Raw genomic sequence first — 71,448 nt, forward strand, 5'->3', positions numbered from 1 at the left:
CCGCTTTCCTCCCTCCTCCCTCCTGACTCACTCCCCTGGACCACACTTCCCCCTCCTGGTTCACTCCTTGGGCCGAACTCCACCCTCCTCCCTCCTGGTTCACTCTCCTGGGCCCCCACGCCTCCCTCCTTGTTCACTCCCCTGAGCCCCCACGCCTCCCTCATAGTTCACTCCCCTGAGCCCCCACGCCTCCCTCATAGTTCACTCCCCTGAGCCCCCACTCCTCCCTCATAGTTCACTCCCCAGGGACCCCACTCCTCCCTACTCTCCTGGGCCACATTCCTCCCTCCTGGTTCACTCCCCTGGGTCCCCAATCCTCCCTCTTGGGGGCTTGGTAGTTTCTGATGTGCTTGTGCCAGCACGATAAGGCTGAGTGGCAGCTCCAGGGCTGCGGCTGCTCACGCAGCTGTGGCATGAGTGCAGAGAACTGCGGGGAATGCAGCTGCCCTTGCTGTGATGCTTCGAGTGTCACAGTCGGTATGGGAAACTGGGTGGGATGCGGATGTCCCAGGAAGGGACAGGAGCCTCCCCTCAGCCTCTGTCAAACAGTTCTCAGCCAGGCGTGGTGGCTCACGCCTGTAATCCCAGCACTTTGGGAGACCGGGGCGGGCAGATCACCTGAGGTCAGGAGTTGGAGACCAGCTTGGCCAATGTGGTAATTTTTGACGCATTAAGGATTAAGGAAAATGACTCACACTAGTTTGCCTTGCTTTTTAATTGATAATTGGTGTAACCCAGTAGTCTGAACTTGTTAAGCAACCATTCTTACCGAAAGACTAATCTTTAAAAGTCTCTTCCTCTTGACACGTCTTTGGCTGCTGTAATCAAATGCAATGTAATCAGCACTGGGTAATGGCTTTCCTTGCTTGGCTAACAAATGCTCCTCAAAAACTTTGATTTCTTGTTATTTTCATTTATAATTATGTTTTAAGCCTTCTAATTTTTCTAGCTTTCCTGCAAGTTGGGAATAACTGATGGGTGCTTAGTTTGGGATGTTGACGTACACTCTATGCCCAGCTACTATGCCATTGTGTGAACACTGATTTCTCACTTTCTCATGAAGACTGATTTCACCTAGTTTGGTAAATTCTATTAATTTTAAGGAAGGGAGTGGAATGCAACTGCTGCTAGGAGGCTTTTCTAAGGATCGAGGAAATGTTGCCATGATTATTACCATTAGAGAAGGAACATAAAAATACGTGCTGCCTTCAGTCATGATGAATATGTAAGTCCGCATCTGTGACTGCAGAAAACGGCAGCCCCAAATCTTAAAATCGTGTGGATGCACCAAGCCCATCTGCAGGGCACTGTGGAGCAGCCTGCATTAGCCGAAGTTAGCCCACAAGCCCTGAGGGATGGTGTCTGAGTTATGATAAGGCTCTGACTTGGGATTAAACAGGCCTCCAAATAGTGTGATATTCTAAACAAAGATATGATACTGCCCAGGGAGCCCAGTGGGCACCTGTAGGCAGTGTAGGTGAGAAAAGGTTCCAAAGAAGATTCCTGCAGCTCAGCTAGGAGGATTCTGTAAGGCAGTAGACACATCAATGTTCACATGGGAGTGTTGAGCTATATTCATTCCTTTTAAGCAGCCAGGCTTGTGTGTGTTTTTAGGGGCACTCACATGGCGCCCTTTCCACCCTCACTGCTGGTTGTGCCTGTTTGATGTTGCGGACTTCTGTGTTAAGTGTGTCCACTCTCCAAATGTATTTCTGTCTCTGGAATATTTTAGAGTAGACCATTTATTGTTTAAACGCTTGTTTTTAGTGAGGAAGAAATCTTTAAAATGGGCCATACAGACCCTGCTATAAATGTTGAACAATGGAACGTGTAATGTTTAACACGTAGTGTTTAAAGTAGAAGACAGTTTAATTTAGAAATCCTGTTGGAATGCCAACTTAAATTACGACCATCTGTACATATATGGAAAAGAATGAGAGTGAAGGTACAGAATTGGAATTTTGTCTATTTTGTAGAGATTCTGTAATGTATCAGGTACAAGTCTCACTTCATGATTTAAATGCATGAAGCTGAAATTAGAAAACTTGACAAAAACGTGCCTTTGAATAGTGAGCCTTTATCCTCCTTGAAATAGTGATTCATTCACTAAAACGTCCACCTGCAACTTTGTCAAATACATTTGTTGCATTAGTCCTCAAGTGAGCTCAGTTTTCCCGACAGGCAGATTATTACTGTTTAAAGTTTGTCCTGATGATGTTGGTGAACAGGGAAAATCCTTTGACGTGGATCCTCTGTGTGTGTTACACATCAGACGCGGCCTGCCCAAACCTCTGCCTGTAACTGGGAACCTTGACTGTCAGGATCATTGTAGAGAACCTTGAGGAAAGCAAAACAAGCCTCTGGAGTAGCAAAAGATGTAGCTGATTTCATGCAATAAAACTTACACATTTTTCTTTAACATGCTTCCTTCGGAACGTCAGCTTGCTGACTATCTTAGAATCGCTGTAGTCCGCTGACAGCAGTCGTGGGAACAGGTGCACGGCCTGGCTGATGCAGGAGGGTCTCAGAGTGGAGCCACACTCCTGACACTGAAGGAGGGGCTGGAGCCATCACGCTCGTGACTCGTGCAGATGGCCTTGGCTGACCTCCAGAAGAGAAAACGTCAGTATCGAAGGAGGAAAAAGTCTATTAATTTCATGAGTGTTTGCCTTCACATTGGCTAATACCCTGAGTTTGTGGCACCTGCTGTCTCTGGAATTGAGGAGTCTTCCCTTCCTGGCAGACAAGCTCTAGATGGGAACAGGAGCTGTGATTGCTGGATTGAAGAGGTTTCCTTCTTGGGGAGGTGGTCTTCGAGCCTGACATGAAGGAAGCTGTGACTGGCGGGAAAGGGCCTTGGAGACAGTGTATTTACCAGGAGGGTCGGTGATTGAGAACCATCCTGTTCCGAGTGTTGCCATTCTGGTTCTAGAGTAAACTTGGGGAGAAACAACAGCCAAAAGCCCCGAGGAATATTCTGTGATGTTGATCACGTTTGGTAGATTTGTTGCTGAGACTCTGAAATGAGAAGCCCGGGAGGTGCAGGTCTATCAGGCCGTGGGACGTGGGAGAGCTGCTGCTTCAGGGGTTGGAGTCCCCGTGCCAGAGGCTCAGTCCTGCAGAGACTTCTGCACAGTGGGCAACTGATGCCTCCGGTTGATTGTGAGTCCCCCAGATGAATACCCATGAAAGGTACCGTGTCAGCAAAGAGTCAAACTCTGTGAAGCATTTGGAGATTTATTCTGAGCCAAATGAGTTACCATGGCCCTTGATACTGCCCTCAGGAGATCCTAAGAACGTATTCCCAAGTTGGTCAGAGCCCAGCCTGGTTTTATAGCTTTTAGGGAGACATAAGACAATCGATCAAATAAATGTAAGATGTACATGGGTTTGGTCTGGAAAGGTGGGACAACTGGAAGCAGGGGTGTCCAGGTCATAGGTAGATTTGAAAATATCCTGATTGACAGTTGGTTAAGAGAGTTGTCAGATAAGGGGTTGTGGAGACCAAGGCTTTGTCATGTGGAGGAAATCCTCCAGGTAGCTTTGGAGAGAATAGATTGTAAATGTTTCCCATCAGACTAAGCGTCTAAGTTCTGTCTAATTCCAGAAGGGAGGTGGGGTGATGAGGCAAGTCCGACCCCCCAGCGATCATGGCCTGGACTGGTTTTTCAGATTAGCTTTGGAATGCCCTTGTCAAAAGCAGGGGCTGTTCAGATGGGCAAAGGGGCTTCGAATTCTAATGTTTTTAAAACCAGAAAGTGATTGTGTTTTTTTCTGTGGATGACAGCCAGTGTAGTAATTAATATTTTATTAGCAGATTAATTTGGAAGTCAATGTGTTTTCCAGTATGTTAATTATTAAGTCATCAACAAACAGAGAAGGGCTTACTTTGAAACCAGCCTGAGACTCAAGAGTCTCATCAAAGAAAACGATGGACTTGGGAGAACTGATTCACGTGTTTACTGCGCCAAGTTTCAGGCATTATGAGAAGTCTGTGCTGATACATTGTGACTTGAGAACTTAAATCTTGATGGACTCTTAAGAGTGAGGCTTTTTTTTTCTTTTCTTTTTAAATGGTCAGTGTTTCTGTCTCCTGTGTTTTGTCTTCCAGCCGCTGAGCACTTTAGCTTTGTGTTCACGTGGCCTTGTTCTCCGAACCACCTGCTTTGTGGCTCCTCTGTCCTGCCCACCTTGATCGCGTCTTCCCAGCCCCGTGGGTTTTATCCCGAGGACTGTTCTCCGCTGTGGGGAGGGGAGGATCAGTGGACACTGGCTTTACCGACTCATTTTCTGTGTAGCTCCCAGTTTCTCAAAATCTTAATTGTCTTGGATTCCCTGTGAAACTGGGAGTCAGGCCTTGGGCGCAGTACTGGGGCAGGAGGGAGAGATGAGAACAGGAAGGATGGGTTTGTCAGGGGAAGGAACCCTTTGCCGCATTCCTGTGTCTGTTTTAGGTTAAAGATGAATGGCCGGATGGTGGATGTCTCACCTGCTGTGGCTGGACCTCGCTGTGCTGAACCCTGAGCAGGGGCCCCAGCAGCTGCCTCCTGCCAGGCCGGGGCCACAGGGCTGGGCTTCTGCCTCTGGGAGGGCTCGTGCCAAGGTGCAAGGATCTGCACCGCTCGTGTGTGACCTGAGGGGCATGTGGGAAGCTTTTCTGTGCTCCTTACCTGGGAGAAGTTGAGCTCATCTGGGCTAGAGCCTCTGGGGAGGTAGGAAGGCAGAGGCCTGGAATTCCTGCTTTCCCCAGACAGCAAGAAAGCTCAGCGTTGCACCTGCTCTGAGATGCCCTCAGCAGCCATATATAGTTGATTTTAACATGACGGAAGGTGCCAATTAACCCGGCTCTGTGGAGAGCTTTGAGGAGTCCAGGCCCTGGGCCCCGGGCTTTTTAATATGTTCCTTCCTGAACAAAAAAGAACAAAAGATCCCTGTGGCTGATGTCGACTGCGTGGGGTAGGACATGCCGAGCTTGGGTGGGGCTTGCCCCTGAGTTTCCTTGGTGCTCCTCCCAGCCCCCACGGACACCAGCCTCTCCAGGCCGATGCTTGTCCTGTTTAGACCCTCGTTGGTGGGGTCTGTGGTCCTGGATCGAGGGCCCAAGCACTTCTTTCATATTATTATAAATGATTCACCAGAGATGCACGGCTGTGCCCAAACATCTCACGAGCATGGGATACAGCCAGTGTCACCACCGCAAGCTCATAATTCTAGTGGAAAGAGGAAATTTTACTTTTAATGTGCTCGTGTGACTCAGATGCAAATATTCAATTCCCATTAAACTTTCAAGACCTTGAGATCCTCTGAGATTCCTTAGAAAGCCGTTCCTTGGCCCCACGACTAACTCTCCTGTGGAAGGATGCCGGGGTGGTCCGCGGGGTCTGGGATCCTGCTGCGTTCTCCAGGATTCCTTAGGTTTCATCTTTAGTCCCAGCTCTTCAGCAGATGGAGCTGATTGACTCTGACATTTCCATTATATTGTTCTTGTGTTGCCTCAGTTAACTTAGAATAACCAGTATTTACCAGAAATAATTGATGGCGAGATGGGAATTATTGGTGATTCCCTGACATAGGCAGCCTGTATAGATAAGCGTGTTACACGGTGTCTGATTTCTGAGATGTTGGTCCACACCTTCTCAGGAACACACTTTGAAGGGTAGATTCCTGTGCAGGAGAAGCTGCTTTTCCCCGAGACGCGGTGGCGGCTCCTGCACTGGCATGGCAGGGTGGCTGTGTGACTGGGCAGGGCTGGACATGCTCCTGCGCTGGGCGCCCACCTCCGCCCTACATCTGTGTCGAGGGTGCCTGCCTTTGTTCCCCCAGGTCGAACTCATAGAATTGTATACCTTCCTGACACATTCCTGCATAGAGATGATTAGATCTGGGGGCTGAATCTCAATCTGACATGCATGTAGGTAAATTATTGACGTGAATGACTTGGGTCCTCCACCTTCAGGGTCAGGAGGCACGAGGTGGGTTTGGAGACAGCTGCCTGGCCTCAGGAAGTTTCTCTCAGAGCCGGTTTCTTTGTCTAGCAAAGTAAATGATGCCTACCTCACCGGGCTTAACACACGCTCAGTACTCAGATGCTGTCTAATCTTTGTTATAGTTAGTATTTGGGGAACAGCGTGGCTGGTAAGAAAATGTGTTATCTTTACAATTTGTACAATGTCATACTAGGCAAGCGTGAAACCGGGACACTACCTTAATCTGAAGATGCTGGTGCTTAGTCTTCTCCTCAAGCATTTTCTTGTAATTCTGGCGTGTGTCAGCCAAGTCATATGACGGTACCGCGTGCGTGATGCCAGCTCAGTTACCTTGGAATGGGGAACCTGAGGCTGCCAGGGAGCATCCCTCCTGCCTCCAGTCCTCGGGGGTTTCTCTCTCTCTCTCCTTTCCTCTGTCCCTCCCTATCCCCAAATCCTCCTCACCACTCCTGCTCCCCTCCCTACCCTCCTCACTTACTCTACAACAGAGGTCCAGACTTTGACAAATCCCAGCTGGGCCTATTTATCGCTTGGCTGGGAAAGCAGAGGGAAAGGGGCCCAGTTGCTACAAAAATAGAGAATTGAAATAGAATGTGAGCTACTTTTGCGTCTTGTTTTTTATTTTAATCTGAATATAAAAGGCAAGTGTCAAACAATCGGTGCTAACTGCGCCACTCAGCTCCGAGTCTGCTTTGTCGGGGCTCCGTGGGTTCCCACGCCCTGGCCTTCTCCATGAGCGTCTGGACACGCCGTGGCTGTGAAAGGAGCATTCAGTTATGGTCCTTTGAATGTTCCAGAGTCATGTTTAATAAAAATCTTCACGTTTACCCACAGCCAAGTCTTGATTTAATAACAGGTACTGCAGGTCTCTGGGTGGGCCTGAGCCTCTGTTTTAGAAGCAGCTGCACCATCTGAGGGGCAGGTCCGTATGGGATGGCAGGCAGCCTGGTCCTTGGAGCACAGGGTGGACCTGACTCAGTCCTGGCAGTGGGGGGCCTTGCAGTTCTAGGATGTAGTGATGCAACCTGTGGCATAAATAAAAAGCCTCATGTGCCCCCATGAGAAGCTGGGGCTTCCCCTCAGTACTGTGGTGTGCTGTGTTTGTGATCGTGCAGATGTAAAAGGGTGAGGGAGATGTCTAAAAACCAGGCTCCCAAAGACAGCCCTTCATGTCTGGTGCTTTCATGTGTATATGCACGCGTGTTTGACGCGTGTACACCTTCACACGTTCACCTCTTTCATGCGTGTACACCTGTTCGTGTGTTCATACACCTGTTTCGCCTGTGTATGTGCCTGCGCGTTCACCCTGTATTGCGTCATACGTTGTATTTTACATATTGGGTATTTTCAGTTTGTATCGTGAGCTTGTAACGACGTCGTGAAGAAAAGAGGGGACCCTGCAGCCTTTGGCTCTGAGAAACGTGATGTCACGGGAACAGATGAGACAGCCCGGGTGAGGCTGGCAGAGGCCATCGTGGCCTTGGGAGTCCGTGCACATCCACTGTCTGTCGCTGTGTGACAAGTGACCCCAAAACCTAGGGGCTTAAGGCAACATACACGTACGACTGTACAGCTTCTTCAGGTTGGAAATTCAGGGCAGCCCTGCTGAGCTGCTCTGGCCCGGTCCCCTGGGTCACTGTGAAGATGCTGTCCAGGGCTGCAGCCATCTGTAGGCTCAGCTGGGCTGGAGGTTCTGCTCCAGGATGCTGTGCTGACGTGTCTGTGGGCAGAGGCCTGGTCTTCCACACCTGGCCACTCCCCGGGGCTGCCAAGTGCATTCCTGCCCAGGGCCGCTCCTTTCCCCAGAGACGTAGCAGTGCTGGTCTTATGCCCAGCGTCAAGGTGGCCAGGTCAGGAGCAAAGACTTGTTTCCCCTACTCGGCGGCTACTCCTGCAGGGCTGGGAGACAGTGGAGGTCGCGCAGGAAGGTGTTCGCTGAAGACCGTGCTCTGTGACTTGACGGGTGTTCCTCCCAGGAGAGTGAAATGGAGACTGGACGCCGGAAGCGGCATCCTGCGTGACCCCATGTGTAGTGGGGTCACAGCAGAGCTAAGTCCTTCCTTTACAGATACTTTTCAGAGTCTGCCTGCCTTTAGATTCTCTGATTAACGTGTCTGAGGAGGGTCCCAGGAGTCTGCCACCTGCCAGGCCAAGGAGGTTCCCTGCATGTGGCTCTCCCCTGACACCTTGAGAAACATGACTCGAGAGAATCACCGAAGTTTCCTAAATGAGTCACCTGCTTTCTCTTCTCTTTGCTTTCATGCCCCCCCAGGGTAGGTCAGTCCTGTCCGCCACAGCGATACCTGCATGCTGGGGTTCCAAGGAGATTGGGGGTGTGTCGGGTCCCCCAGGGAGATTCGGTGACTGAGGATGCTGTCATAGCAGCCAACATGTCCTTATTGTTTTCACTTTTAATGAAGTTCAGTTACTAGGTTTTCTGAGGCACAATGATGTCCTTGTGAAAAATTGGTGATCAGGGAAGCAAGCAAGTGTGGGAAAATGATCCTGCCCTTAAATCTAAAAAACGATGAAAAAAAAAGAGCCCTGAAGAGCCCATGAACCTCCTCATAGGAGCGGTGAGGAGACACCTCAGTAATGGCTTAAAAAAAACGTGATAATACTGAAGAAAAGGTAAACTAAATATTGGGTCTCCTATGGGTAAAGAGATTGTGGTTTACATTTTGGAGGTATGCGTTTATATACTTATTTATTTTTCTTTGTTGGATTTAGAATTAGTTGAAATAATTGTGTTTTTTTAATTAAAAAAATTGGGGTATACGAAGTCTAATCCCTTTGTGATATTTCTGTACTGTGAGACTCCACATACAAAAGTGAAGCCCAGACTGTCTATCTCTAATGAACCAGAGAGAGGTGTCATCTCCTGCAGGCCGGTCTGCTCTCCAGGCATCTGGCCATCCTCCCAGTCTTGGGCACACCTGCATCACTGGTGCTTCCTGCCAGACTGTGACTCTGCCCAGGTTTCAGGAGCACCCGGAACTGTTTTCCTAGGGGCTCCTGCTTTGTCCTGGCTCCTGGAAGCACAGGCTTTTGATGAAGGACTCTCCCCACTGCCAGGTAAATTGGTGATTGCCCCACAGTCTGTATTTGTCACATGGGGCACAGAGAGTCTGGGCGTGGTGTCCTGGCCCTGGAGCCAGCTCTAGGACTGCACGGCGGCCTTGCCTCCACCCCTCATCTGGGAACAGGGCGGTGGGGAGGAGAAGGGAAGCAGGGTCTTGACCCTTCTGCGTCTCGAGAACACGGGAACACATCGTCCCATTGCCTCGCACCATTCACAGCCCAAGCTTGTGTGAAGTATTATTTTATAACCTCCCCTGACAATGATGTATTTTATATAAGCAGCACATAAAGTGGTAATTTAATACCCTATCGAGCAGGATTAAACAATAAGGAGCAGATATCACTGTAGAAAAGTTACTTTATCCGGGAAACATTTATCTACTGCAGGTGGATGTGAATCATGGCTTCCTCCTCAGTGGCTCCTGATGAGCCTGTGAAATTCTGTCCAGTTCACCACTGTTAGTTATAAGCTACACCTTTCCTTCTATGACGTTAGTTACAAGCTCTACCTTTCCTTCTATGATGTTTATTTCTTGCCTGTTCAGCACTGTTAGTTACAAGCTATACCTTTTCTTCTGTGCTGTATATTTCTTGAAGGCATGGACTAAATCCTAATTCCACAGTATTCGATGCACATACTCAAGAGATACTTGTTTGAATGAATGGATTAATAGAAAATAGAAGTGGTGACTTCACTTTATTTCATTATGTCAAACTTTGTCTACACGGAAAATTTTATGGTCCTTTGGAAAAACAGGGCCTCTGTGCAGGGTTGTTAGAGACTGTGAGAATGCCGCAAATGGCTCTGTGGCTCTAGGCTCACAAAGGGCTTGAGGGACTTGGTGGCGCACCTGTGTTGAAAACTGAGTTCTGCAAATCCATTGGGGTGACCTGCCAGCACCAGCACACACAGCCCTCCTTCCCAGTTGATTTCTGCACAGAGGCTTCTCCTGAATGCCCCAGGTGAACGTGGGTTCAGCCAGCACTGCTGGGCTTCCACAGCAAGCCAGGGTGCTGCAGGGACGAGAGAGAAGAGGGGCAGGACCAGGATCTTCCTGGGCCCCAGTGCCCGTGTGGGGACGCTGCCTGGCCTGGCTTTTCTGGAGGAGGTCAGGGAAATGATGGCATGGAGGGACTGTTGGTATGCGTCGCTTGCTCAAACATAGATCCCAGGTCTGTGTGGGAGGCAAATAGAAATTTATGTGGGTATCATCAGTAACATAGCAAACATGGGCTTCTTCACTAGGATGGCTGACCCTCTTGCTCATCTGCTGAGCAAAGGCCCGGCCCGGCCTGGCCTTCTACGCCTCCACAGTGAGCTTTTCTCAAGCTCTGTCCACTCCATGGAGATGGCCGGAGCCAGGGCAGATATGGGGGGTTTTCCACTTTTTATTTATTTTTTCTTTTTTGAGATGGAGTCTTGCTCTGTCGCCCAGGCTGGAGTGCAGTGATGTGATCTCGGCTCAGTGCAAGCTCCACCTCCCAGGTTCACGCCATTCTCCTGCCTCAGTCTCTCGAGTAGCTGGGACCACAGGTGTCCGCCAACACACCAGGCTAATTTTTTGCGTTTTTAGTAGAGTCAGGGCTTCACCGTGTTAGCCAGGATGGTCTCAATCTCCTGACCTCGTGATCCACCAGCCTCGGCCTCCCAAAGTGCTGGGATTACAGGCGTGAGCCACTGCACCCGGCCAGGTATTTGTCAGTTTTTGAAAGCTACATTTAAAGAATGAAATAGACCAAACAGAATTACTTCCTTTTGAATATTTAATACTCAGTCTACCAGAACACTTAAATATAGTTAATGTATTCAAATAATAAGAAAGAACTTTCCCTCTGTTCCAAAGAAAAAGTATAAACAACCTTTTACTTGTCAGGGATTTCACTGTTTCTAAAAAGCCAGCAAGCACTTTTCCTGAAATAGACCCATCTCTTCCTCTGCATAGACCCTATGAACATTTTAGCTACATTTCTTCTGTATCTTAATGTGATAGATTGTAGAAAATTCCTTGCTACTGGAACTTCACGATGCTTTCCTTTGAAACATCAAATAGAAAGTATGGATAGTAAATCTCAGACTAGTTGCAATTATCAGTCTTGGTAGAGCTGCCACCCACAGCCTCTGTCAATTACAACAGAGTGTGTCTCCCCAGCAACCCGGATTAGATTGCGGACCAAGCCAGGCTCACCCAGGATTCAGTGCAACGTCTTTCAAAGCTGTAGTCACTGCCCCTGGAGGAGACTTGAGAAGTCCTCCCTTTGATGCCTGTGCATGGCTGTTCTCAGATCATAGCAGCTGCAGCTGCAGCAGCATCTCAGAGGATGCCAGCAGGGGTGTCCTGGGTATTGACACCACGGTAGGGGCCTGCAGTGTCTGAATGAAATGGGCCGTGAAAGTGAGCACCCTAGAGGAGTCCACAGCCACGTTTCAAAGGTGCAGTGGCCCGAGGTGAACCCCAGAGCACTGAGGAGCCTGGAGTTGACCTGTCACGACTTCATTGAGAGAGCTGACTGAATTCCGTACCTGTGCGGGCAAAATATGGCTGTTTGCGCTTGGCCTCTTCTCAGTCCAGGGCTAGGGAGGTTGTCTGCACAGCTAGTGGGAGCTTAACTTTGTGCACACTCGGGGTTGGGTCCCACTCCTTTCTGTGAGCCCAGGGAAGATAGACATGCCGAGCTCTCCTGGAAGGAGGGCCCTGACGAGTGGAAGCTGAGCTTCAAGATGGTCGGCCTTGTGGTGTGCGTGGCGGGTTCGGAGTCGGTGTGTGCTGAGTGGGGGCCCGGCTGCTGCCGTCGCTATTGGGCTCAGCAGACGCTGCGGGGGACGTGGCTCCTGTGGTACTTGGTGGTTTTCTCCTCACAGGAGTGGGTTTCCCTGCTGTGAAGGTGTCGGGGCTGTGACAGGCAGCCTGGCAGGAGGAAGACGCTCGTGGGGTTGTGCCCCGAAGCCCCCTTCCTCTTGAGGAGCATGAAGGGGGTTTGGGACCCTGCTTCCGGCTGCGCTCCCTTGCTAGGTTCTTGGCCTCGGGGGCCAGGAGAAGCTGAGTACAGGCCTGAAACCTGGACCCCTTCCACAGCCTCCGTGGCGTTTGTGGTGTGATGCGGGACCAGGCCCTTGGAACTCCAAGCCCTACCCTGGCATGCCCGCCCACTGGGGCGTCTCGGGCACCTGCTGTGTGCTAGGCTCCATGGTGGGGTGGGCTGTAGCAAGGGCTGTGGGGTAGAGTGGACACGGTACGCGGATGATGAGAAGCGTCAGGGAGGCAGTGAGAGCACAGCTGAGACCTGCAAGGAGGGGACTGGCTGTGGGTGTTGGGGCTCAGGGAGCTGCCTCTACCCAGAGCCATAGTGGCCAGTGAGGGCAGAGCAGGGGACCGAGGCCCAGGGAAGCCGTGTGTATGGTTCGCATCAGGTGTGCGGGTCTGCCGGGCTGTGCGGCCCTTCTCAGTCCTGGCTGGGCCTGGGGTCCCAGAGGGAACGGAGGGTCTTTGCATCTCCCTCCTCTTGCTTCCCTGCTGCTTCCTGGTCAAGGGATGCTTCTTTATTGCAACTCTGGCAGTTATTCTGCATATTAAGAGGAGTTTCACAAAATCGTAGGGGGGGAGGCGGACTAGGGATTCATTTTTTTTTCTCCCCCTGATTTTACACGGAGCCTTCTACTACCCCTTAGTGTGGAGGCAGAGTGCAGATGCTCTACAGTTATCTGTCCAGGAAGAGAAGAGCTGATGGGAAGTCACAGATCTGATCATTGCAATAGCACTGACATTTTTAAGTGGGAGAATGCTGATGTCTATAATAATCAGAATAAAACTTCAGTAGCTTCAACATAAAGATGTCGAGATGATCTTAGAGCCATTTCGTCCCTAGATCCTTCTGCAGTGTGGAGTGTGACATCTCTACCAGCCTCTGGTCAGTGGCCGCCTGTGGGTAACTGAATGTTTGAAGTGTAAATGAGAACTTCTAATTTTATTTAATTTTAGTCAAATTTAAATAGCTATATGGCCCGGGCACCGTGGCTCATGCGTGTATTCCCAGCAGTTTGGGAGGTCGAGGCGGGTGGATCATGTGAGGTCAGGTGTTCAAGACCAGCCTGGCCAACAAGGTGAAATCCCATCTGTACTTAAAAATACAAATAAAATAGTCAGGCGCGGTGACAGGCGCCTGTAATTCCAGCTACTCGGGAGGCCGAGGCAGAAAAATCACTTCAACTCGAGAGGCAGAGGTTGCAGCAAGCCGAGATCGAGCCACTGCACTCCAGCCTGGGTGACAGAGGGAGACTCTGTCTTAAGAAAAAAAAAAGATTTTTAAAAACCCTACATGTCCCTAGTTGCCTCTGTAGGAGACGGCACGGTTCCAGAAGGTAGACTTTGTGTTGAGGACTCTGCAGCGTCAGGCTGGAGACAGTCTCCCTTCTTAGCAGCGTGGGCCCCTGGGCTGTTCTTCTACCAGAAGGGATGGTGGCGTCTCTGGGAGGTATCTGTGGACTCAGATTTGTGTGGATTAGTGACTTGTGTTACTCACAGATACTTAATTTTATGGGTAAATGAATACCTGGACTGGCTGCAACTTCAGGGCGAGATTCGGGAGTAGGGAGTGAAAGTGACGACGGAACCCTGGGCTTGTCCTGCTGCCCCCAGGACCCGGTCGGGGTGCCTTCTCGTCTGAAGTCCCAGCACGTGGTCAGGGTACCCCTTGCCTCTGAAGCCCCCAGGAAGTGATCGGGGCACCGATCCCCTCTGAAGCCCCAGCACCTGGTCGGGGCACCCCTCCCTTCTGAATCCCCCAGCCACCTGGTCGGGGAGCCCCTCCCTTCTGAATCCCCCAGTACCTGGTCGGGGCGCCCCTCCCTTCTTAAGCCCCCAGACCCTCCTGGCCTGCGGTGCTGCTTCTCCAAATGCTGTCCTTGGCTGTTTTCCAGGAGTCACCTGCACCAGAGCAGGCTGCGTGTGTCATTTCTTGTCGGATCTGGGGGTGTCAGTGAAGCTCATTTATCTTGTCTTCCTCCTCATGTGCCGTATCTCACCTGTTGACTGTCTGAGTTTGTGTGAGTGCGTGTTGTGCGTTCTCAGGCTGTACTCGGTGCTTAGGTGACAAGAACGTCTTAGAGCAACGGACTGTCTGCTCCAAAGGACGCTGGGCATGAATCGAGACACAGTTTACTTGTGAGGTTTAAATTTCCTGGGTGTTGGAGGCAATTAAGGGGAAACAAGGTCTAAAAAAGCCCCTGCAGATGAGGAAGGCAATAATGAAAAAAATTACTCTATACACACTTAGCAGTTGATTTAATTTGTAGGTGAATTTTGCATTTCGGGAACTACTAAAGGTACTGTTTGTAGGGATTCCTTGATGAGCTTCTTGTTTTCTGTCTAGAAAGTAAAGTGGATCGGTTTTGCCTTTAATTCTGACTGACTAGAATCTACTTCCTTTTCCCCCCATTCACGATAGGGTGGGGATTGGACTGGAAGAGCTGTAGGATCTCTCTATTTCTGATCTTAAATGAATTTTTTCTTCAATGCCCTGTTCTTTGGTTTGGGAAATGTGCTCAATTTGTACCGTGCTTTAAATGTACACAATGGTTCGAAATTGCTACTTTTCTTTAAAGTTAGATATAATATCTTAAGTAAAATGTCATCTATAAATCAGGCACAGTCTGGGGCCTGGAGACCCCTCTTGTCACTTCCTTCCAGCTGTGTCGTCTTCCCTGGCCACATTGCCCTGGCCACATCTCCTCCCCACAGCACGCCGTGTCATCCGCCCACCACCTCACCTCTGGTCACAACACCTCCCTCCCGGCCACATCACCTGTGGCCTCACTGCCTGCCTCCCTCCTTCCTGGTGGCCTCCGTGGCTCCCACTGTCTGCCCTCCCGAGGGTCTGTTCAAGGCTCCTTCCCCGTTTTCCACTCCTGAGTGGGTCTCGGGGCCTAGAGGTTTCACAGGATGTAAGTTTCTTCCCTTCCAGCCGTGGGTCTCTGAGCGACAACTCCAGAGAGGGCACTAAGCTCTCCTTACCTACCTGGGCAGCCCTGAGCCCTGACCACCGACCACCAGGGCTTTTCTGCAGTGTGTGGGGCAGACTCATGCATGAATTGGACTAAAAAGATGCTTCCAGGAATCCTTGTTTTAAGTGCACTGGAGCAGAGATGGGGAGAGGGGACCACCTGGTTTGCTCAGAATTTGGTCCTGATCACAGCCAATGAGGCAACATAAGCACCTCCTAAATGAAGCATTCCACAGACTGATTTTACACATGACAGAAAGGCTTCACACAATGAGTGAGTTTGAGCTGCATTTGAAGGAAGAACAGGTCCCTGTAGGTGGAAATGAAAGGTAAGCGTGACCCAAGCCATCAGCAGCAGCGGGGGTGGGGTGGTGCAGACTCCTCATGGATGGTGGGCATGGCTGAAATGCAGGAGAGGGCAGGGGTGCGAAGGAACAGCAGGGCGGCAGTAAAATTCCCCTGCAGAGAGGGGACGTGACTGAGATATTATCACATGTATACAACTGAGAGATGATTTGAGGAGGATTTCTGGGAGCCTGTGGGAAGAGCACGTGGTCATCATCAGTTCTCGGGATCTCTTTTTATGAAGTGAAAATAGTCTTGCCTCTGCCTATCTTGTGAGCTGTTGTGACGATCAAATCAGATAATCTTCAGCGAGCCTTGTAAATGCTAAAGCTTATGACAGACTGTTCCAGCCCCCTTGTCTCTACCCTCCTTTCCTCCTGGGTAACGTGAACCCTGCTGGGTACCTCACTATCTGCCTGGTTTCCTCCTCCATAACGTGAGCCTTGAGTACTTGCTGGGTACCTCGCTGTGCACCTTCCTTAGTAACGTGAGCCCTGAGTATTTGCTGGGTACCTCGCTACCTGCCGTACAGCTGGCTGTAGAATTGTCAAACGCACTTGGCTGGCACATAAGCAGAAGTGCTCGCTGGGCCTTGGGAGGGCTTTGTGACATGTGGGTGCCTTCTGTTCCCTGTTAGGCTGGAGCTGCAGGAGCCCCCCTAGACCAGATAGAGGACCAAGGCTGTGGCCTCGGGGTGGGGGCTGGGGGAGCTCCCTGGGTTTATTGTGTGGGTGAGAGCAAACGTCAGTCCCGCTGTGGCATTGGGATTCAGGGTTCCTTCTGGAATGTTCTGAGTGAGAAACAGGAAGTGCGCACAGGTGCGTCTTCTGTGGATTTTATGGTTATCTCTTGGGAGAGCACTGGTGTCTCTGAACTATGAACCTGCAGAACCACTTCTTCCACTAACGGCCGCCTTTATATAAAGAATGACTTACAAAAGATGCCACTTCAGATGGAGGTATTTGCAGGTGTGGCCTGAAAAATGAACAAAATGACTTTCATCTCAAGGAAAGTACCTTACATTTTTCCCAATGATAGACATTTGAGCTCTCCAGCGAATATTAAAACATAAAAATCTTGTGTCCACCACTTTCTCATGTGATCAATGGTGATACTGATGTGGGGTTTTTTTGGTTTTTTTTTTTTTTGGACATATAATGAAACGTGGAAGCCGCTCATAACTCTGAACCAGTATTTTCTAACCAATGTGTGATTACAAAATCGTGTGCTGGTAAAAGCCATTCAAGTGCAAGACGGACCAGTCGACTTAGAAGGAATTGGGGCAGAAAGGCCCGTCGACCAGAGCACAGACTCTGTGTTGCAGACAGCCTGTACGGAAGTGCCACTTGTTACATTTGGCAGCAGAGAATACCTAAAATGATCTGAAAACACAATGAAAATACTGCTTCCTAATTGTATATCAGTATGGGGTCGGACTTTCTTCATAAACTTCAGCCATGGCTCTGCAGCCCACTGAACGCACATGCAGGCATGAGAATCCTGCTGTCTGAGGTGCAGAGATGTTAGGTGTTTTCACAGTAGTACAAACTGTTGCCACGCTGCTGCTTATTTTGGAAAATGGTTTCTTCTTTAAGACTGTGTTAAGATGTAATGACTTTATCCTTGTAAAAGAAACTAAATTATGTTCTTTTTTTTTTTTTTTTTTTTTGAGACGGAGTCTTGCTCTGCCACGCAGGCCGGAGTGCGGTGGTGTGACCTCAGCTCACTTCAACCTCTGCCTCCTGAGTTCAAGCGATTCTCCTGCCTCAGCCTCCCTAGTAGCTGGTACTACAGGTGTTCGGCACCATGCCAGGCTAATTTTTGTATTTTAGTAGAGACGGGGTTTCACCATGTTGGCCAGGCCGGTCTCGAACTCCTGACCTCAAGTGATCCACCTGTCTCTGCCTCCCAAAGTGCTGGGATTACAGGCATGAGCAGCCACCACTCCCGGCCTGATGAGAAAGCTTTTTTGTGCTCTTTAATAAAGTGCAAAGGGTTCCTGAGACCCAAAAGTTTGAAAACCACTGGCTTAAACCGACAAAATTGTCCATGATTCTTCAGTGTATCTTCTAATCTGTTGATGGAGAGAGGACAGCAAGGGTTGCTTTACTTTTTTCCTTTCACAACTCAATGGTGCTGGGACAACTGGGGTATCCACATAGAAAAGGATGGACTGGACCCTTCCTCACCGTACACGCAAAGCTCAACATGGTTCCAATGTAAGGAGCTGACTGAGACCCATTCTGTCAGTCTGCTGGGTACCATAACGGACACCACAGACCGTGCGACTTAGACAATAGCATCTTATTTCCTTTTTTCTGGAGACTGGAAGCCTGGGATCAAGGTGCGGGCAGGGTTGGATTCTCTGGGGCCTCACCCCATGCTGTGTAGACAGCTTCTTCTCTGTGTCCTCACAGGTTTCTCTTACGTGTATGCAGCACTGAGGACTGTGTCTAAATTCTCTTAAAAGAACACCAGTCATACTGGATCAGGGCCTACTTTTAAGATCTTATGGGACCTAAATTGCCAAGTTAAAGGCCCTGTATGTAAATACAGTGACATTTTGGGTTTCTGGGGTTGTGACTTTAACATGGAATCTTGGGGGAGGGGGACAGTTCAGCTCATAACACCTTTAGGGGAGAATCCTGGAGAAACTGTTAGGTTGGATTAGGCAATGTTTCCTTGGCTGAGACGTCTAGAGCTATAACAAGCAACTGAAGGGAAAAAGACGGTATCAAAATTAAAAATGTTCAATTCAGAGGATACTATTAAAGTAAAATGACAACCCACAGAACAGGATACATTATCACAATAAGGACCTGATATCAAGAATATATTCAAAAACTCTTAATAAAAATCCAATTTAAAAATGGACAAAGGATTTGAATAGACATTCTCCAAAGAAAGACATATAAATGCCTTAAAAAGCACATGAGATGTTTAGCAGAATTCGTCATCTTAGAAATGGAAATCAAAACCACCGTGAAATAACACTTCACAACCACCGTGATGGGTGGGTAAAACCCCAGTATTGGACAGTGACATGTTGGTGAATTGGGGAAAACTGAAATCTTGATATATTGCTAGTGGGAGGGGAAGTAAAATGGTGCAGTTGATTTGGAAAAGTCTGACAGTTCCTCAGAAAAGCATGAAATCACCGTACGACCCAGCAATTTCACTCCTAGCCATATGCTCAAGAAAACTGAAAACATTTTTCCAAAAAGTATGTCATGCCTGAATCTTCACAGCAGCATTATTCATAGTAGTAGAAACAGTCCAGGTGTCTGTCAACCGGTCACTCACTGAGATTCCACTCACCTTAGACGTGAAAGATGTCAGCACCGAAGGTCACACCAAAGGTCATGCACTGTACGATTCTCCTCACAACAGGTGTCCAGAATGGGCAAATCCAGAGAAAAGGAAGTTGGCTGGTGATTGCCAGGGGCTGGTAGAAGGAAGGAGCCAGGTGCTGACTCTTAATGGGTTCAAGGTTTCTTTGGCCTGTGGTGAAAAAGTCCCGGAATTACATACTAGTGGTTGATGTGCAGCTTTTAGAATATGCTAAAAAGACTGAATTGTATTCTTTAATATTGGGGCTTTTGTGCTTTGTAAATTGCTTTTCAATTTAAAAAGGAATTCAAGAAGTTATTTGGTGTTGATATGATAGTATCCAAAACAAGTTACTATGTAACTCACGTCCCCAGAGTTAAACTTCATTTTCTGAGGATCTTGAAGTGTTTGAGGCTAGGAGACACAACGATCCTATACTGTATGTTATACCCCATCTTACTGATTTCTATCTCACATAACCATATTCAGGAAAAACCGACATGTAAATGTGAGCTGAATGCTATGCAGAGGCACATTCCTCTTACCCGGATGATCTTTAGTGGTACAGTAAGAGATGAGATCATAGCAACGTTAGTTTAGTTAGTTTAATTTCCATGGCAACAGGAATTTGGCACATGGGATGAGTTAGATCTCCCTGCACAGCTCCTAACGGGGTTGCCCATTTCTGTGTGGTGTCTGTGTATATTCTCGCTGTGGAAATAAGTGATAGCACCTGCACAAACACTTGTCCGGAAGCGCACACGAAGCTGGTGAAGGCAGAGGCCAGGCGAGAGGGAAGCATGGCTCAGCCCTGGCAAAGAAGACCGTTATTCCAAACGCAAAATATTCAGGAACACAATCCTTGGGAAGACTGGTGATGTCTTTAGACCTCACCACTATCGGGTTGTATCTGTGCAGCCAGTTACCAGAGCCGCAGAACGGCGTGTGTTGGTATTGGTGTCATCACTCAACGATTCTGACTTTTCCTGGTGCTGAGGATGACTGCATATGGCAGAAGCAAAGTGCTAATCTAGCACAGGTCATCATATCCAAGTTCTTTTCTATGAAGGCGGGCAGGGTTAGGAACCACCCCACCCCACCCCACTCCCCAATCCTATAAGAACTGGGATCTGATGATCTGTGCTGTCGAGAGAGGCAGGGTTAGAACACCTCATTCCTCAATCCCATTGTTGAAAATAATAGTTGGATTGGGAGGGTTTTTACTCCTAAGGTTGAAGCCGTGCATTTCTGGAGCCTGGGCTGTCAGTCATGGTGGCTGGGGAATGCTGGGGCTGCGGTTGTCTGGCTGCCGGTAGCCCTGCTGGTGGGTCCTCCCTCTTTGACACCGTTCATTTCTGAAGCTTGCTTTCCCCGGTGTGGGAAGTAGCAGCACTGGAGGAATGGCCGCCTTCCTACAGCGAAGCTCTGGCAGGAGAGGAGAAGATACGGAGCGTCTGTTCAAGGACGTGACGTTCTGGGCACCGCACCATGCGTTCTGCTTCTCAGCTGTGCCTCCTGGTTGATGTTACCATCACCTGGCATTTCCCAGGAGGTAACTCGCGAATGCCACACTGATGGAACAGTGCGGCTCGAGTCCAGGGCCGCTGGAGCACATCAGCAAGGTCAGGCTGGACGCATGTGCTTGCTGACAGGAAAATGACAGGAAATGACATGTCAGTTCAGGAAAATGACAGGAAATGTCATGTCACTTCAGGAAAATGACAGGAAATGTCATGTCAGTTCAGGAAAATGACAGGAAATGTGTTTGCTGACAGAAAAATGACAGGAAGACGACAGGAAAGAGGCCCATGAGGAGAGGAACCAGTAGATTCAAGGCAGTTAACCGAAGGAGCGAGCCATCACAGGCTGGGAGGACACCCCAGCCACAGTGGATGTCAGCGGTGGTGGCTGGACTCGGGGTCCGTGAATGTTGCATGATCGAACGTGTTTGGTACATTCTCAGCTCCTGCCCAGGTGCCTCCCCAAGCATCAGGTGTTGTGGCTCCCCACACCCTTCCCATCTGTGTGTAGCATGACCACCACCTTCCTACCGTGTGTTTGTCCTATCACGGCTGCTGTGCCTAACGGACGCTTTGCTTTCCAGCTACTTTCCTATAACCAAAGCCCTTGAACGACTTTGCGTTTCAGAGACGACAGGGTATTAGTTTTTCATGATTGCTCTGAGGATTTCCGAAAGCAAATGTAACTTACAGGATGGAAGATATTGGAGACAGTAATTATAGATGACTTTTCTCAGTCTTTTGATTGTGGTAAAGTTACACAGCACTCTATTTTTAAGTGTATGGTTTGGTGGCATTAAGTGTGTTCACACTGTCGTGCTGTGATCACCGCCATCCATCTCCAGAACTTCCTGGTCTCCCCACGCTGGAAACTCGGTCTACCCAACACCAGCTCTCCTTCCCCCCCAGCTCTGGTAAGCACTACAGGTTGCTTACAAAATAGGCTTTTTCAGTAAGAGAAGGGGCAAGGAAAAGAGGTCTAAAGACTGTCTTGAGATTTGAGGAAGTGTTTTAGGTTTTGCTGTCTGGTTCCCGGTGTAATGGAACTATTGAAGACGTGGGAAGGCGAAGGTCTGTGATCTCAGGAAGTGCTGGGCTGGGCAGCTTTCCCGCTGTGACGGGGGCACTTGCCCTCAAACCTGCCTGAGATAATCGCGTGAGGATGGTGCTGCATTGTGACAGCTCTGAACTTGGTCTCCTTGAACGTTGCCAAGTACATAAGCTTTGGCGGTTACCGTCTAGTGTCTGTGGGAGACCTAGAATTTGAACATTGTTGACTTTAGGACACTCTCATTTTATAACACTCTACCTGTTCTCATCAATAGGAAATATGGTGTGTCCTTTTTTTTTTTTTTTTTTTGAGAGGGAGTCTCGCTCTGTCGCCCAGGCTGGGGTGCAGTGGCCGGATCTCAGCTCACTGCAAGCTCCGCCTCCTGGGTTTACGCCATTCTCCTGCCTCAGCCTCCCGAGTAGCTGGGACTATAGGCGCCCGCCACCTCGCCCGGTTAGTTGTTTTTTTGTTTTGTTTTGTTTTTTGTTTTTGTATTTTTTAGTAGAGATGGGGTTTCACCGTGTTAGCCAGGATGGTCTCGATCTCCTGACCTCGTGATCCGCCCGTCTTGGCCTCCCAAAGTGCTGGGATTACAGGCTTGAGCCACCGCGCCCGGCCTTTTTTTTTTTTTTTTTTTTTTTTGCCTTAATATTCTGTGTTGCCGTAACAGTAGTTGCAGCGGACGCTACTTCTGGTTCATGGTCATCACCAAACACAAGCTTCAGGAAACCATGTGAAAAATGAAGGGGAAAGTGCTTTTCTGCAAAGGGCTTTTTTGAACATCTTGTTTTTTTCTGGAATATCTGTTTTGGTGTAAAACGTTTTCATATTTAGGGGTTTGTAACGTGTTTTATACTGGTTAGCTTTGAACCCCATGTTTTTGCATGTCATGGGGCTGCTTTATCCTGTTATTCTATGATATAGCAGGTTGGCAAAACTATTGGTTATTTCACTTTAAAAACCAAAGCAGCCTACAGATTGAGTGTGATTCTTGTAAGAATTTAATTGTAAAATTGATTTGTGTTCAACAAGCTTACTGGAATGGCTAGATCCGTGGACAAAAAGATAAGAACATGTCAAGTCTCTGGGCCAGGAAGGACTTCCAAATAATACAAGTGATACACATTAATTTCTTAACAAAAGATTAGATTTAGTACATAACTGTTTAAAACCTCCATATTTTCTATTATAGCCATTCCACAGTGCCCATGGGGGTGGGCTGCAGGACTGCCTATGGAATCCAAGGTCTTTGGGCGTTGAGGTCCCTGCAATAAAATGGCATCGTGTTTGCATATGACATATGCACATCCTCCTGCAGACAGTCATGTCAGGGTTGCTCGTAACAGCTATACCATGGACATACCATGCCAGTAGTTGTTTAATGAATAATAAAGTCTGAATGCTTAGTACAAACACATTAAAAAATATGTTATTCTATGGTGGGTTGAATCCACAGGCCTGGAACCCCGGGAGAGAGTACAAACTCTAGAAGCAAAACGAACAAAGCACTTGAGGGTCAGCAGTGACGGGTGTGGGATCACACTGAATCTCATGTGTTTTGCTGTCTGTGTCACTGTGTCCCGTGTAAACGGGAATCATTTGTAGCTTAAGGTAAAATAGGTAACAGGAAACACTACAGAGTGGGCACGAAGGCGCGCCCCTCATTACCCCGTGTTACAGCCAAGCGTCTGCCTCCTAGGGAAGGATTTGTTCTGTGGGGAGACTAGATGTTGATGATTTCCGGGTGTGTGAAGGGAAACTCCCTCCGAGAAGCGTGGCTTTGGCCGGAGCACATCAGACGAGAGTTAGCGTGGCATGGAGTTTCCACAGTGGCCCTCAGGCCTGCTGCTTCTCTCCTCTCCCCACCCCTGGCCCTGACTCTTACCAAGGGAGGCAAGTTCAGCTCCAGCTGAGCCCCGCACAGGGCTGTGGGTCTCTAGGGCAGGTGCCACCTTCGCCTGAACAGGCTGTGTCAGAGGAGGGTCTGGCTGTACTTGAGCTGTGAGAGATGCTCTGAGAGATCCAGCATCCTGAAAACCCAGGTGCTGAAGGTTCCTCCTTTTCCACCATCCTGCGGGGAAGGGGGTCTTATCCTGCTTCCCCTCAACCCGAGCTGACTTCTTGTCTGTTCTGTACACCTAGGTTTTCAGAACAGTTATTGTTAATCATCTAGCAGACAAACAACCATAAGGTGACAGCCTGGGAGGGTAGACGGCGCTGGAAGGTAGTTTCCTGAATAACAGCGTTCAGTTTCCTGTTTTGCCATCATTTGACCCAAGGCCCCAAGATAATTGAAATATTGTCAGCCAAACACCGATTTTTCATCTGAGTTTTTTTTTTCTTTTTAAGTTATGGGTGCAAACTTATAACCAGGGACCTGACAAAAGAGAAGGATTTATTTGCAAAGTGAATGTCGGGGGTGGTTGGCATTTGCCAACTCTGACTAGCAGGGACCCAGGCTGCTTCCGTTCTGCCGCCCGACTCCTGATCCTCCAGCTCCTGCCCCTGTTCCCACCAGCAGGAAGAGGAGCGGGAAGGTGCCTTTTCCCCTTTAAGGGGGTGAGGTGAGAGTTGCACCTGCCACTTAGCTAGTCCCTGGGGTGATTCTCCAGCATGGGTGGGAGTTGGGTTTGGAGGCCTGAGCCTCGTGAAGCTGGGGTTGCTGTTCCCTGAGCAGCAGGAAACTGGACTCTGGGAAGTGGCATCCTCAGGAGGGGCCTCTCGTCCCGTTTGACATCTTCACTGCAAAAGGGGGTGTGGGCTTCATGGTCCATTGACAAATAGAACGTTACTTTTTTTTTTTGAAGCACATAGAACCCTAATTCCTTTGGCTTTTACTAAAGTGGCATTTTGTAATTCCACATGATTTCATTGATATACTCGCAGGAGAGAATGCTTCCTGTAAACCAGAAGGATCTCTGCGGCAGTCCTCGATCCATAGAGAGTTCATTTTCCCAAGGTTATAGACACAGCCTTAGGAGGGGTTGAGGACACACTGCGGCAGCCTCAGGAGGTCCTGGACATGTGTCCAAGGTGTTTGGGGCACAACTTGGTCTTACACATTTTAGGGAGACGTGAGACATCAATACATGTGAGACGTACGTTGGTTCAGTCTAGGAAGGATGGACGGCTCGAAGCGGGGAGGGATTTCCAGGTCACAGGTAGATCAGACAAATGCATTTCTGGTGCATCTTTCCAGAGGAAGCCGTCAGATCCGCATTTATCTCCGTGTGCAGATGGTGACTTTGAGTTCTGTCCTCTGTCCATGAGGAATTTCCTTGTGGATCGGTTGTGAGGGAGGTACGTGGATTTTTCCCCCCACCCCCAGTAGCTGTCTCTGTTAGGAAGAGCATGGGAGGCAGGTTTGGTCTAAGCTCTTCCTCACGTTGACGTCCCTTTAGCTTAGTGATTTTGGGGTCCTGAGATGTATTTTCAACTTCATGTTTCTGAACACACTGGCACTCTAAACAGTGTTGTAGGAGGCATCTAACTTACTTAGAAGAAGAATCTATTTGGAAACACTTGAGCACCTTCGTCCTTGAGAGAACCAAGCCTTTGTTTAGTTTGCTTTGCCCTGAGGCTGTTACGCTGTCCCGGGCTGTGCGGCCTTAGAAAGCTGTGCCCCTGTGAGCTACTGCCTGTGGAATCTGGTGACTTTGAAGTTAATCCAGCAGCTACATATTTTGGAAAGCAGATTCCCTCTTAAAGTGTTGGTGATTATGATTCTAGCACTAGAATTTCAGTGTGTATTTTCCACCCTTCTTACTTTGTCTCCTCGTACACTGAGATGCTGCTGCATTTGCTCTTAGGCTTCACTGAGGGAGAGTCAGTTCTGACCCTTTCTTAGATATTGACCTTGAACGGACAGAATCGAGATTCAGGAAAACTCTCGAGCTGTGAGAGTGTGCTGATATCTATGTAAGTGGGGTTCATGTGTCAAACTCAGGTTTAAGAAAAACCAATTCTAGGCTGGGCATAGTGACTCACACCTGTCATCCCAGCACCTTGGGAGGCTGAGGTGGGCAGTTCACTTTTGAGCCCAGGAATTCAAGACCAGCCTGGGCTACATAGCAAGACCCTGACTCTACAAAAAATTAAATAGGAAAGGTGATGTACACCTGTGGTCCCAGCTACTCGGGAAGCTAGGGCTGGAGGATGACCCAAGCCTGGCAGGTTGAGGCTGCAGTGAACCATGATAGCACCACTGTACTTATGGTGTACTGTGCCTGAGTGACAGAAGAACAACCACCCCCCCACACACAAAATATCAATTCATGCAGTGGCCAGTTCTGCTGGGACCACCTGTTAAGACTACTCTGGGTCTCATGGTTTGAGAAGCGTCTGTCCGGGGTCCAGAGGGAGTAGCTTGAGGGCCTAGAAGCCAGTTCTTGTGGTTGAGCGTGATTGCGGGTGTGGAGTTGGGGGCAGGGCTCTCCACGGCATGAGTGGGTAAATGGATGGGCTTCCAGGACGAGCCCCTGTGACTTTGCCTGGTTTACATCCGTCCAATACAAATCCACAGGCTCTTACTCTAGAAGCTTCTGCAGGGGCTGATGGACTGGCCTGGGGACAGAGGGTGCCCTCAGAGCCTCATGGTGCCGTCTGGTTTAGGAAGAGCACTTAGTCACCTAGATCTAGGATTTATGGCACTACAAGGGGACTCCTCACACTCGGAGCAGCATCCATCTGCATTCTAGACTTGGTTCTAGGCAAAGTATTTTGGAGCCTGTTGGTACCCTGTGTTCTGTTTATGTGTAAAACAAGTTAGAGTTATAACTAGTTAAAACCTATTTTTAAAATTTTGTCACAGAATATGGCAATTGTGGTGGAGCCTGGCCAGAGACCCCCACACTCAGACGCTGTTGCTTGCAGGAGTTGCAGGCGTTGCCTGCATCCGCTGCCCCTCCCGGCGTGTCTATGTTCTTGACACGGGCGCCCATCGAGGCTCGGCCTGTGAGAATCGTGCAGCCATTTGTCTCCGTGTTCCTCTGAGGTTCCGCAGACTTCACGGTCCCGTGGCAGAGCGTACGGTATCTGCTTGCATCCTGATTTCCCCAAACCCCAGGACAGACCAAGAGTTCCTTACACACAACAGCAGAGGGCCCCGTGGCGTGGATTTGCAGAGACACAGCCTTTCCCCAGCTTGGCCTTCGTCTCCAGAGTTGGCTTTAGGGAGATAGAAGCTTCCTTCAGACTGGGGGGCCTTGAAGCTTTGGTGCTAGGAATTCGGTGACCAGCACGGATGATACCCCGTTTCTCTGCATTTGTAGCAATAGTTGTTAACACGACCACGAGATGTACAGAGGAAGGAAAAAGGAGGTTTTATTTTCAGAGTAACACTCTGTGCTTTGGGAAATGTGGTCTTGGGGGAGCTGTAAGCACACGCCCCTCAGGAGGGGAGGAGGCCGCGGCGTTACACGTTCCGGGGTTTGTTGGCTGTGTGTGTTCATCGGGCTCAAGGAATGTCTGAACGTTTACAGGGAAAGTGGGGTTTGTTCATCCGGTTTGTGCAATGTCTGAACACTTACAGGGAAAGTCTAGCACACAGGCAGTGAGTTAACCTGTAACATCCATGTTCGCCTTGGGGCAAGTGTAACATTTGAAATGAGGTGGACTGGGCGTGTCATGTACAAAGGTGAGCTGTTGGGCGCAGACGTTTATGCGCAGCCTCAGTCACAGCCAGTACTGGCTCAGGGTCTGCAGCCTGTGGCAGGAAAGGACACTCATGAGGCCATTCTGTCCAGTCGGGGCTGCCGGCAGGGTCCCAGGGTGGGGCTGTCTGGTCGACCGGCATCTGGAGTCCACCCAGGTCCAGTGGGCAGCGTTCCTCTAAACCAGGCTTCTGATTGTGGAGGAGACTTCATGCTGGTTAACACACTGTACAGGAGTAATGTTGTGGGGCTTTGGGGTCCACCTTCCCTATGATGCCAGTTACAGTTCTCTCCGGACCTCACAGCCACAGAGATTGCACCTCGTCTGACAGCAGGGGGTGCCATGTTGACATAGTAATTTATTGTATTAACCTTTTTATTACTATTTTAATAACCTTTTTTTTTTCTTTTTAAAGAGATAGGGTATTGCTGTGTTATTCAAGCCAGTGTTGAACTCCTGGCCTCAAGCAATCCTCCCACCTCGGCCTCCCAAAGTGCTGGGCTTATAGACGTGAGCCAGTGCGCCCAGCCTACAGCCATGTTTTTAAAACTCAGCAGTTTAAAAATCCTATTCCTTTTACCCCCTCAAGCAGGCTGGTTGGCCTTGTGCAAACTGGGGTGTCACGATCTTAGCCCCCCTTTTATTTTTCCCTTTGGCCTCAAATTCTGACGAGAACAGCAGTTACAAAATGGGCTTTAGGTGATCCTTCCGTTACTAAAGCCAGAATTCTCCCCAGTTAGAGATGTTTATCCCCAGGATTCCAGAAAGCTGTTTTGAATCAAGCCCGTAGCAAATAAGTAAGGAACTAAACTCTTGGTCCTCTGCTTAGTACCAGGGGAATGGGTTAGTTGCTGATACCCTTTGATCTGTGCTCACGTGCTGCATCTCATCACGGGAAGCAGAGTCGCCCTGTGGAATAAAGCCCGGCTCAAGGTGGCGCGTCGAGACGCTTGGGGCTGTCAGTCCCTTATACAGCGGCAGACTTGGAGACTCAGTATCGCGTGCAGAGCCCAGGCAACCGGAGTGCATCCACCTTAGAGACCACATGGACGGTCGGCAAGGTGGATGTCCGGGCATATGGCCTTGACAGGCCCACTGCGAGGTGAATTAGGAATTCGTTAGCAAAGAAATCAAACTCGCCTTTGGGTCCCAACTACTTGGAAGGTTGAGGCGGGAGGATTGCTTGAGCCAGAAGGTCAAGGCCGCGATGAGCCATGATTGTAATACTGCACTCTGGACTGGATGACACAGCGAGACTCCAAGTCAAAAAAAAAAACAAAAACAAAAAAAACAAACCTTACTCTTCATAGCAAGAGGGAGAATTTATCAAAGTAACTGAAACAAAATCTTAGATGATGTAATTTCAGTGGCTAAGTGAGCTGTCCAGCCCACGTGGCTGGCTCACAACGCAACAGAGCCAGGTGCTGCTGCAACTGCCCCCCGACCCCGATCGCTTGTGGACATTTTCTGTTTTCCCACATCTCCCTTTTGGATATGTAGCTCGCTACTTTATAGCTAAGCATCAGTAAAACAGGTTGTCTATTTTGAAAAGTAACTATTTTGTCTTTTGAGGACAGAAAATGAAGCAGGTGACAATAGCATGGCGACCTGGTGAATAGATTTAGAGGAATATTTAATACTTGGCACCACTCTGAACCCTTCTTCTCTCATGCTTAGTTACAGCTACCGCCTCCTAGGACAGAACACTTTGAGCTCTGTGAGTAGGAATTAAACATGTTCTAAATCAGAAGTTTTAGTTAAGCAGTATTTTATGTGAATGCCCAGATCCTAAGTGTTCACTGTACTGGTGTGTGGTGTTGAAGAAGGAACGAGGGCTTGGGGCCACGTCTATGGTGCAGCGTCCGGGTTCCCATATGTGAGATGAGGGCCATGAGACACGGCCTGGAAGGTTCAGACTGTGGGATTGAATGGATCTACCCACTCCTGGAAAGCCTCAAGTCTAACTTGACTTGGGCTGGTTTTAGGGAGATGCTGGCACCGCTGTCCACACAGGTCACTGGGAGGGGCTCTGGCACCGTCCCCGTCAGGTGTCTCATGATCAGCCCAGCTTGCTCATCTCAGAAGCTGTTGGTCGTGTTCTCTTTCCGGTTGTTCGTTGCGTGTTATTTAGGTTCTGTTCATGTGGGGACCTAGGAAGTTCCACAGTGAGAGGAGAGCCGCTGAGCCGCCTTCCTGCCTGGACGCCAGCCCCACGGAGGACCGTAACTGCTTGAGGTTGGCTTCTGCCCCCGGCCTCACCTGTGGAGGCCTTGATGCAGTGGTACTTTCTAAGCTCCTGGGGCACACAGTGCTGTTGTGTGGATCCACAGGCCACTGTGGCGTCCAAGCACGTGCTCCCGGAGGAGAGGACTCTGCCGGCACTGATAGTGGGAGCTGGCTGAGAGTCCAGCAAGTGAGACTCCCTGTGACGTGCACAGCTGCCATCTGCACAGCCCCTCCTGACGCCAAGATGGTCGTGCGATAAATGCACAAAGCGCGTCTCCAGCAAAAAGCCGCCAAGTGTCCACATCCAGGATATCCACCAAGGTGGCCTTTTGGTGTTAATACGATGAATGTGAGCAGCAGGTGGTCTGCGTCGAGTGTGACTGTGCCACTGCAGTTTTGTTCTCATGTCTTGATGAGCATGAACGGTTCCTGACGAGGGTAGGTAAGGATGCTGTGACCTGAGACTCTGCAGTATTGTAGCTTGAGGAACCAAGGAGTTCTTCTCTCTTGCAAAGCCGTCAGGGAGGATGTTCCAGGCTGGTGACTGCTCCATGAGGTATTCAGAGATCCAGGTTTCTTCCCGACCCCTGCTCTGCGTTCCCAGGGACACGGCTGTCCTTGCCGTGGTTGGGAATGGGTGATTGCCATGCTGGCGGGGGAGGCTTAAGGTGAGAGTGGCCCTGATTTACCTAATCTACATAATGACAGGGAGCCTGGGAGTAAAGTGTAGCCATGGCCTGGAGGATGGATGATGGATGTTGGTGAACGACTGGCTGCACTCACCGCAGCTGGCCCAGGAATGGGGAAGGATGGCTGAGTATGCCGTTCAACGGTACCTGGTTCTTTCAGATTTGACTTCCTTATGGATTTTCTGCTGTAAAGAGGAGAGAGCCCGTGGTTCTAGGCCAAGCATCTCACTCATCTCATAACATCTTGTATCCCTCAGCCAACATTTATGTCAAGTTTTAGAAGTCCTATCAAACTGGCAAGCATTTCTCAATTTGGTTTAACCATTGGATTTTATATCTGTGTCTGCATCTCTATTTTACATCTATGTGGTTATTTGACACTCTGTAGTATCTTTGTAATAGGTTCTATTTGGTGGAAGTTACTTTCAACAAACCCTTGCTGCTACTTGAATTTTCAAGGTTGCAAGTAGAAAGGAGAGAATAAAAACCACATCTTCTCTAATTTTAAAATTTGTTGTTTCTCAAATCACACCAGAAGTAAAGATATTACAAATTACAAAAGCAGCCAGAATCAAGGTTAAGAGATTTCTGGGCGATTCTGGCTAATCAGCAGTATTTGCTGAGGTGTGTGCAGCACAGCAACATGCCAAAACGCCCGGGACGGGGGAGAGTTGGGAGGCCAGGCTGTGACTTGGGAGGTGCTGTTGCCTCAGGGAGAGGAGCTAGATGTAGAGAGGATAAATGGCCACAGGTGTGACCACCGCCATCCTTGCCGCGGTACGGAGGCCTTTCTACAGGGGCCTTTGTGAGCTGAGTTAAAAATCGAAATTGAGAGAGTGCAATGCATTCTTAGTTTTTAAAATAAAATGCTAATAGAGAACGTTTTGTTTGTAAGAATGTAAAATGTTACATCTTTGTTTAGAATTTAAGAATAATAATTTGCTTCTGAGATCTTTGTGACTGAGATTTGAAATCTTAAGTATGTTTTTTTCTTCCATGTTTTATACATATGCACGTATACACATATATGTAAGGTATATAAAAGGAAAATAAGCGTGTCTGTATTCACATTTATATACACTTCCATAATGTGTATACTTCCAGTCACACTTAGGTCTAAGAGACTATGACTTGACTTGATAACCATGAGAGGGTAATCGCGCCTCCCGCGTTCCAGGCCTCACACAGCCCGTGCCAGGTTTTGGAAGCAGGAGTTTGTCTGCAGCCACTTCGGGAAGCATGTGGTTGCCAGGATTGCCTAGAGCTCCAGGCTGTCTCCAGTCCCAGCCTCCCTGGGGTAGAAGCTGCCCTACCAGGGGCCTGGACATGGACGTTAGGGCCTGGAGCCAGGGACCGCTCCTGAAGCGGGGGGCTCCCCTCACGGCTGGGCATGAGAACCGAGGATAGGAGGCGGAACCAGCCTCGGGCCAGTGCACGGCCCCCCTGAAGAGCTTGCGGGAAGCCCCAGCTGCACTTTGCTGACCCCATAGACAGGACCTCACTCTGTGAGATCCCCCTGGCCCACCCCTCAGGTTCCTAAAATGATGAAGGTTTCCTGAGCTGTGAATTTTTAGGTCTAGGCTAAAAAGTCCTGGGACAGGCTCACAGGGTTCTTTATGTAGAAATGATGAGTGTGCTGGTGACTCAGAGCAGGCACTGCACCCTCACTCCAGGGTCCTTCGTGCCAGGTGGAAACGAGCGTGTGGGTCACCCAGAGTCCCTGCATCCTCACTCCAGTCACTGCTCTTTGGTTTCTTAATTAAAAGCCTAAAAGCCTTGATAATGAAAATGCATTCTCCCCAGAGAGTCGAGTTTCCGGTTATGGAGGCTCACCTGTAAATGCCGTGCCAGGTCAAATATGCTGAGATCTGGGCCAGGTCCTGCTTCCTGCCCACGGCCAAAGCAGGTACTTCATTTGGGAGGTGACCCAGGGGGATATCTGAGAGGCCTGCCGGTCCCCGAGGGATGAATCCGCTGGCCTTCACACTCTGCTCCGGCCTCCATCAGCTCCTTTCTACCTGCAAACTGCCGGCTTTCACGTTGCCATCATTGGAGATATGTTAGGGACTTAGTATGGGTTGACACCCGTAGGACCAGCAGATCGTGGAAAGGTGGGAACCAGGGCTGGGAGGGTGGTGACCACGGCCAAACTGAGAACCGTGGTGGGCTGGGAGGTCCATCTTCTGTCTGAAGTGTTTTTCAAAATATAAAACATAGTGTCTCAGGAGCATGAGAGGGGAGGCCACAGACGGGGAGAACGCATCTGTAAAAGACTCATCTGAGAAAGGCTGTTATCCAAACCGTGCAAGGAACTCTCAAACTCAACAAGAAAATGAACAACCTGATTAAAAATGGACCAAAGACCTGGACAGATACCCCAACAAAGAAGATACACAGATGGCAAATCTACACGTGGAAACATGGCCCGCGTCTTATGTCATAGGGTGAGGCGTCACTGTGCACCCATCGGCCTGGCCAAAACCTGAACTCCGACACTGCCGCGTGCTGGTGGGTGTGTGGGCATCATGACCCTCACTCATCACTGGGGGAAGTGGGGCAGCTGCTGTAGGAGGCAGCGTGGCGGTTTTCCGTGGAACTAAGCTCTCCGACCACAGGAGCAATCACAGTCCTGGACGTTTACTCGGAGGAGCTAAAAGTTTACTTCCATGCGGAAATGTGCACACAGACATTGACAGCAGCTTTATAATTGCCAAAACTAGAAAGCAACCAAGATGCCCTTCAGCAGGTGAATGGATAAACTGTGGTATGTCAGATGCTGGGATATTATTCAGCACTAAAAAGAACTGGACCCCTAAGCCATGAAGACAAGGAAGGATCTTAAATGCATGTTGCTAAGTGAGACTCCAATCTGGAAAGGCTGCCTGCTGTCTGAGTCCAACCACAGCACAGTCTGGAAAAGGCAAAGCTGTGGAGACAGTCAAACAGTCAGTGGCTGCCAGGGGCTGGGGAAGGGAGAGATGAATGGGAGGAGCATAGGGGATATGGAAGGTGGGAAACAACTCCAGGTGGGGCTTTCATGGGGGATGCATGCCGTTCCACGTCTGTGAAACCCACAGAGTGAGCAGCAGCAGGCCGAGTCCTCGTGTGAGCTGTGGACTGTGGGTGGTGGTGCCGTGTTGATGCGGGTCTGTCGGTCGTACAGACATGCTGGTCTGGTGAGGGCAGGAGAATGATGGAGGCTGTGCCTGTGCTGGGAAAGGATATGTGAGGACTCTCTGTACTTTCCTCTTGATTTTGCTATGAACCAAAAACTGCTTTTAAAAATGTCTATTGAAAAGACAAACAAAAGAGTGCTGGCCAGACAACATCTGTGTGAGGGTGTGGCCTGTGTTCTACATTCAGAATTTCCGTTAGAATACACACATCTAAATTTTTCAAAGTTAAACCTTTGCATTAAGTAACTGACTACCAAGTTACAGTATCAGCTTGAGCGCTGCCAGGATGGCCAGGATCCTGTATCCTGACAGGCTTCTCCCCTTGCAGGTGCAGTTGACGTCCATGGCCGCATCCCAGTAAGCAGCAGGGCTGGAATCAGGAGTCAGGCTTTGCGGGACAGAGAGGAAGTGAGATCTGTAAGCACGTGGCTGAGGGCCGGCAGGGGGGAACCCATGGCAGGGGGCCGGCAGGGAGGACTTTTTGATCAGTTTTCCTTATCGCTGAGGCCTTCCTAGACTTGGGGAGTTGGAGTCCCCACTCTCGGGTGCCTCAGAAACCAAAGGCTGCTCGTAATCCTCAAGTTCCAGATGCCTCAGGGGAGGTACCTGGGTTGTTGGGTGCAGTTCCGTTATTTGCTGCTCGGTGGGATTTGCCCACAGCATTTCTGGTTGTTTTTAAGAGCTGATATTTGAGCTGCCTATAATCACATATGGATGTCGATCTACCAATAAAAGTTAAGAACAGAATTTTAGTTCAAAGAGTTGTGAAAATGCTCAAGGTCGTGTACTAATGTATACATTACATTTGTGGAAATATCTAAAAGTCCAGGATTTATATTAAACACTTCTCTTGATTTTTGTGATATCTACCTGTCATTTTTCCATTTGATTAATAGATGTCAGAGGGCTTAAATTTTGAGTGCCTGAATTCACTGATATTATAACTTCTTACATCAAATGTAATTGAAGTGAACGTAGCCAACAGTGCATGCTTTTATAAGTACTGATTAAAATATATATAAAAACACATATCCATGAACATGCAGATGGGGTCAACATATTAAACCGTGGAAGTAGAATTAGTATTCTTTGTTTTCTGAGAAGACAAATTTTTAAAAAGCTAAGGGGTCTTATAACTTTCTAGTTTCCAACTTATTTACCCTAAAGTGGAAGATTGACAGCAGCAGAAGAGGAGATCCTGGGCCAGTGCAGGCTCTGGGAGAAGCGGGGTGAGTGCTGGAAGGAGCTGGCTGGAGGCAGAGCAGGGACGTGCTCAGGCAGGCCAGGACGGCCTCAGGGCACGCGGCTCAGTGAGTGAGAAAAGGTTCACATTTCTTGGAGAGCCCTTGTCTCTGCCCACGGAAAACCCAAACTCCTTCCAACGGGGATGTGCATCTCATGTAAAAGTTGTTACTCCCAGAAAGAAAGCCAGTGGATGTAGAAATTTTATGTATGCAGAAATAATTTCAAATTTGTTTCTAACCTTATCCTTTTCTTCCCCCATCTTAATGTGTGGTGACTTTCTGCAGGTGACGCACACATCTTAGGAGAGCGCTGTATTTCAGTTCCTGTTGGCTCTGTTGTGACTTTGTTGTGTCCGATGATCTTGTTCTGAGGTTCTGCCCAGAACGTGGCTCCTCCCTGCTGAGCGTTGCTTGTTGAAGGCCCGTGTGGAAACTTTCCCTGTAAGCTCGTTGCCCACAGCAGTCTTGGTTCAGAAATCTTTAGACCTCCTGAGACTCCACACAACCTTCTAAACTTTCTAGCGTGACCTTTTCATTTTACTGTTCTCCACTAACTCAGATGTTTTCCAGAATGTAAGTAATCTGCTGCATGCAGGGCGGGGAGTGCCCTCCGTTGGCTCTGGGGAGAAGCATCGCTGTTTCTCCGGGTGGAGCTTCCCGCCCACCATGGTGTGCTCCAAGACGCAGCAGGGTTCCTTGGCAGAAGTAACCGTCGAAGGCCCGTGTCTCCGTGGCATGGTGGCTGTGGGTATGCGGCCTCGCGGCCATACCGGCCCCTCCCCATCAATGGCACCACGGAGAGGAGCAGGGGGAGACCTGGGATCTGTCTCCAGAGTCACAGCTGTGCTTCCGAGACTGCGTCGTCCGTTTGTAACTAGACATGCAGAGAAAGTGTTGGAGATCAGCAGGAGACGGTGTCTGTCCCTAATGAGCTCAGGCGTGCCCTTGAGAGGGTCAGGTTTCTGTGCGGCTGATCTGGACTCAGCCTGGCTGTGGCAGTGCAGGTGACTGCTGGGCTTTGGCAAGGCTGCACCCACTGTCCGTCTGAAATGGCCCCCTTCCCTGGCTCACGGTGCCAACTGGGTCCCCAGGCCTGTGTATGTGTCGGGGAAGGGGTGGGTGGGGGTCCTACTTTATTGCCGTATCCAATGGCACGCGGGGTCAGCACTCAGGAAACATGTGCTGTGTGGGTCAGCGATTGAGTTCAGAAACCTGGAAAATTCAGCAGTGTAGGCTTTGGGCATGACCCGTCCAGCCTTGGGGCTCTTTCTTTCTCTGAATTTCCTTCCATGGCATCCTCCTCATCCCAGGGGCCCCTGTCCCCGTATGGCTGTTGGCAGCTTCACAGGTTCCTCTGCCTCCCCTCCCAGGCCCTGGTGTGGCTGGGACAGCTAGTGGCTGTGCAGACCCCACAGCCAGTAGATCGTTGGTGCCAACGCCTTGGGCCTGGGTTACCTGAGTCAAGGACTCCAGTACATGGCTGAGCTCACCCCGAATGTCTGGATCAGAAGGCCTTGGGTTGCAGAAAGGTGGGAGTTCGATATCGAAGGACAGCCTCCAAAGCAGAAGGGGAAACGGCTGTGCTGGATGGGCAGCTAGAAGAGTCTGTGCACAGCCTGGGACCCAGTGCAGACACACAGCTGACATGGGCAATGCAGTGACACGGCCACCGTGGAAGTGGGCAAAGTTATAGGCTTCAGATCGATACGGAGGGGCTGGTTTAAAACAATCCTCTGTTTCCTTTCATCCTAGCAACTGCTGGCTTTTGGGGTGGGGGAGTGAGATCTGTGGTGGCCGCGAGGAGAGACAGGGATTTTAATTAAACCCCTCTTTCTGGGAGAGGGGAGTAGCCGTTTCTGTAGGGCAGTGAGCATCGTCATCTCAGGCAGCTCAGGCTGCTATAACGAAACATCATTGACTGAGTGGCTTATGAAAAACAGGAATTTGTTTCTCACAGTTCTAGAGGCTGGAAGGCAGGATCAGGGTGCCGCACGGGTGGATTCTGGTGTGGGCTCCTTCCTGGTTGGCACACACCTTCTCTCTGGCCCTGACACAATGGGAGGGTGAGGGATTTGCTGGGCCCCTTTCTGAGGCACAAATCCCATTCAAGGGCCTCCAGCCTCGGGAACTCATTACCTCCCAAAGACCACCTGACAGCATCACATTGAGGGTGAGGATTTCAACCTGTGTTTTGGGGGGCAGGCAGGCAGTTCGTAACCTTCACCCTCTTTGTGTATTTCTGACTCAACATTGAGTCTGCCTTTGGCTCTCCAGGGGACAGAGCCTGTGTGGACACTGAGCAAGGTCAGAGCTGCAAGCATGTGCACATTGGGGGCAAGGGAGCTGCCAGGGGTGTGAGAAGGGGGTTTCAGCGTCAATCAGAGCTGCTTTCCTGGCAAATGTACTCATAAGCTATCCTGGCAACATTTGCTTTTCACGAAGAGTCGATGAGGCAGTGGGGGCAGCAGGCGGTGTTGCCGGAAGCTAGGAACTGATGGGCAGCAGAGAAGGGGCAGAGGCCATGACCTTGGGGTGGTCAGCAGTGTCAGGTGTCTGCCCTCCAGGTCTCAAGTCTGTGATTGTGCAGACACCGAGCCGACCGGGGCTTGCCGGCCAGTGTGGCTCTTATGCAGGTGATTATCGGGGTTGCTTTCTATGTAATGTTCCCTCAACCCCATGCCCCCCCCCCCCAATTTCTGTAACTAGCAGAAATGATGCTGCGTTTCCTTGATGAAGCCTTGAGTTTCCCATGGAGATGTAGGAATAGCACGATTTGGCTCACGTCAAAATACTTTGCAGTGAAGCTGCACGGAAGAGGTTTCTAGGCTTCCATTTGACGTTTTCAACAATGCCTGAGTGTTACAGGACCGTCTTGCTTGTTAAAAAGCACCAGATGAAAAAGGCTACTGGTTAATAAAGGAGACTTTTTACATTAGCACAGAGAGGGTGGCTTGAGATAAATTCAGCATAACATAGGTGTGTTTGTAAGCCATCAAAAGGACCATCTCTCTGCTGGTGACACATGTTTTCCGGTATTGGTTTTGTTCTGAAAAAGGATGACTGGCATTCGGCAGAGTCATTCCAGAATTCACCTGGAAGGTGTCCACATGGTGCCTTGTTTTCTCCTGGCATTCTGGGCACGAGGAATTATTCGTGTCTTCAGCACTAGCAGGAGACTTTTCCTGAACACCTGCTCCTCCTTGGCGCTGTGGGTGTGAAGGGGTCAGAGTGAGCCTGTCTTCATGGAGCTTTCAGACACCATGGGGATAGTGTGGCACAAGTGTCGGGCTCAGGGGGGACGGAGACTTTCCCCAGAAAACAGCTGCCGATTCCAGGATGGCCCTCGACCCCTCCTCCCTCTGTTTCTCTGCGTCATGTTTGAATTAAGGCTGTTCTATCGTAGCGGGGGTGTCATGTTAACTGGAAGTGTGCTTTTTTACTGGGCAGTAAGTAAATTAATGGTACATTTGCCAAGGACAGCGAGGTTTGATTTGATGAATCCAGTGGGGGAAAGGAGAAGGGGCTTGGCTGTGTGGGGATGTGTGTGATGGGAGCAGAATGGAGCAGCCATGCAGGCTGTTGGGATGGAGGGGCCACGCCCGCATTTCCATGGGGTCCCTCGCTGTTTGTGCCACTAGACCTGAACCTCTGTCTCTACAGTAGTAACGCATCATTCACGTCCCAGCAGGCCAAGTCCTCAGGAAAATGGGGCCAAAAAGTAGAAAACCATGACCGTAGAAGGTAACGGCACATGACTGAGCTTTCTGGGTGGTGCGTCCTTGTGATAAAAAACAGTCCTGAGCTGAACACCAGAATGAAAAGGAACCTTCCTCCGTGCTGAAGTCGGAAGAGGTGTGCTTGGCTATCCGCAGTGCCTGCCTGTTTGGGCGGTGATTACTGCAGGTCACACGTGCTGTACAGGAGGAGGGCAGTGAACTCTGGAGCCAGGCTGGCCGGGTGCAAGTCCCAGCTCCATAGCCAGCTCTGTGATCTGGGACAATTCACCTATGTCCTCTGCCTCTCGGTTTCCTCCTCTGTAAAAGGGGGGTAATACTCGCATCTATCTGAAAGGGCTATGTGAGAATTAAACGACCTTGTAAATGTAAGGGGCTGAGAACAGTATCTGCTCTTGGTGAGCAGAAGGATGACCAGGAGGTGACCAGCAAAATACCCCTTTCGAAGCCTCAATACTGTTCCATAGTGAGCAAAGACACAGCTCCTCTATGGACGAAGCCATTAATAGTCAATCCTGGCAGGCAGAGTGCAGATTCTTTCGAATCAGAAATTTGAACTCTGGCCAACGACTGCTGTAGTGATTGAGTAAATCTTAGGATTTGTTGTTAATGGTAAAGTCTACAAAAACAGCAACAGTCTGAAGGAGTTTGAGAGGGTGTGGGCTCAGCTGCAATCTCTCCTCCCAAGGCCGTTGGTTAACATCATCTCCAGCCCTGTGGAAAGACAGCAGCAGTGAAGAAAATGTCGGACAAACATTTGGTGTGTTTGTACACTTCTCCCAGAAATCCTAAATGCTTTGCATGTTTCAGCTAATAATTCATTAAAATGGATTATGCTGACCATCTTATAACCTACTTCACTGCTCTCCTGTCTAAATCCATCCCTTTGTGACACATTTTTTACACTTGGCTCATTTTTTCAATTGTGTTTGCTGTCTTACTGCCATGTAAAGGATAAACGTGCATGTCTATGTTGATTTGACTGAGACAGCTAATGCTAAATGTCTCTGTTCCTTGAAGGTTGACTTGTGATGGTGTCATTTAAGTCTCTTACTTTTTCCCCTTGAGTCAGCAAAATATTCCATGTTACTTTGAGCAAAACTTGCTCACTAGTGTTATGGAGGGTATAAAAGCAAATGGAATAAGTTTCCTGCCTTCAGGAGGATTGAAATCTCAAAGTCGGTATGACAGCATGGATGGGAGTCAGCTCAGTTTGCAGCTTTTAAAACATGTTGGAATCTTTCCTCTGCCACTTCTAATGGTGAGACCCTGAGCAAATCATTTCCACAAGCATCAGGCTCCCCATCTATGACATGGAAGTAAAAATAGCAATCTTGACAAAATTGTGATGACTACAGACGTATACCTAACCTCTTATTTACCGCCTCCCGATAGAAGATATTGTAACTCATCCCATTTGAGAGCAGGTGGTGATCACCCCATCCTGTGAGATTCAAGTATAATAATTATCTGGAATCCCCCATCTGCAGGCGAGGAAGACCCAGCAGCCCTCACAATGTCTTCTGGAAACTGGATTTTGTTTGAAGGGTGAACTGACTCCAAGTTTCTTCTGTTTTCATGTATTGTCCTTCCTACGTGTCTCCTGGGGTTTTTCCCGACCTCCCAATCTACATTAACCTGATAACAGCCAGCTATGTTTTCTAGAATTCCCCTAAATTGACTCATGCCAAATACTGAATACAGTAGATTGGGAGGGTTCATTAAATCACGATAGAGCATCCTAAAGAAGGAAAGTAGACACCTTTGTTCTTAAAGGGTCTTCAGCCATCCCACCCTGGAGAAGGTTGCTGATTGCCTCTTCTCCTCGGGCAGTCTTGTTACTATGCATCACTTTTTTTTTTTTTTTTTCCTGAGATGAAGTCTCTCTCTGTCACTCAGGCTGGAGTGCAGTGTCATGATCTTGTCTCACTGCAACCTCCATCTCCTGGGTTCAAGTGATTCTCCTGCCTCAGCCTTCCGAGTAGCTGGACTACAGGTATGTGCCACCACACCCAGCTAATTTTTGTATTTTTGGTAGAGACAGCGTTTCACAATATTGGTCAGACTGGTCTTGAACTCTTGACTTCGTGATCCATCCACGTTGGCTTCCCAAAGTGCTAGGATTACAGGCGTGAGTCACCGCACCCGGTCTGCATCACTTTTTATGCCTCGTCTTCATCCTTACAGCTTCTCCTTCCTAGGGGCCTCAACTCCCAACCCTGGAGTAAGGGTCACAACTGGCCATCTTCATGCAACACAGCTTAGTTCCCCTTCTTCTCCTCCCCACCATGCCCTATGGGTTGCTTTTCTACAACCAGAATGGAGACCCAGGGAGATCTGCTAAACTAAGACAGTTCTCACCCCTGGGAGAAAAATCTACTTCCCAGTTCTCAGTCCTGCTAAACTATTGTTAAGATAAAGAAGGACCATGATAAATCCTATTGGCTAAGAGAAGAAGATTCTCCAGGTTGCCATAGGACAAGAGAGGAAGTGACAGAATCTGCAGCCATTTGGTCGAATATGTGATATGTGAGTCATTCTGAGGAATACATTAAAATTCTGTAGTCAGATCTTGGAAAATGATATTTCCAGTAGAGGGAATAATGTAACAAAAAACCCAGGCAGAAAACAAACAAGTGTGTGTGGAGAAGAACACACTTATATAATAATGTGATGTGAATGAAGGGTTCGGTGTCATGAGTGAGAAATGGCTGACCGAAAGTAGGGAGATGCAGAGAGGAAAATACCACGGGAAGACTGAACATCACATTAAGTGATTTAGGTGATTCTGCCTGCAGTGCAAATATTTTGGGCTCTGAAGTGAAGTCATCAAAAGGTTTACGTCTGTAATGGAGGATTGGTCTAGATAGCCTCTCAGATCCCACTCGGCTTTGAGATCCTTGATTCCGGGTCACACCTGCGGGTCTGGAGGGCAGTTCTTCAGGGTCATGAAGGAAGGATTCCAGGAGGCTGGAACACGAAGGATATTCTGGTGACCACATCAAGAGATCAAGTGGGGTAACAAGAGCCTGAACTAAAAGGAATGCAGTGTAAATATGAAGAAAGAGGAAATGGGAAACTGACTAGAAACGATAAGTAGAGAAAAAGGGAAACGTGTGATTCCAAGGTTTAGAACAGTATTTGTAAGTTACAGTCCCACAACTTCTTGCATAAACAGTATCTAAGAGAGTCATTTTAAAAAGAATAGCAAACTTCCAAGTTCCACTGAAAGACATCAGCATCTCTGTGGAGTGAATTGGGGAAAGAGAATGAAGAAGTCTGTTCAACTTTTAGATATACAAAATGTGAATTGAATTGCATGAGTGACACCAACAATGTGAAGATATTTAACAGGAGCTCGCTCTTCTCTTTTTGGCCTGTAGTATTTAATCCTTCTATCATCATTATCGTCCTTTCTCTAATTTAATGTCTTTGAACCTTTATTCAAAAATCCACTATGTATAGGTAACATGTTTGTGAGGTTATTACTAGACCCTCTAGGAGGTTTCATTAACCCAGTTTTGATAGTTCAGGTAAGTCCTCCACCATTTTTTTTCCAAGTTGTCTTAGCTCTTTTGGGTTCTTTAAATTTCCAGACACATTTTGGAATCTGCTAGTTCATTTCTACTGAAAAAAATAAAATAAAATAAAATCATGCTGGGATTTTGATTGGAATTGCATTAAACCTCTGATCCACAAGGGCGGAACTGACATCTTAACAATATTGAGCCTGCTGATCCATGAACACAGTATATCACTTCATTTATTTAGTTCTTTAATTTATCTCAGCATCACTGCCTGCTTTACAGTGCATAGATCTTACACATCTTTTGTCAGATTTAGTCTTAAGTATTTCATGTTTTGATGTGCTATAAATAATATTGCTTTGTAAATTTCCATTTCCAATTATTTCTTTGCCAGTGTATAAAGAGATAAATACTGCTTATGGAAAGTTTGCAAGATACAAGCTAAACACAAACTCACTTATTAGTAAGTAATTTATTATTATTAGTTTTAGTGGCTTTTTGTGATTTCAGGAGATTTTCCACACAGGTGATCACGTCACCTACAGATACAGATAGTTTTAAATCTTATTTTCTAATAAGGGTGCATTTTATATATTTTAACTTGCCTTATTGCACTGACTAGACTCCAAAAAAATGCTGAAAAGCAGTGAGAAAAAAGTCATCAGGTGGGATGGTAAATACAGCCCTTGTTCTTCCATTTTGACCTGAAGCACCCAGTGTGATTTTCTCATTTGATTTTTGTGAGGACTTTTTGTTTCCTTTTTTTCCTTTATTTTTTAAAAATACACTTTATCTTTTAGGCAGTTTCACGTTCACAGAAAAATTGAGGGAAAGGTGCAGAGAGACCTTCTATATGCCTTCCCTTCCCCCACGTGCACAGCCTCCCCAACTAACAACACTCCTGCCCAGAAGGAGCATTTGTAATAATGGAAGAACCTACGTTGACATATTGTCACCCAGAGTCCACAGTTTACATGAGGGCTCCGTCTTGGTGCTTGTTCTATGTGTTTGAACAAATATGTCATGACATGTATCCACCATGATAGCATCGTACAGAGCAGTAGCACTAAAATCCTAAAACTCTCCGTGTTTCACCTCATCATCTCTCCCTCTTCCCAACACCTGGGAAGCACGGACATTTTCACTCCATAGTCTGGCCTTTTTCGGGATGTCCTTTAGTTGGAAGCTTACAGTATTTAGTCTTTTCCGAGGGGCCTCTTTTGTGTAGCCGTGCATGTTTAAAGTTCCTACGTGTCTTTTCATGGCTTGACAGCTCACTTCCTTTCAGTGCTAAAGAATATTCCATTGTTTGGATATATCACAGGTTATTTATCCACTCACCTAGTGAAGAATATTTTGGTTTCTTCGTTGCCTCCAAGTTTGAGCAATTATGAATAAAGCTGGAATAAAATTAGCAATTATGATTAAAGCTTCTATAAATGTCCATGTGCAGGTTTTTCTGTGAACCCAAGTTTTCAACTCCTTTGGATAAATACCTAAGAGTGCAATTGCTGGATCACATGTTAAGAGGATATCTCATGCCCATCAATGATACACTGGATACACAAAATGTGGCACGTATATACCACGGAATACTATGCAACCATAAAAAAGAATGGGTTCCTGTCCTTTACAGGGACATGGATGAAGCTGGAAGCCATCATTCTCAGCAAACTAAAAGAGGAACAGAAAACCAAACACCACATGCGCTCACTCATAAGTGGCAGTTGAACAATGAGATCACATGGACACGGGGAGGGGAACGACACACACGGGGGCCTGTTGGGGGGTGGGGGCAAGAGGAGGGAGAGCATTAGGACAAATACTTCATGCATGCAGGGCTTAAAACCTAGATGATGGGTTGACAGGTGCAGCAAACCCCCATGGCACATGTATACCTATGTAACACACCTGCATATGTATCTAAGAACTTAAAGTAAAATTTAAAAATAAAAAATAGGGAGTATAGTTTGGTAAGACAATGTGATAATTTTACAAACACAAAACATGTCATACCCACTTCCCCACCTCCCTCAAGTGCTTTCAACAGCATCCTGTTGCTGTTAAGAGAATAAAGCATCTACCATCATCTCCCAGCCCCTGCCTGCCTGCCTTCATTCTTGTCTTGTGCCACTTTCTCCCGTGTTTACTTCCTTGCACGTGCCTGTTTCCTGCTGCAAGAGGCATTCTGCACGCACCCTCATCTCTGTTTAGACCGTGGTGTCCCTACACTCCACCCCCCTCAACAAGCAACCTCTACTTCTCTCCAGACTGCAAGGGGATCATACCTTCCAGAATGCATCGGTTTTCTACCTCTCATCCCAAGATACGCCAGATTCTTTTACAGCATAAATTTAGAGAACCCCGCTTCCCTTTCTTTGGTGCGCTTTCCTCAATTCTTCATCAAAAACCCATTAGACTGATTGTCATATTAGTGCCCATCCTCCCCATCAGGCCGCAAGTTCGTGTGAGCAGGGGCCACAGTCATGTTGGTGAACCACGGTATTCTCAGTGACTATCCATGTGCTTAGAAAGTATTTGCTGAATGAGTAAATGGGTCTGCAGTTCCAACCAAAGCTAGAAGCTTGACTTTGGAAGAATGAAAGTAGATAACGTCTCCAAAGCAGACCCCATAACATGAAAAAAGAAAGGAAGAACGGAGGCAGAGCTGAAGGATGAATATTGGCACAGGAGTAGGTGAGAGTTTGATGTAGTTTGAACTACATCAAAATATTAAGAGTAGCCATTTCAGGATGACAAGAGAACAATATATTGTTTTTGTTCATTCTTTTCAACATTTGCAAAGTTTTTTGCCTTGAATGTAGTCACTTTTGCAATCGGAGGTTACAGTGCTTGATGGGATGAGGCCATGAAGCACACACACCACCGAGTTTCTAACACAGAGCAATCTATGAGGAAGGATGGAGACAGAGGAAAGGTTCATTTTAAAGCAATGCAAGTGTTTTTTTCATAAAGGCAAAAGACATTTTTTAAAGTGTTTGCATCATACACAAGTCTGCTAAATTTGGTCAAGAAACAGAGAAAACAGTAACAGAAGAACACTTTAGCCCACAAGGAGACCAGCACACCCAGCTCGAGACCACTCCAGATGAGGAGTGGAGAGTGGTTTCCTCACAGCTGACCCACAGGATCGGGTAACACAAGCAGAAGGGAAACATGGGACCACAGAGACATCAGACTGTGGACTTCATAGCAAGAGACAGCAACACAAACTAGCGGAGTAATTAAAAACTATGGTAAAAAGAGGTCCACATTCTATTTTAACCTGAAATCAGTGGCACGGGGACCACCACACTACCCTGCAGTTGCCTCCTCCCTCCCCAACACACAGCAGCCTCCTGGGACAACATCCTACTTCCAACTTGCAGTTGCCTCCCGTCCCACCCCCCCCCCCACAGTGGCCCCCTACGACAACATCGTACTTCCACCCTGCAGCTGCCTCCCATCCCCAACACACAGCAGCCTCCTGGGACAACCTCCTACTTGCCGGCCACAGCCTGGAGCCCCAAAGCATGGAGGGGCTTAGCGAGCCACACAGCATTCCCCCCTCACACCTGGGAAGTCAGCCCCTCACTGAAGTGGGTCCTGTGCCCACCAGCTGTGCACGATCAGAGGTGTGAGGTTATGGACCTGGTCACCCACTGTGCAGAGAGGCGTGAGGTCATGGACCTAGTCACCCGTTGTGCACGATCAGAGGTGTGCAAGGTTCCAGACCTGGTCACCCACTATGCACAATCAGAGGTGTGAGGTGATGGACCCGGTCACCCGCTGGGTATGAATAGAGGTGTGGGTGGTTAGTGACCTGGTCACCAGCTCTGCACAATCAGAGCCATGCGAAGTTGCAGACCTGGTCACCAGCTGCACCCAATCAGAAGATTTTGAGGTTAGGGACCTGGTCACCTGCTGTGCACAGAAGTGTGAGGTTATGGACCTCGTCACCCGCTGTGCATGATCAGAGGTGGGCCAGGTTAGGGACCATGTGCGTGGTGATGGACCTGATCAGCAGCCAAGACACCTGACGTTTCCAGTGTCATCCCGGCTTCTTTCAAAACTGGAAAAGTCTTCAGATATTTCCCAAAAGCTTGTCCATCTTTGAAAACGATATGCGTGTGCACAGGTGATACCGATGACTGAAGATTGAAGGTTAGAGCATTCCAGCCCCATGCCCATGTCCCATCCCATCTGCGAAAACTTGAGCACAAACATCTCCCTCTCTGAAGCTCCCTGAACCCTGTGGCAGGCCTGAGACTCAGGTCCAGTGTCCTGTCAGTTACACTGAACAAAATGTAATTCAACACTGGCCATGGGCCCTGTGCTTTAAAAACCACATATAAATCTCCCAAAGAACTACAATCTATGAAAGCTTTCATGGCTAGTATTTTAGGAAGACTGATCAGTCTTGACCTAAATCAAAGCCGACACTGCCCAAATTCACTCTAACCCCAGCTTCGTGCACAGGCAGCCATCGCCTGGCCGTCAGGGTGACCAGCAGCCTGGGCACAGACAGGACCAGCGCCGGTCCCTCCCTGCACCTTAAGGGGGCTTCTGAGCTGCTGTCCATGATCAGTAATGGTGACGCCCAGAGCAGCTTTCCGGGAAAGCAGTAAACCTTTCAGGTCCTCACCTCACGAGGATGGCCATGTATAAATCAACCACCTTTGTTACTGCCCTGCCATTCTCAAAGAGGGGATGGGTTAAACTTCTTTAGCCACATGCCCAACACAAGGCACACCTGCCCCAGCACGAGGCTCATCTACTTAATCCCGGGAAACTCACACAACCCACAATCAGAGGCCGCACACAATCAGAGGCCGCGCACAATCAGAGACCACACACAATCAGAGACCACACACAGAGACCCACACAATCAGAGGCCACAAAGAGGCCAGAGGCCACAATCAGAGACTATACACAATCACAGGATGTGCACAATCAGAGGCCATGCAGTCTCTGCAACCTCATCAGAAACTGTTTCTGACCATTCACCTGAGGCCACCAAGTTTAAATGAGAGGCCCAGGTTTTAAAAGACAGCAGGAGTTCTCTGAAGGCAAACTCCGTGCATTCCACCATCAACACCATTTGTGCCTGTCACGGTCAGGAAGAACCACAACCACGTCTCGGTGCCCTTGCAGTGCAGGGCGCTGCGTTTCTCCCCCTTTCCAAACCCGCGGCGGCTCCTGGCGACCCAGCGCCTCTGCTCAGCCACACGCCCCCAAGGCCTTCCTCCCTCACCCCACAGGGGAGCTCCCGCAGCCGGGCTATCTGGCTCATCACTCCGATTCAGTCACTTACACCCTCATTCCAGGCTGAAAATCTCTTCTGAAAATATCCAAATCTTACCCACGTCAGGCTCCATCTTTTCCCCAGAGCTCCTCATCCCCTCCAGAGCAGCAGCCCTGGTGCCCGTGCAGCCGGGGCCTGTGGGCAGATCCGTGGGCTCAGAATGCCCAGCCCCTCAGCCCCTCTGTGTGTCCCCTTACTCCCTGCTCCCTGGCGTTAATGCCCTCCGTCTTCGATTTCCTGATAGGCAAAAGGGGGTTAATTCTAAGAGTGCTAACCGAACTGGATCACTTAACACCATGTCGGGCCCAGAATACTCCTTGATCAATGACAGGTATAGCTGCGCTGTTACCATTGCGCTGGGTCCAGGTTTCCTGTGAGCCCTTTAGGCTCTTTGCCGTAAAGGCCACTCAATGGTCCTGTCCAAGCCTGTCTGTGGCAGATGGACAGGTGAGTGGCCGATGCACACGTGTGATGCTGAATGGGATCGTGCAAAGCTGGCCCCGCGTATTGTGGTCAACGTAAGAAAAAAAGTCGCCCATGCTTGCTTGCTGCTGCCCTGCGGTGTCCAGAAGGAGCCGCTTAAAGGCAACTGCGCCGCACCTACCTTCTTGGAAGGAGACGGCAAGACCAGATTGGCTGGAGCTGGGAAGTTGTACGCTACAGATCAGGGCTGCGTAACCCAGGGAAGGCATCACTCGAAACACGTGCTGGAGGGCAGCCAATCCGACCCGACCGTCCACCTCCAGGGTCAGCCATGGGGCTCCACTTGATGTGTCATCCTGATCACCCCTCACAGAGCAAACGAGCCTTTGACTTCAGCCTGTCCTAGGTACAACACCGACTCCCACCTCCCACGTCCTGAACCAGCCTGTTCCGGGGATTGCTGTGGAGGTAGAGGAGCAGGCCCAAGACATCTAGTGGCATTTCCTGGCAAGGACACTCACCATGCTTGACCATAAAACTCGGGTCAACTGGTTTTTCGGAGGGACTGTAATTTACTTGTGGCACGCATGGATACTGATTGACCCAGGGAGGGGAACGGAGGAGGCTGAAGGAAAACCCCTGGTGACTGCGCCAGGCATTCCCGCACACACCGACATCTTCAGACTAGGGCGGCGTCCTAGTCTTACAATCAAACCGAAAGCCCAGAGAAACTAGGGACCTTGTCCAAGACCAGCAACAGGTATGTGGGCAGCTGGGATTCAACTAAGTCCTTTCCTGGATCCATCCGCGCTGCTCCCTGCCCCCACTCCCACCACCCCGCCATGGCCCCCGATAGACACAGCAGGTCTGAACATCAGGCACCCCGCACGCAGAGTACGGAGCAGAGCCGGCTTCCGCAGTGGGATCTCACACACATCCCACTCCCCTTCTTGCCGAATGCCTCGGGACTCTGTGCGGTCAAGTCTGCAGATGTGGCCTCACTCTGCGCTAGGAGATCTGGGTGGCCGGCAGCATTTTGCACAGTGCTCCTCCAGACGGGGCTCGTCGGCTGATCCATGAGACACAGGACACCTGAGAGAAGGGCCGACAAACCCCACAGAGTCGCTCCCAACATGGAGAGGACAGGACCACAGCGGGGCTCTCGCAGTCCACGCTTTGGACAGGTCTTGCTGCAAACTGTGGTGCTCGTCAGGCGCGAGGAAGTTTCCCAGGGCAGGAGCTCTAAGTGACACAGCAAAAGCGACACAGGCGATGCAGCAGGATGTACTTCAGCTCAGGGCTCAGGAACCACGGGGTGCAGCGTGGCCTGCAGCAAACCAGACACATCAGAAGCCAATGTCCCACCTTTTACATTCAGTGACATTGAATGGAGGGAGTTATATGTAGCAATCATCTTCCTGGGGGACCCGTACAGCACGCATGACCACCGACACTGACCACGAGTCCTTCCTAGGTCCTGGGGGCTACCCCACTTTACACGCACGGTTCCATGCACAAATCTACGCGTGGCAGTTGTTAGCCCCAGCTTAGAGATGAGGAAAACGCTGCTGGAAAAGCTAAGTGAGAAAGTCAGACTTCAGCACACCTGCCATCTCCAAGACCACTACTACTCTATGTGCTAGGGTCTCAAGGGTTGGGTGTGTGGCATTTTAAGTGACTAATTGTAGGTGGTTTTCTTCTCTCCTGCACCTGTGTAGCCTGAACGTGCACGTACATGCTCTGCTGCAGGTGCACTGCCGTATGTAGACCAGCAATGCTCTTTCCTGCCTCGGGTTCTCGTCACTGCCTTCCGGAAAATCTCACCTGCTTTACAGCCAAGCCAGGTAGGCCTGGTCAGCCGCACAGTGAAACTCCTGCAGTGTCAGAGCTAAGTGCTGGCTGAGACTTTAACAGCGAAGACAGTGGAGTAATGGGGATAAACTGAGCAAAACTGTATTGTAACGCAGATGAACGTCTAGAAGCAAAAGAAACTGACACCCCTGAGAGCAGGCGACTGTCTCTTACTATGATGTTAATAGCAGCTTGCTGTTTCCAGTGTCTCCGTGTGCCAGGGTTTCCAGTCAGCGTTTGTGTTTATCTGCTCTTGGGCTACCTGATCAAACCTCTGCAGAGATCAGGGATATCTAAATTGACCCAGTATCTGCAGGCTGGCTGCTCAGAGGCCGTGGTGTGGAACGGCCAGGACATCGCTTAGTCATACGGGGCACAAGCACGTCACTTGCCACTCCTGTCTTTCTGTTTCATCAAAACCTCTTTTCTCCTGAATATTGACCATAGCAAAGTCATTAGCCTTTGAGATGCATTTGAAACATCAACTTGCTTTGTTCAAGAGGTTTAAGACACACGGAAGTCTTTCTTGCCATGCTCAACACACACAGCCGGCCGTTTCTGAAGTCAGTGTTTCTGGAACAAAAGCCTCGGCCTGCCCCAGTGAACATTCACACTGAGCACACTGTCGCGAGGCTGCTTGGCCAACCAGCAGGGGGCAGGAGAGAGCTGCAGGGGCTACGTGGGGTCCCTGCAAAGGCGCCTCACTCCCTCAAATCAAGAGCGGTGCCTCCTGCCAATCCAGCGGCTTCCTCCAAGGGGAAGAGGCCTCTTCAGCTGCTACTGCACTGATTTCAGACGGCTCAGCCAATGGGGCAACAGATTCAACAGAGTTCTATGTTGTTTAAGGAAAACTTCTGTTACCAGGCAACCTTAGTACCATATTCAACGTAAAATAACCAACAACATTGTTTCCAAAACAACATGCTACTAGTGCCGTATCCTTCAATGCTGCTTAAACACGGAAAATATGAGGAAAAAAGAGCATGGCACTTAACTTCTTAAAAAATAACACCTCTTCCAGGTTCATTTTACCCCTATCATAAAGACTTAGAACTGTGGATTCCCTACAGGAATGTGGAGTGGGGTTGGATCCCCACACTGACCCAGACTCACCCCAGGTCAGTCATCCCCCCACCACGGGGTTCACACCTCTCCAGGCCCTGTCACCTCATCAAGGAAAGGTGGCGTCTCTGAGCTCTCTTCGCAGGAAGCACCCGAACGGGAGCTAGAGACACAGACACACCCATAACTACTTTGAAATCCTAAACATATTTAAGGACTTCATTATTAGTTTTTTAAAACTGTAAGAACAAAGTGACCCTGGTTTTAACCTCTCTGCCACAATAACACCGTGTACATCTGTCTTTTGCTATTTGTTCCTTCTCCAGCAGCTGCTGCCTGGCTGGCCGACTGCAGAAGAACAGCCTCTGGTACTCCCGGGAAGCCCTCGGTAAAAGCGTGAACACCACGATCACGTCTCAGGACGCCGCACATGTTAGGGTCGCCCACAGACCGCCATTCCCAGTGCCTAGAAGGCACTGAACGGGCCTCCTGCTCTTTGTAAATGTCAACTTTCCTAAGCTAAGTTGTGTTGAAAATTTTTAACTGCAGTCCACACGTACTTCTTTGTGTCTTGTTTTTATCCTAGAGGAATACTTTTATGGAAAATTAAGCTTGCAAGGTTGAAGGATTTTCTGAAAGTCGACTCCTAATCCTGGAAGAAAAAAAAAATGGGCCAAATGTGGTGCTCACGCCTGTAATCCCAGCAGTTTCGGAGGTTGAGGCCAGGAGATTGCTTGAGCCCAGGAGCTCGAGACCAGCCTGGAAAACATGGCAAAACCCTGTCTCTACTAAAAATACCAATAATAATAATAATAAAGCTGGGCATGGTGACGTGTGTCTAGTCACAGCAACTCAGGAAGCTGAGGTGGGAAGATCACCTGAGCCCAGGAGGTGAAGGATGCAGTCAGCCCAGATTTGCATCACTGCACTCCAGCTTGGGCGACAGAGTGAGACACCGTCTCAAAAAAACAAAAAGCAAAAACAACTGTATAAATCATTATAGAAGGGAGCTGGCCAGGCACAGTGGCTCACGCCTGTAATCCCAGCAATTTGGGAGGTCGAGGTGGGCAGATCACCTGAGGTCAGGAGTTTGAGACCAGCCTGGACACTATGGCAAAACCCCATCTCTAATAAAAATACAAAAATTAGCGGGGCATGGTGGTGGGTACCTGTAATCCCAACTACTGGGGAGGCTGAGGCAGGAGAATCACTTCAACCCTGGAGGCGGAAGTTGCAGTGGGCCGAGATTGCGTCACTGCACTCCAGCCTAGGCAACAAGAGTGAGAGTCCACTTCAAAAAATAAAAATAAAAATGAAGGGAGCTAATGTTTTTCATTTAAAGGAAGGGAGAAGAACATTCAGTATTTATACCTCTCAAGCACACATCTCCAGTGGTGTCCTAAAGTATTCAAGATACACATTCCTACAAATATAGCTCAAAACTACTCACCAAGTTACATGCTAAAAGCACACGCATTGTAAGAATGCTACATTATATTTTTTGAGCATCTGTATCCAATATTTTAGCATACTGGCAGTTTTCCCTTCAGGTGCTGTATGCCTAAATTATTACATGTTTAGTCATTCATTTTAGAATTTATGACTATTATGCTTTAGGCAATAAACATAAGCTACTAAATTAATGACTTAGGGGAAAAGTTACTAAGTTAACTTGGAAGTTAAACTTTGCAAACTGAATTTGTTGGACCTCATTCAAGCTAGATGATCAGTTTTTTAAATTGTTTCTTGTGTGTTTCCCTCAAGGATGGAAATAGCTTCACTCTCATCCACTGTGCACACTGCAGCCCACGCCTCTCGTCCACCGCGCCACACTGCAGCCTGCAATTCACCCTGTACCAGGCTTTCCACACCGTACCTGAAAGTCACTAAGTATAACCAAGAAGGAAATGAAAAGCAGATAAATGACCTCCACCCCTACATCCAGCATGCAAATGTTAAACATTCATCAAAGTAAAACCAAAAACCCACGTTAGCTCACGATTGTAACTGGTAGAGTTATGTGCATGGCAATTTAAAAAGTCTAGTTAAGTAAAAACCTAATTGAGACTCTCAAGAAAGACATCTGCAAAGATTGACAGTGAGGAGAGGACTTCACTCTGCATCCAGCCTGTTCTGGAAGCCACGGCCAAATGCCAGGTTGTATAGATCCGAAAAGCAGGAAAAAACAAGTGTTGAAAGGTGTACAGTCTCAGCAATGTACAAATTCGATGTAGGATGCTCAGAAACCTTGAATTTCCAATCAGAAAACAGCAACATGAGCAAGTTTCCCAGCAGTGCCCACTTTCTACCTACGGCACGTGTAACAGTTACGCTGGCCACCTCCGGGGGGACAGAGGCTTCCTGGTCACATTCGCTCTGGCAGCCACACAGCTGGCCCCGCCAAACACCTGTCTAATACTGAGGAACCACTCTCTCCCTGGGCTTTGCTCACTCTAGCCAGGAGAGCATATTTACAGAGTACTTTACTGAGTCCTCGTTCAATGCGTCAAGCTTGTTGAAGGCAGGGCAACCCCATTCCTGGCCCAATTAAGTGAACTGAGCAGAGCAAATGCCTCCAGTTGGACGGCACTCAGTCATGACAGCAGTGGCCACTGTTCACAGGGCGCTGGCTTCGTGCCGAGACCAGTTACAAGCGTCTTCTCTCTGTCCGAGGAATGTGCACTGCAACCCTGTGGGGCCGTTTGCAACGTCCACCAGAGTTCTGAGGCAGCCAAGTCCAGGCTGTCCGTGGGCCTCGCCATGTGGCCGTCCACATCCCCTGCAGATCAGACCTCACTGCAGGGACCACATGCTCCCTTCACCACCTCCTCCTGGCCCCTGACATCAACCCTCACCACTGCTGCCAACACTTGATTTTCTCATGGCTCCTGAGAGGCCTGTTCTGCCCTTCCCTGCTCCCTGCGTCCGGCTTGGAGGGTGCCCACATCAACGCCAACGCTCACGTAATCACCAACTTTTCCACGGGGCTTGATGCCTAGGAGTCTCAATATCAGAAAGTCAGATTCCTGTGCTTGTTGGAGAATTTCTTCCCATTGTACAAGTGAAGGAGATAAAATTCTAGGTGCCTGCAATAACCTCATTTCCACAACGAAGCAACTTCAGTAGTAGCACAAAAAAAAAAAAAAGCTTTTTTTTTTTAAAACTTCTTTCATACAAGCTAAATACAATTTAATTTTTACATCCATGTTCTCATCAGCTCCCACCTGGTGAGCAGGCAAATAGTAATTTTCAAAGAAACAAATTGTTGCATAATTTTAACACTTAGCATTATCACTATTAAGCAAGAATTATCCCAAAAATACATGATGATCTTGTTCTCACGTTCAAAAATTGATTGTCACACAGTGAAATAACACTTAATGCAAAGGAAAGTTTCTTTTCAGGTATCTGTCCTGGAAAAGAAAAAAAAAAGATTTCTGGCAAAGAGATAAACATTAATTATGTAACAATCCAAAATGCCTCTGGGAAAAATGATGTCATCCAATTAGTTCTTTGAAGTGTTACAAATGCAGCTGAGTTTTAATAGTAATTTGTCCATAATTATCAAAAGAGTCTTTAAAAATCTTAGTGCTGAAATAACTATAAATGGATATAATACGCAAAGCAGAAGAGTTAACATTTGGGGTAGATTTTGGCCCATATTTTTAACATATGCATAGTTATTCACCTAGTTGAAGCTTATCCCTCTCCTCCTAGGCTCTTCAAGACTGATTTTCAAACATAGACTGGCTTTTGGTACATGAAGGCAGCTTTAAAAGATGTCAGGATCAGGCCGGGCACAGTGGCTCAAGCCTGTAATCCCAGTATTTTAGGAGGGCAAGGTGGGCCGATCATTTGAGGCAAGGAGTTCGAGACCAGCCTGACCAATATGGCAAAACCCAGCCTATATTAAATATTTTTGTAATTAGCCAAGCGTGGTGGCACACACCTATAATCCCAGCTACTTGGGAGGCTGAAGCAGGGAGAACTGCTTGAAGCCAGGAGGCGGAGGTTGCAGTGAGCCAAGATCGCACCACTGCACTCCAGCTTGGGCGACAAAGAGAGACGGTCTCAAACTAGAACTTAGCCCTCAGGAAAAGCATTGAGCACCCCCCACCCAAAGCAACCCAAGGAATCACATGGCAATGGTTATCATCTGATTTCGACAAATAAAGTTCTGTTCTCCCCTCTGAACACAATGGTAAACACCTGCCATCAGCCCACAGAAACTCCCAGGACCCAGTAACACTGGACTAGCAAGATCAATGGGCCACGTATGCAGGGTTCAGCAGCAGAAAGTGATGGCACCGAGAATGGTGTGTGCTCAAACCAGATTCCTTGCTTTCGGGGTGAAGGGGCTTCCCGGGAAAATCTAGTCCAGTGGGATGGTTTCCACTTCCACCATGAGGAGGAAATGGGGGGTTTCCTGAGGGCACTGACAGGACCTGGGTCTCTGCCCCTTTGTCCTCTGTCCTGTTATGGGATGAGGGTGGGCTGAAGGCAGGTTTCCCCTACATCTTCCGGGCAGGAGAGATGGAGCTGACAAGTGGACGACGCTTTTTCCAAAACGTTCCCATGTTTATAACCTGTTATCAACCTGTTTTCCCTGGAGATCAGTGAAGCAGCATCATTGACTCTCTTCCATTAGGGACAACCCGGTGTTACGGGAGGCAGAAGACGACATGCGAGCTGGTCTGAGTCAGTCACTTGTGTCTGGTCCCCAGCATGCTCATCTATCAAATGGGCGGCCCCACAGACCAGTGACTTTGAACCAGAGTTCCATGGAGGTTGCCCAAGGACAGGGAGGGGGAAGAGGGGGAAGAGGAGGGAGGAGGAAGAGGAGGGAGGAGGAAAGGGAGGAAGGAAGGAAGAAGGGGAGAGGAAGGAAGGAAGAAGGGGAGAGGAAGGAAGGAGGAAGGGGAGAGGAAGGAAGGAAGAAGGGAAGGGGAAGGAAGAAGGGGAGGGGGCGGAAGAGGAGTGTGGAGGGAGGAGTGTGGAGGGAGGAGTGTGGAGGGAGGAGTGTGGAGGGAGGAGTGTGGAGGGAGGAGTGTGGAGGGAGGAGTGTGGAGGGAGGAGTGTGGAGGGAGCACTGTGGAGCGACCACTGTGGAGGGAGCAGTGTGGAAGGAGGAGCAGAAGGGGGGTTCTCTGAGGAGGAGGGCCAAGTTTTTGAGGTGTCTTGGAGTCAGAGGTGGCAGTGGCTTGGGCTCTAGACCCTCTGTTGCATAGTTTTAGGCTCTAACTATTTATATTTGTGGACTCTTTAAAAGATTTAATTTGAAGGAAACCGGAGTTGGGGATACCTTGCTTCTAAAACACAATTTCTCAAGCCTGAGACTAAGTGCTAGGCATTGCTCATTCTGTTACAATCATTTCCTCCTATTTAAAATCAGCCACACACCCCCAATCTCCCTTCAGGGCAAACACCTTTTCCGAGGATCTCAAACAGCAGAGCGAGCGACCCGTGACCTCAGCCGTGGGCACGAGGAGCGAAGAGGAGACGTGTGGAGAGGGCTGCTGATGACATGAGAGGTAGACGCCCGGCACCTCCCTGCAGGGGCTGTCCTCCTCCAGGCCTAAAGGACATCCTCGCCTCTGGGGTGAACAAGCAGCACAAACTATCAACACTTATTCCAAAAGAACAGGAAGAAAATTCAAACGAAGTTAATACAGTTACCCCAACACAACACTGCAGCAGCCCAGAAAGAGGAGGGCCATTGAGCCTGAGGTGGGCGGTTCAATAGCAGGACAGCGACGTTGGCATTAGGGCTTTTCGGCAAAGAAAAAAAAAAAAAAAAAGACACAAAAGGTAACATGGGCCACCCATTATTTCCTGCCAGTGGAAAGACACCCACAGGCCCCCAGATGCCAACGGCCCCTTGGGAACGAGCTCACGCAGCACTTCAGGTCTTCGCACGAGCAGGCACGTGGTGTCCTCAGTACCCCCGCCTGTGACACACACACCACACTTGACTCCGATACCTGACGGTCCAGGGGAATGGCGGGAAGTTCTCGGAGGACCGGGCATCCTGTGAGGGCACTGCATGACTATGTACCTCAGAGGGGTCCCCGGGCAGCTGCTCTCTCTCTCCAAAGGATGAACTGGATCCTGACCACACCCAGATTGTGCTGGCCTCCAAGCCGAGCGCCAACATCTCACATCCAAAGGGATGCACAGATATCTGCTGCACGTGGAGCCCAAGTCCCTCGCAGAGCTCAGGACGAACCCAGTGTCCAGGCCTGGGGCCGTCACCAGCCAGGAGAGGTGTCCGGGGCACTTCCCAGCGATGGCCACAAGAAGAAACAACTCAGGACAAAGCCAGTGTCCAGGCCCAGGGCCGTCACCAGCCAGGAGAGGCGTCCGGGGCATTTCCCAGCGATGGCCATGGGAAGTATTAACTCAGGCACATCAGGGCTTCCTCACTAAGCCGGTGTTAGAAGTAGAGACAGAGGTCCAGGTCTAGTGACACAAACAGCGACGGATCCGTGGAAATGCGGGCGTGGCCCCTCCATCCCAACAGCCTGCGTGGCTACTCCCTTCTGCTCCCATCACACACATCTCCACACAGCCAAGCCCCTTCTCCTTTCTCCCACTGGATTCATCAAATCAAACCCCGCTGTCCTTGGCAAATGTACCATTAATTTACTTACTGCTCAGTAAAAAAGCACACTTCCAGTTAACATGACACCCCCGCTACGATAGAACAGCCTTAATTCAGACATGACGCAGAGGAACAGAGGGAGGAGGGGTCGAGGGCCGTCCTGGAATCGGCAGCTGTTTTCTGGGGAAAGTCTCCCTCCCACCCGAGCCTGACACTCATGCCACACTATCCCCATGGTGTCTGAAAACTCCATGAAGACAGGGTCACTCTGACCCCTTCACACCCACAACGCCAAAGAGGAGCAGGTGTTCAGGAAGTCTCCTGCTAGTGCTGAAGACAGGAATAATCCCTCGTGGTGCCCAGAATGTCAGGAGAAAACAAGGCACCATGTGGACGCCTTCCAGGTGAATTCTGGAATGACTCTGCCGAATGCCAGTCATCCTTTTTCAGAACAAAACCAATACCGGAAAACATGTGTCGCCAGCAGAGAGATGGTCCTTTTGACGGCTTACAAACACACCTACGTTACGCTGAATTTATCTCAAGCCACCCTCTCTGTGCTAATGTAAAAAGTCTCCTTTATTAACCAGTAGCCTTTTTCATCTGGTGCTTTTTAACAAGCAAGACAGTCCTGTAACACTCAGGCATTGTTGAAAACGTCAAATGGAAGCCTAGAATCCTCTTCCGTGCAGCTTCACTGCAAAGTATTTTGACGTGAGCCAAATCATGCTATTCCTACATCTCCATGGGAAACTCAAGGCTTCATCAAGGAAACGCAGCATCATTTCAGCTAGGCACAGAAATTGGTGGGGTGGGCATGGGGTTGAGGGAACATTACATAGAAAGCACAACGCGATAATCACCTGTATGAGAGCCACACTGGCCGGCAAGCCCCGGTCGGCTCGGTCTCTACACAGTGACAGATGTGAGGCCTGGAGGGCAGACACCTGGCACTGCTGACCACCCCAAGGTCGTGGCCTCTGCCCCTTCTCTGCTGCTCATCAGTTCCAAGCTTCTGGCAACACCGCCTGCTGCCCCCACTGCCTCATCGACTCTTCGTGAAAAGCAAATGTTGCCAGGATAGCTTATGAGTACATTTGCCAGGAAAGCAGCTCCGATTGATGCTGAAACCCCCTTCTCACACCCCTGGCAGCTCCCTTGCCCCCGATGTGTACATGCTTGCAGCTCTGACCTTGCTCAGTGTCCACACAGGCTCTGTCCACTGGAGAGCCAAAGGCAGACTCAATGTTGAGTCAGAAATACACAAAGAGGGTGAAGGTTACGAACTGCCTGCCTGCCCCCCAAAACACAGGTTGAAATCCTCACCCTCAATGTGATGCTGTCAGGTGGTCTTTGGGAGGTAATGAGTTCCCGAGGCTGGAGGCCCTTGAATGGGATTTGTGCCTCAGAAAGGGGCCCAGCAAATCCCTCACCCTCCCATTGTGTCAGGGCCAGAGAGAAGGTGTGTGCCAACCAGGAAGGAGCCCACACCAGAATTCACCCGTGCGGCACCCTGATCCTGCCTTCCAGCCTCTAGAACTGTGAGAAACAAATTCCTGTTTTTCACAAGCCGCTCAGTCAATGATGTTTCATTACTGCAGCCTGAGCTGCCTGAGATGATGATGCTTACCGCCCTACAGAAACGGCTACTCCCCTCTCCCAGAAAGAGGGGTTTAATTAAAATCCCTGTCTCTCCTCGCGGCCACCACAGATCTCACTCCCCCACCCTGTAAGCCAGCAATTGTTAGGATTAAAGGAAAATGAGGATCGTTTTAGACCAGCCCCTCCATATCGGTCTGAAGCCTGTAACTTTGCCCAATTCCACGGTGGCCGTGTCACTGCATTGCCTATGTCAGCTCTGTGTCTGCACTGGGTCCCAGGCTCTGCACAGACTCCTCTAGCTGCCCATCAGCACAGCCATTTCCCCTTCTGCTTTGCAGGTTGTCCTTCAATATCCAACCCCCACCCCTCTGCAACCCAAGGCCTTCCGATCCAGGCATTCGGGGTGGGCTCAGCCATGTACTGCAGTCCTTGACTCAAGTAAACCAGGCCCAAGGCGTTGGCACCAACGGTCTACTGGCTGTGGGGTCTGCACAGCCACTAGCTGCCCCAGCCACACCAGGGCCCGGGAGGGGAGGCAGAGGAACCTGTGAAGCTGCCAACAGCCATATGGGAACAGGGGCCCCTGGGATGAGGAGGATGCCATGGAAGGAAATTCAGAGAAAGAAAGAGCCCCAAGGCTGGACGGGTCATGCCCAAAGTCTACACTGCTGAATTTTCCAGGTTTCTGAACTCAAACGCTGACCCACACAGCACATGTTTCCTGAGTGCTGACCCCGTGTGGCATTGGATACGGCAATAAAGTAGGACCCCCACCTCCCCCATCCCCGACACATACACAGGGCCTCCGTCCTGGCGGGAAATCAGGCCTGGGGGCCCAGTTGGCACCGCGAGCCAGGGAAGGGGACCATTTCAGACGGACAGTGGGTGCAGCCTTGCCAAAGCCCAGCAGTCACCTGCACTGCCACAGCCAGGCTGAGTCCAGATCAGCCGCACAGAAACCTGACCCTCTCAAGGGCACGCCTGAGCTCATTAGGGACAGACACCGTCTCCTGCTTATCTCCAACACTTTCTCTGCATGTCTAGTTACATACGGACGACGCAGTCTCGGAAACACAGCTGTGACTCTGGAGACAGATCCCAGGCCTCCCCCTGCTCCTCTCCGTGGTGCCATTGATGGGGAGGGGCCGATATGGCCGCGAGGTCCCATACCCACAGCCACCCTGCCACAGAGACGCAGGCCTTCGACGATTATTTCTGCCAAAGAACCCTGCTGCGTCTTGGAGCGCACCATGGTGGGCGGGAAGCTCCACCCGGAGAAACAGCGATGCTTCTCCCCAGAGCCAACGGAGGGCACCCCCCACCCTGCATTCAGCAGATTACTTACATTCTGGAAAACATCTGGGTTAATGGGGAACTGTAAAATGAAAAGGACACACTAGAAAGGTTAGAAGGCTGTGTGAAGTCTCAGGAGGTCCAAAGGTTTCTTAACCAAGACTGCTGCGGTCAACGAGCTTACAGGGAAAGTTTCCACACGGGCCTTCAACAAGCAACGCTCAGCAGGGAGGAGCCACGTTCTGGGCAGAACCTCAGAACAAGAACATCGGACACCACAAAGTCACATCAGAGCCAACAGCAACTGAAATACAGCGCTCTCCTAAGATGTGTGCGTCACCTGCAGAAAGTCACCACACATTAAGATGGGGGAAGAAAAGGATAAGGTTAGAAACAAATTTGAAGTAATTTCTGCATACGTAAAATTTCTACATCCACTGGTTTTCTTTCTGCGAGTAACAACTTTTACATGAGATGCACATCCCCGTTGGAAGGAGTTTGGGTTTTCCGTGGGCAGAGTCAAGGGCTCTCCAAGAAATGTGAACCTTTTCTCACTCACTGAGCCGCGTGCCCTGAGGCCGTCCTGGCCTGTCTGAGCACCTCCCTGGCTCTGCCTCCAGCCAGCTCCTTCCAGCACTCACCCTGCTGCTCCCAGAGCCTGCACTGGCCCAGGATCTCCTCTTCTGCTGCTGTCAATCTTCCACTTTAGGGCAAATAAGTTGGAAACTAGAAAGTTATAAGACCCCTTGGCTTTTTAAAAATTTGTCTTCTCAGAAAACAATACTAATTCTACTTCCATGGTTTAATATGTTGCCCCCATCTGCATGTTCATGGATATGTGTTTTTATATATATTTTAATCAGTACTTATAAAAGTATGCACTGTTGCTACATTCAGTTCAATTACATTTGATGTAAGAAGTTTTAATTTCAGTGAATTCAGGCACTCAAAATTTAAGCCCTCTGACATCTATTAATCAAATGGGAAAATGACAGGTAGATATTACAAAAATCAAGAGAAGTGTTTAATGTAAATCCTGCACTTTCAAATATTTCCACAAATGTAATGTATACATTAGTACATAACCTTGAGCATTTTCACAGCTCTTTGCACTCAAATTCCATTCTTAACTTTTATAGATAAATCGACATCCATATGTGATTTTAAGCAGCTCAAACATCAGCTCTTAAAAACAATCAGAAATGTTGCGGGCAAATCCCACCGAGCAGCAAATAACGGAACTGTACCCAACAACCCAGGTACCTCCCCTGAGGCATCTGGAACTTGAGCATTACAAGCAGCCTTTGGTTTCTGAGGCACCCGAGAGTGGGGACTCCCAACTCCCCAAGTCTAAGAAGGCCTCAGCGATAAGGAAAACTGGTCAAAAAGTCATCCCTGCCGGCTCCCTGCGCCACGGGCTCCTCCCTGCCCGCCCTCAGCCACGTGCTTACAAGATCTCACTTCCTCTCTGTCCCGCAAAGCCTGACTCCTGATTCCAGCCCTGCCGCTTACTGGGATGTGGCCATGGACGTCAACTGCACCTGTAAGGGGAGAAGCTGGTCAGGATACAGGATCCTGGCCATCCTGGCAGTGCTCAAGCTGATACTGTAACTTTGTAGTGAGTTACTTAATGCAAAGGTTTAACTTTGAAAAATTTAGATACGTGTATTCTAAAAGGGAAATTCTGAACGTAGAACACAGGCCACACCCTCACACTGATGTTGTCTGGCCAGCACTTTTTTGTTTGCCTTTTCAATAGACGTTTTTAAAAGCAGTTTTCGGTTCATAGCAAAATCAAGAGGAAAGTACAGAGAGTCCTCACATATCCTTTCCCAGCACAGGCACAGCCTCCATCATTCTCCTGCCCTCACCAGACCAGCATGTCTCTACGACCGACAGACCCGCATCAACACGGCACCACCACCCACAGTCCACAGCTCACACGAGGACTCGGCCTGCTGCTGCTCACTCTGTGTGTTTCACAGACGTGGAACGGCATGGATCCCCCATGAAAGCCCCACCTGGAGTTGCTGCCCCACCCTACACACCCCCTATGCTCCTCCCATTCATCTCTCCCCTCCCCAACCACTGACAGCCGCTGATTGTTTTACTGTTTCCACAGCTTTGCCTTTTCCAGACTATGCTGTGGTTGGACTCAGACAGCAGGCAGCCTTTCCAGATTGGAGTCTCACTTAGCAACATGCGTTTATGATCCTTCTGTGTCTTTTCATGGCTTAGGGGTCCAGTTCTTTTTAGTGCTGAATAATATCCCAGTATCTGACATACCACAGTTTATCCATTCACCTGCTGAAGGGCATCTTGGTTGCTTTCTAGTTTTGGCAATTATAAAGCTGCTGTCAATGTCTGTGTGCACATTTCCGCATGGAAGTAAACTTTCAGCTCCTCCGAGTAAACGTCCAGGACTGTGATTGCTTCTGTGGTCGGAGAGCTTAATTCCACGGAAAACCGCCATGCTGCCTCCCACAGGAGCTGCCCCACTTCCCCCCCAGCGATGAGTGAGGGTCCTGATGCCCACACACCCACCAGCACGTGGTGGTGTCGGAGTTCAGGTTTTGGCCAGGCCGATGGGTACACAGTGACGCCTCGCCCTATGACATAAGACGCGGGCCATCTTCCCACGTGTAGATTTGCCATCTGTGTATCTTCTTTGTTGGGGTATCTGTCCAGGTCTTTGGTCCATTTTTAATCAGGTTGTTCATTTTCTTGTTGAGTTTTGAGAGTTCCTTGCACGGTTTGGATAACAGCCTTTCTCAGATGAGTCTTTTACAGATGCGTTCTCCCCGTCTGTGGCCTCCCCTCTCATGCTCCTGAGACACTGTTTTTTATTTTAAAAAAGACTTCAGACAGAAGATGGACCTCCCAGCCCACCACGGTTCTCAGTTTGGCCGTGGTCACCACCCTCCCAGCCCTGGTTCCCACCTTTTCACGATCTGCTGGTCCTATGGACATCAACCCATACCAAGTCCTTAACATATCTCCAATGATTGCAACGTCAAAGCCAGCAGTTTGCAGGTAGGAAGGAGCTGATGGAGGCCGGAGCAGAATGTGAAGGCCAGCGGATTCATCCCTCGGGGACCGGCAGGCCTCTCAGATATCTCCCTGGGTCACCTCCCAAATGAAGTACCTGCTTTGGCCGTGAGCAGGAAGCAGGACCTGGCCCAGATCTCAGCATATTTGACCTGGCACGGCATTTACAGGTAAGCCTCCATAACCGGAAACTCGACTCTCTGGGGAGAATGCATTTTCATTATCAAGGCTTTTAGGCTTTTAATTAAGAAACCAAAGAGCAGTGACTGGAGTGAGGATGCAGGGACTCTGGGTGACCCACACGCTCGTTTCCACCTGGCACAAAGGACCCTGGAGTGAGGGTACAGTGCCTGCTCTGAGTCACCAGCACACTCATCATTTCTACATAAAGAACCCTGTGAGCCTGTCCCAGGACTTTTTAGCCTAGACCTAAAAATTCACAGCTCAGGAAACCTTCATCATTTTAGGAACCTGAGGGGTGGGCCAGGGGGATCTCACAGAGTGAGGTCCTGTCTATGGGGTCAGCAAAGTGCAGCTGGGGCTTCCCGCAAGCTCTTCAGGGAGGCCGTGCACTGGCCCGAGGCTGGTTCCGCCTCCTATCCTCGGTTCTCATGCCCAGCCGTGAGGGGAGCCCCCCGCTTCAGGAGCGGTCCCTGGCTCCAGGCCCTAACGTCCATGTCCAGGCCCCTGGTAGGGCAGCTTCTACCCCAGGGAGGCTGGGACTGGAGACAGCCTGGAGCTCTAGGCAATCCTGGCAACCACATGCTTCCCGAAGTGGCTGCAGACAAACTCCTGCTTCCAAAACCTGGCACGGGCTGTGTGAGGCCTGGAACGCGGGAGGCGCGTTTCGCAGGGTCCCTGCTCACATACAAAAGCAAGGCTAAGAGCAGATAAATTATTTAATTACCCTCTCATGGTTATCAAGTCAAGTCATAGTCTCTTAGACTTATGTGTGACTAGAAGTATACACATTATGGAAGTGTGTATGTGAATACAGATATGCTTATTTTCCTTTTATATACCTTACATATATGTGTATACGTGCATATGTATAAAACATGGAAGAAAAAACCATACTTAAGATTTCAAATCTCAGTCACAAAGATCTCAGAAGCAAATTATTATTCTTTAACAAAGATGTAACATTTCACATTCTTACAAACAAAACGTTCTCTATTAGCATTTTATTTTAAAAACTAAGAATGCATTGCACTCTCTGTTTCAATTTTTAACTCAGCTCACAAAGGTCCCTGTACAAAGACCTCCGTGCCACGGCAAGGATGGCGGTGGTCACACCTGTGTCCATTTATCCTCTCTACATCTAGCTCCTCTCCCTGAGGCAACAGCACCTCCCAAGTCACAGCCTGGCCTCCCATCTCTCCCCCGTCCCGGGCTTTTTGGCATGTTGCTCTGCTGCACACACCTCAGCAAATACTGCTGATTAGCCAGAATCACCCAGAAATCTCTTAACCTTGATTCTGGCTGCTTTTGTAATTTGTAATATCTGTACTTCTGGTGTGATTTGAGAAACAACAAATTTTAAAATTAGAGAAGATGTGGTTTTTATTCTCTCCTTTCTACTTGCAACCTTGAAAACTCAAGTAGCAGCAAGGGTTTGTTGAAAGCAACTTCCACCAAAGAGAACCTATTACAAAGGTACTACAGTGTCAAATAACCACATAGATGTAAAATAGAGATGCAGACACAGATATAAAATCCAATGGTTAAACCAAATTGAGAAATGCTTGCCAGTTTGATAGGACTTCTAAAACTTGACATAAATGTTGGCTGAGGGATACAAGATGTTATGAGATGAGTGAGATGCTTGGCCTAGAACCACAGGCTCTCTCCTCTTTACAGCAGAAAATCCATAAGGAAGTCAAATCTGAAAGAACCAGGTACCATTGAATGGCATATTCAGCCATCCTTCCCCATTCCTGGGCCAGCTGCGGTGAGTGCAGCCAGTCGTTCACCAACATCCATCATCCATCCTCCAGGCCATGGCTACGCTTTACTCCCAGGCTCCCTGCCATTATGTAACTTAGGTAAATCACGGCCACTCTCACCTTAAGCCTCCCCTGCCAGCATGGCAATCACCCAGTCCCAACCACAGCAAGGGCAGCCATGTCCCTGGGAATGCAGAGCAGGGGTCGGGAAGAAACCTGGATCTCTGAATACCTCATGGAGCAGTCACCAGCCTGGAACATCCTCCCTGACGGCTTTGCAAGAGAGAAGAACTCCTTGGTTCCTCAAGCTACAATACTGCAGAGTCTCAGGTCACAGCATCCTTACCTACCCTCGTCAGGAACCGTTCATGCTCATCAAGACATGAGAACAAAACTGCAGTGGCACAGTCACACTCGACGCAGACCACCTGCTGCTCACATTCATCGTATTAACAACAAAAGGCCACCTTGGTGGATATCCTGGATGTGGACACTTGGCGGCTTTTTGCTGGAGACGCGCTTTGTGCATTTATCGCACGACCATCTTGGCGTCAGGAGGGGCTGTGCAGATGGCAGCTGTGCACGTCACAGGGAGTCTCACTTGCTGGACTCTCAGCCAGCTCCCACTATCAGTGCCGGCAGAGTCCTCTCCTCCGGGAGCACGTGCTTGGACGCCACAGTGGCCTGTGGATCCACACAACAGCACTGTGTGCCCCAGGAGCTTAGAAAGTACCACTGCATCAAGGCCTCCACAGGTGAGGCCGGGGGCAGAAGCCAACCTCAAGCAGTTACGGTCCTCCGTGGGGCTGGCGTCCAGGCAGGAAGGCGGCTCAGCGGCTCTCCTCTCACTGTGAAACTTCCTAGGTCCCCACATGAACAGAACCTAAATAACACGCAACAAACAACAGGAACGAGAACACGACCAGCAGCTTCTGAGATGAGCAAGCTGGGCTGATCATGAGACACCTGACGGGGACGGTGCCAGGGCCCCTCCCGGTAACCTGTGAGGACAGCGCTGCCAGCATCTCCCTAAAACCAGCCCAAGTCACGTTAGACTTGAGGCTTTCCAGGAGTGGGTAGATCCATTCAATCCCACAGTCTGAACCTTCCAGGCCGTGTCTCATGGCCCTCATCTCACATATGGGAACCCGGACGCTGCACCATAGACGTGGCCCCAAGCCCTCGTTCCTTCTTCAACACCACATACCAGTACAGTGAACACTTAGGATCTGGGCATTCACGTAAAATACTGCTTAACTAAAACTTCTGATTTAGAACATGTTTAATTCCTACTCACAGAGCTGAAAGTGTTTTGTCCTAGAAGGCGGTAGCTGTAACTAAGCATGAGAGAAGAAGGGTTCAGAGTGGTGCCAAGTATTAAATATTCCTCTAAATCTATTCACCAGGTTGCCATGCTATTGTCACCTGCTTCATTTTCTGTCCTTAAAAGACATAATAGTTACTTTTCAAAATAGACAACCTGTTTTACTGATGCTTAGCTATAAAGTAGCGAGCTATGTATCCAAAAGGGAGATATGGGAAAACAGAAAATGTCCACAAGCGATCGGGTGGAGAGGGGGGCAGTTGCAGCAGCACCTGGCTCTGCTGCGTTGTGAGCCAGCCACGTGGGATGGACAGCTCACTTAGCCACTGAAATTATATCATCTAAGGTTTTGTTGCAGTTACTTTGACAAATTCTCCCTCCTGCTATGAAGAGTAAGGTTTGGGGGTTTTTTTTGTGTTTTTTTTTTTTTTTGACTTGGAGTCTCGCTATGTCACCCAGGCCGGAGTGCAGTATTACAATCATGGCTCATCGCGGCCTTGACCTTCTGGCTCAAGCAATCCTCCCGCCTCAGCCTTCCAAGCAGCTGGGACCCACAGGCGAGTTTGATTTCTTTGCTAACGAATTCCTAATTCATCTCGCAGTAGGCCTATCAAGGCCATATGCCCGGACGTCCACCTTACCGACCGTCCGTGTGGTCTCTAAAGTGGATGCACTCCGGTTGCCCGGGCTCTGCACGCGATGCTGAGTCTCCAAGTCTGCCGCTGTATAAGGGACTGACAGCCCCGAGCGTCTCGACCTGCCACCATGAGCCGGGCTTTATTCCACAGGGCAACTCTGCTTCCCGTGATGAGATGCAGCACGTGAGCACAGATCAAAGGGTATCAGCAACTAACCCATTCCCCTGGTACTAAGCAGAGGACCAAGAGTTTAGTTCCTTACTTATTTACTACGGGCTTGATTCAAAGCAGCTTTCTGGGATCCTGGGGACAAACATCTCCAACTGGTGAGAATTCTGGCTTTAGTAACAGAAGAATCACCTAATGCCCATTTTGTAACTGCTGTTCTCATCAGAACTTGAGGCCAAAGCGAAAAATAAAAGGGGGAGGCTCAGATCGTGACACCCCAGTTTGCACAAGGCCAACCAGCCTGCTTGAGGGGGTGAAAGGAGTAGGATTTTTAAACTGCTGAGTTTTAAAAACATGGCTGTAGGCTGGGCGCACTGGCTCACGTCTATAAGCCCAGCACTTTGGGAGGCCGAGGTGGGAGGATTGCTTGAGGCCAGGAGTTCAAGACTGGCTTGAGTAACACAGCAATACCCTATATCTCTTTAAAAAGAAAAAAAAAGGTTATTAAAATAGTAATAAAAAGTTTAATGCAATAAATTACTATATCAACATGGCACCCCCAGCTGTCAGACGAGGTACAATCTCTGTGGCTATGATGAGATCTGGAGAGAAATGTAACTGGCATCATAGGGAAGGTCAACCCCAAAGCCCCACGGCACTACTCCTATACAGTTTGTTAACTAACATGAAGTCTCCTCCACAATCAGAAGCCTGGTTTAGAAGAACGCTGTCCACGGGACCTGGGTGGACTCCAGACGCTGGCTGACCAGACAACCCCCCCCGGGACCCTGCCGGTAGCCCCAACTGGACAGAATGACCTCGTGACTGTCCTTTCCCGCCACAAGCTGCAGACCCTGAGCCAGTCCTGGCTGTGACTGAGGCTGCGCATAAACGTCTGCGCCCAACAGCTCACCTTTGTACATGACACGCCCAGTCCACCTCATTTCAAATGTTACGCTCGCCCCAAGGCAAACATGGATGTTACAGGTTAACTCACTGCATGTGTGCTAGACTTTCCCTGTAAGTGTTCAGACATTGCACGAACCGGATGAACAAACCCCACTTTCCCTGTAAACGTTCAGACATTCCTTGAGCCCGATGAACACACACAGCCAACAAACCCCGGAACGTGTAACGCCGCGGCCTCCTCCCCTCCTGAGGGGCGTGTGCTTACAGCTCCCCCAAGACCACATTTCCCAAAGCACAGAGTGTTACTCTGAAAATAAAACCTCCTTTTCCCTTCCTCTGTACATCTCGTGGTCGTGTTAACAACTATTGCTACAAATGCAGCGAAATGGGGTATCATCCGTGCTGGTCACCGAATTCCTAGCACCAAAGCTTCAAGGCCCCCCAGTCTGAAGGAAGCTTCTATCGCCCTAAAGCCAACTCTGGAGACGAAGGCCGAGCTGGGGAAAATCTGTGTCACCGCAAATCCACACCACGGGGCCCTCTGCAGTTGTGTGTAACGAACTCTTGGCCTGTCCTGGGGTTTGGGGAAATCAGGATGCAAGCAGATACCGTACGCTCTGCCATGGGACCGTGAAGTCTGTGGAACCTCAGAGGAACACGGAGACAAACGGTGGCACGATTCTCACAGGCCGAGCCTCGATGGGCGCCCGTGTCAAGAACACAGACACGCCGGGAGGGGCAGCCGATGCAGTCAACGCCTGCAGCCCCAGCACACGGCAGCGTCCAAGTGTGGGGGTCTCTGGCCAGGCTCCACCACAATTGCCATATTCTGTGGCAAAATTTTAAAAATAGGTTTTAACTAGTTATAACTCTAACTTGTTTTACACATAAACAGAACACAGGGTACCAACAGGCTCCAAAATACTTCACCTAGAACCAAGTCTAGAATGCAGATGGATGCTGCTCCGAGTGTGACGAGTCCCCTTGTCGTGTCATAAATCCTAGATCTAGGTGACTAAGTGCTCTTCCTAAACCAGACAGCACCCTGAGGCTCTGAGGGCACCCTCTGTCCCCAGGACAGTCCATCAGCCCCGGCAGAAGCTGCTAGAGTAAGAGCCTGTGGATTTGTATTGGACGGATGTAAACCAGGCAAAGTCACAGGGGCTCGTTCTGGAAGCCCATCCGTTTACCCACTCATGCCATGGAGAGCCGTTCCCCCAACTCCACACCCGCAGTCATGCTGAACCACAGCAACTGGCTTTTAGGCCTTCAAGCCACTCCTTCTCACCGCTGGACAGACCCTTCTCACACCGTGAGGCCCAGAGTAGCCTTAACAGGTGGTCCCAGCAGAACTGGCCACTGCATGAATTGATACTTTGTGTGTGGGGGGGTGGTTGTTCTTCTGTCACTCAGGCACAGTGCACCATAAGTACAGTGGTGCTATCATGGTTCACTGCAGCCTCAACCTGCCAGGCTTGGGTGATCCTCCAGCCTCAGCTTCCGAGTAGCTGGGCCCACAGGTATACATCACCACTCCTATTTAATTTTTTGTAGAGTCAGGGTCTTGCTATGTTGCCCAGGCTGGTCTCGAATTCCTGGGCTCAAAAGTGAACTGCCCACCTCAGCCTCCCAAGGTGCTGGGATGACAGGTGTGAGTCACTATGCCCAGCCTAGAATTGGTTTTTCTTAAACCTGAGTTTGACACATGAACCCCACTTACATAGATATCAGCACACTCTCACAGCTCGAGAGTTTTTCTGAATCTCGATTCTGTCCGTTCAAGGTCAATATCTAAGAAAGGGTCAGAACTGACCCTCCCTCCGTGAAGCCTAAGGGCAAATGCAGCAGTACCTCAGTGTATGAGGAGACAAAGTGAGAAGGTGGAAAATACACACTGAAATTCTAGTGCTAGAATCATAATCACCAACACTTTAAGAGGCAATCTGCTTTCCAAAACATGTAGCTGCTGGATTAACTTCAAAGTCACCAGATTCCACAGGCAGGAGCTCAGAGGGACACAGCTTTCTAAGGCCGCACAGCCCGGGGCAGCGTAACAGCCTTGGGGCAAAGCAAACTAAACAAAGGCTTGGTTCTCTCAAGGAGGAATGTGCTCAAGTCCTTCCAAATAGATTCTTCTTTTAAGTAAGTTAGATACCTCCTACAATACTGTTTCGAGTGCCAGTGTGTTCAGAAACATGAAGTTGAAACTACATCTCAGGACCCCAAAATCACTACGCTAAAGGGACGTCAAGGTGAGGAAGAGCTTAGAGCAAACCTGCCTCCCATGCTCTTCCGAACAGAGACAGCTACTGGGGGGAGGGGGGAAAAAAGCCACGTACCTCCCTCACAACCGATCCACAAGGAAATTCCTCATGGACAGAGGAGAGAATTCAAAGTCCCCATCTGCACACGGAGATAAATGCGGATCTGGCTGCTTCCTCTGGAAAGGTACACCAGAAACGCATTTGTCTGATCTACCTGTGACCTGGAAACCCCTCCCCGCTTGCAGCCGAGCCTCCCTTCCTGGACCGAACCAGCGTACATCTCATATATATTGATGTCTCACGTCTCCCCAAAATGTGTAAGACCAAGTTGTGTCCCAAACACCTTGGACACATGTCCAGGACTTCCTGAGGCTGTTGCAGTGTGTCCTCAACCCCGCCTGAGGCTGTGTCTTTCACCTTGGGAAAATGAACTCTCTATGGGCCGAGAACCGTCTCAGAGATCCTTCTGGTTTACAGGAAGCATTCTCTCCTGCGAGTATATCAATGAAATCATGTGGAATTACAAAATGCCACTTTAGTAAAGGCCAAAGGAATTAGGATTCGAAAACAACACAAAAATAAAACAACACAAAAATAACGTTCTATTTGTCAATGGACCATGAAGCCCACACCCCCTTTTGCAGTGAAGATGTCAAATGGGACGAGAGGCCCCTCCTGAGGATGCTACCCTCTGACCCCACTTCCCAGAGTCCAGTTTCCTGCTGCTCAGGGAATAGCAACCCCAGCTTCACGGGGCTCAGGCCTCCAAACCCAACTCCCACCCATGCTGGAGAATCACCCCAGGGACTAGCAAACTGGCAGGTGCAACTCTCACCTCATCCCCTTAAAGGGGAAAAGGCACCTTCCCGCTCCTCTTCCTACTGGTGGGAACAGGGGCAGGAGCTGGAGGATCAGGAGTCGGGCGGCAGAACGGAAGCAGCCTGGGTCCCTGCTAGTCAGAGTTGGCAAATGCCAACCATCCCCGACATTCACTTTGCAAATAAATCCTTCTCTTTTGTCAGGTCCCTGGTTATAAGTTTGCACCCATAACTTAAAAAGAAAAAAAAAAAAACCTCAGGTAAAAAATCGGTCTTTGGCTGACGGTATTTGAATTATCTTGGGGCCTTGGGTCAAATGACGGCAAAACAGGAAACTGAACGCTGTTATTCAGAAAACTACCTTCCAGCGCCATCTACCCTCCCAGGCTGTCACCTTATGGTTGTTTGTCTGCTAGATGATTAACAATAACTGCTCTGAAAACCTAGGTGTACAGAACAGACAAGAAGTCAGCTCGGGTTGAGGGGAAGCAGGATAAGACCCCCTTCCCCGCAGGATGGTGGAAGAGGAGGAACCTTCAGCACCTGGGTTTTCAGGATGCTGGATCTCTCAGAGCATCTCTCACAGCTCAAGTACAGCCAGACCCTCCTCTGACACAGCCTGTTCAGACGAAGGTGG

At 49.3% G+C, this 71,448-nt stretch overlaps 2 long non-coding RNA genes across 6 annotated transcripts; one reads left to right on the forward strand and one right to left on the reverse strand.

Moving 5' to 3' along the window:
• Positions 1–10,089: 10,089 nt before the first annotated feature.
• LOC135968052 (uncharacterized) lies at positions 10,090–48,134 on the reverse strand. Of its 4 annotated transcripts, none has more exons than XR_012426696.1 (3): positions 31,712–48,134; positions 18,729–18,911; positions 10,090–10,781 (listed from the first exon to the last, which is right to left on the reverse strand). It is a non-coding gene; the product is annotated as an uncharacterized lncRNA (long non-coding RNA). The 4 variants fall into 4 exon arrangements; XR_012426697.1 differs by lacking the exon at positions 10,090–10,781 and adding an exon at positions 19,965–20,385 and having other exon boundaries at positions 17,229–18,911; XR_010582481.2 differs by lacking the exon at positions 10,090–10,781 and having other exon boundaries at positions 17,229–18,911.
• Positions 48,135–49,003: 869 nt separating this feature from the next.
• Positions 49,004–52,172, forward strand: LOC135968053 (uncharacterized). 2 transcript variants are annotated; one of them, XR_010582483.1, is made up of 3 exons: positions 49,004–49,131; positions 50,527–50,698; positions 51,965–52,172. It is a non-coding gene; the product is annotated as an uncharacterized lncRNA (long non-coding RNA). The 2 variants fall into 2 exon arrangements; XR_010582482.1 differs by lacking the exon at positions 51,965–52,172 and having other exon boundaries at positions 50,527–50,759.
• The last annotated feature ends 19,276 nt before the right edge of the window (positions 52,173–71,448 follow it).

The sequence above is a fragment of the Macaca fascicularis genome, chromosome 17, assembly GCF_037993035.2.
Source record: "Macaca fascicularis isolate 582-1 chromosome 17, T2T-MFA8v1.1".
NCBI lineage: Eukaryota > Metazoa > Chordata > Mammalia > Primates > Cercopithecidae > Macaca > Macaca fascicularis.